The sequence below is a fragment of the Convolutriloba macropyga genome, chromosome 10, assembly GCF_964194025.1.
Source record: "Convolutriloba macropyga chromosome 10, txConMacr16.3, whole genome shotgun sequence".
Lineage (NCBI taxonomy): Eukaryota > Metazoa > Xenacoelomorpha > Acoela > Convolutidae > Convolutriloba > Convolutriloba macropyga.
The window spans coordinates 8805312-8877400 of NC_134477.1; the positions used below are offsets into that span (position 1 = coordinate 8805312).

The 72089-nt window shown below is 35.8% G+C and overlaps 3 protein-coding genes across 5 annotated transcripts; 2 read left to right on the forward strand and 1 right to left on the reverse strand.

Moving 5' to 3' along the window:
• Positions 1-12907: 12907 nt before the first annotated feature.
• On the reverse strand, positions 12908-29948 carry LOC142348243 (uncharacterized). Its single transcript, XM_075399533.1, has 8 exons — positions 28982-29948; positions 22208-22402; positions 21368-21611; positions 16659-17032; positions 16271-16358; positions 14731-14972; positions 13871-14086; positions 12908-13477 (listed from the first exon to the last, which is right to left on the reverse strand). Exons 1-8 carry the CDS (start codon positions 29700-29702, stop codon positions 12966-12968), a joined length of 2592 nt encoding a protein of 863 aa, XP_075255648.1. The 5' UTR covers positions 29703-29948; the 3' UTR covers positions 12908-12965.
• Positions 29949-41279: 11331 nt separating this feature from the next.
• LOC142348244 (uncharacterized) lies at positions 41280-42786 on the forward strand. 3 transcript variants are annotated; one of them, XM_075399534.1, is made up of 2 exons: positions 41280-41663; positions 42478-42786. In XM_075399534.1, exons 1-2 carry the CDS (start codon positions 41439-41441, stop codon positions 42745-42747), a joined length of 495 nt encoding a protein of 164 aa, XP_075255649.1. In that variant the 5' UTR covers positions 41280-41438; the 3' UTR covers positions 42748-42786. The 3 variants fall into 3 exon arrangements, with proteins under 3 accessions (XP_075255649.1, XP_075255651.1, XP_075255652.1); XM_075399536.1 differs by lacking the exon at positions 42478-42786 and adding an exon at positions 41746-42342; XM_075399537.1 differs by lacking the exon at positions 42478-42786 and adding an exon at positions 42053-42342.
• Positions 42787-43855: 1069 nt separating this feature from the next.
• LOC142348245 (uncharacterized) lies at positions 43856-56543 on the forward strand. Its single transcript, XM_075399538.1, has 2 exons — positions 43856-43949; positions 55500-56543. Exon 2 carries the CDS (start codon positions 55502-55504, stop codon positions 56531-56533), a length of 1032 nt encoding a protein of 343 aa, XP_075255653.1. The 5' UTR covers positions 43856-43949; positions 55500-55501; the 3' UTR covers positions 56534-56543.
• The last annotated feature ends 15546 nt before the right edge of the window (positions 56544-72089 follow it).

The window sequence follows — 72089 nt, forward strand, 5'->3', positions numbered from 1 at the left end:
AAATCAAGAGACCAAAACTGAAGCAAAAATTTAAACTGGATAATCAGATGAAAAATGGTTTGTGAAAGAGGTTTTTGTTTAGAGGTTGTTTAGATTACAAAAAAAAGACTTGGTCGTTTTAAAACACCTTTTTAAAGGCTTGGACATTAGATGCCGGTGGTGGTAAGGTGGACGATATAAAACAAAGACAAATTTTTAAGAAAATTGAAAGTTTTTATTTTTATTCCTAAATGCAACACATGAGACGCCTGAAAATGGACTCTATGGTCTAATGGCGATATCTCTGGTGCCCTGTTTTTATAAGATTTGATCAAGTGTGTAATGGCTTTATTAATTCTGTAAAGTCACCAGTAAACAATTTATTATTTCATTAATTTTTATATACACCAGCCAAATTTGACCAAATAGAAAAAAATAGTTTAACATATAATTCCACCCCCATTAAGTGGTGTCAGAACAATAAACGACCAATTTACAGAACGAGTATTAAAATAATCTGCCGCAAAATTAGTACAATATCAGTTAACGTTTATTTCAATTTTTTTCCAGAACCGGGGAAGTCGCAGATTTTCATTGTGATTAAACTTTTTTAATTGCTTGAGCCAATTTTTCCAAGTGAGAAACATTTCCATCTGTGAAACTTCCATATTCCTCGCAATTCTTTTTACGAAAAAAAAACTGGAAGTTAGAGTTTATCGACAGCACTGGTGAAAATTAAACTAATGCTTCAGAGCTACGCTATGCTTTTATCAGGTGGTATAAAATTCCGATTATTCTTAATTCAATCTTATTTATTCTGTCCATAAATTGAGCTTCATCAGCAATTCCATTAATTAATCTTAACCAATATTTACCAACGTTGCTTTTTCAATATCTCTTCAAATGACGCAGACAAAAAAAACACCTGCGTTTTCTTAAACGTGACAAGATAAATAATAATTTGGAGAATTTTTAATGATTAAGCGAAAAATGGAATTAAATTCAGTATTCTTTCAAATTTTACACTTTCCTTTTATATTTACAGCAATTTCACAATCAAGTTTAATAGTAAGATTGGGTAAATTTCAGACCCTTAAAAGAGAGTTTAGCGAAGTAGGACAATTTACAGTTAATCAGTTTATGTATGTCACAAAAATTCACTGCTCTCAATTTTGTTTTCGAAGTCCAAAATGCTTGACAATAAAATTTGCCTCGCGAATTTGCACTCTTTATTCATACGATCCTAGAATCGAAATCGATACGAATATAAGCAGTGATATATTAACTAAACAATATTCCTTATATGGAATGTCGCAAACGGACAGCAAAATGGCATGTTTCGTTGACCAATCAGAAATGAGCAACAGAACCGAGGTTGAAGACAAATGTGAACTCGGTGAAAAAATAATCGATTCACGCTGCTTTGATTGGGATCATTGGAGAGCAAATTATGACCAAGAAATTTTTGCTGGTACCAAACTTTTCGCTGTTATAACCCGAACAAGACGTTGTTCACAGGGTTTAAATGGCGGAACACAATGCTCGGGTAATATTTTTGAGAAGAAGCAAAAAATTCCTGTTTTATTTCATTCCGATGGGGTAGGTCGAAGCTACACCGACTCGCGACAATTTTGCATAGATCGCGGATTTTTACTTTTCACAAATGTTGCTCTTATAACTGCTGACCAATCACAATTCGTTTCACAGGATAACATGACAAAATTGCGCGATGGTTATTACTATATAGATCAATGAATACAGGAGGCAATAAATTTCAGATCAACACAGTTGGGGCAGCGCAAGAATACTTCAACTATTGTCCACCTCTTGAACTGGTCCCGGGGTGAGCTCTTCCTTGCTGATAGACCAAACATAGCTGATTGCCATCAATCTAGATAGCAATTCTGGCATGTTAACATGCATATTTCGATAATAGTGGAAAAGCGGGGGGGGGACCATTTTTGAATTAAAAACGGGCTTTTAAAGCTTCAAAAAGATTTATGTGGGTTATAAGTTGCGCTAATATATAATATATTTTATTTTGTCGTGCCACGATAGACATGTTTGTTAAATATAAAAAGGCGGGCTTCCCCAAGCAAAAAAAGAAAAGCTCGGAAACGAGTTAAAACTATCAGTTCTTCAGAAAAGAACAGTCGGACCAATTTTTGTTGTTTTAGAACCTAAATGCAGTTGCACTCAACTAAGATGAACAACTAAAATTTTAGAACAAAATGGCCGCCAATTGCTCATTGTTCAAGCCTCGAAATTTATTTGGGGGTAACCAACTTCATACCACTAAACTTTTTGTTGAGCCATTTTGGGCCGATGGACACCTTCTGCTGTGAGATACAAAAGTGCCATCATTAGAAGGCCCTTGAAAAACTGGACCGATCTTTGATGAGAAATTTTCAATTTTTGATTTCTTAAGGAGATATTTAATTTTAAGAATCTCAAAATTTTTCACTTTAAATTGGCCAATAATTGTCAATTTTTGATTATTTTCCTGCTTAGCTCTTGAATATCATTGTGAAATTCGAAAAATGAGTTTTTACTGATTAAAAAAGTAAAAAAATAACAGAAGAAAAAAACTTTTCTAACATCTTTGAGCTTAGTGTATAATCTAAGAAAATGTGTACTTTCTACAACTTTTGTAAAAACAAAAGGCAAAAACAAAAAACAAAAAAGAATAAACAAACAACCATTTGTCATACACTGGCATTTCTGAGGCATGTCTGATTTTAAGTGAGGAATTCAATTCAAATCTGCTGGCTTTAATAACTTCGACACTACTTAAATTTTGTTAACTTAAAAAATTCATAGAAATTTTCCATTTTTGCAGTAGCTTCTTTTGTGTTGTCTTTTTGCATCACTGATGATAGATCTCAGAAGTTCTCAAAAAAGCAATACTGCTCTGAAATTATTTGAGATTTTCTGAGAAATTTGGCATCTGTGCCGCACTTTTCGATGTATTGTTAATTATCTTTTTTAATAGCAGGTCTCAAAGGCTCTCCCGTGAGGCACTTTTTAGTTTAACTAGTACTTTCATCCGCCACTTTTGAAAAGCAATAAAAAACATCAATTTTTGGCCAAATGTTTCTCTTTTAGTCTCCCATTTGTTTCATACGAGATTAAATTTTATTGATTTTTGACCATTTTAGTCTACTTTTGTCCCAGAGTCTGTAGCCTAGCAGTTTGTTTGGGATGTTGCTATTGATTTCATTTACTTCAATCTTTTTCCGATAAAAATGTCAGAATTGTACTTTCGGATTCTCATACAGAAAAACTTGTTATTTTTGGAAAATTATTCCTCCATGACATTATTGTTCCTCTATGAAAATTCTTCTTCAATTTTTGTTATCAGAAACTGTGCAACAAATTATGAGGTTGGTATTCAGGTCTGTTTTTTTTTCATTTCTTCCTGAATATGAATCAGATTATATTTGTTGGAATGGAACGTTCGGTGTGGACGCACATTACCAATCCACCTATTTTTATATTTTTTCTCACTAACTGATATAAGCATGATTGGAAAAACAGTGCATTTTTTGTTTTAGGTCGAGATTTAAGCTTTGTTCGTGCTATGTTTCTCAGTGGAATCTGATATCTGCTGAAATCTGACAACAATACTTATTGTCGCTTCATTTTCAGTTTTTATTTTCCGTATCATTGCTTCAATTACTAATAGTTGCCCTAAACAAGAAAAATCGGTAATGACTTTTATTATAGGAAATTTATGAAGAAATCAAAACAAAAAATTGATTGCAGCAGCCGCAAAAAAAACCTGGAAAATATTCACAGCAATTTCTGAAAGTCTTCATTTTCTTTTTCAAATAAAATAGAGATCTATTACTAACTGAATGACTTGTGTTTGGCATTGTTTTGCTAATGCAATTTTGAATCGTCCAGTTTATAAGAAATCGCAAGTTCTTTGAAATAAGATACAAGAAGTTTCAATTCTAGTTCCTTACAACTTCGTTTCTATTTTATTTTATTGGAAATAATTTTTAGACCTAGGAAAACATTTAATCATTAAACACTCGATTAAAAAACGTTTTTGTTGTTTCAAGATGATTATATCTGGCCTTTTGTGGTTGGTATTTTTGTGTTTAAAGTGTTACTATAATACGCTCAATCAAAAGTCTGAGTGCGTGTCAATGGATTCAATGGATGTCAGATAATCATGTAAAATTAATTGAGCAAGCTTGAATTAGTGCAATTATTGAGATTATTGTTCCGACCCCACTTGTGGGGGGGGGGGGGGGGGGGGAGGAACTATATACTAAAACGGGTTTTTTTTTGTTCAGTCAATTTTGGCCGATCGATATATTCGTCGTAGAGAATTCTGAGTGGTATCATTAAAAAGCAAAATCATCGTAAAATTCAAAATTAAAAAGGTTTTTTTTATTTTTGTTTTTTTCGAGGAGTTATTGAGGATTGAAGTTTTGTGTGAACACGGGATATTTGTTCACTTTTAGTGTAATTTTTCTCAAAATTAAAATATTTTCTATAAAAATAGTATTTCAAAATTAAATTTCACGTCAAAAATGGACCAATTTTGTGTTCCTAATAGACTAAAGGCGATAAAAAATACTAGTTCTGGTCTCATAGGGAAGTTCACTATCAAAAAAAATTCGAATTCTATTTGAGAGCTCTTTTTTCATAAAAATTGTTCTCTTTTTTGACTTTTTAAGTCACCTAGAGAAAAATCACACTTTATATTTATGTTTATATACCCCCCTAATGCAACAACATTTAATCTGGTTAGCGATTTTATCTTTTAGCTATTGGTTATATGACTTCAATGACACAAGATTTCAAAAAAAAAAAACTGGATTTTTTTTGTATTATTGGTTAATTTTGAGATCTTATCACATTATCCAAATACTGATATCTCCCATTGGCTCACAGAAGATGTTCAGTGGATCACAGATAAAAGTTTTTTAGAAAGATTTATGGTTTAAATGGCTTCGACACCCTCTTCTCGCACTTTTCTTTTGAATTTTTGGTTTTTGCCTGTTTTTGTTTTTGTTTTAACAGCCATAAGACTTATTGTGATCTTTTATTGATCACCTACGCATGAAAAACATAAATGAATTCCCATTGGGGAAAATTTGAGCGTATTTATTGACTTCCGCTGAAGGCTATTGAAATTAATGGCTGCTAAGAATTTTAAAAAAAATTTTCGAAAGCTTTTTTTGAACACTACCAAATCTTAAACTTTTTCGAGAACTGCCAGTCAATGTCAGTATTGACAAGACCCACTTTCTTTCTAATGCAACTAAAAGTAATCTGGTTAGCTGTTTTATCTTCTAACTAGTGGTTATATGACTTCAATGACACAAGATTTCAATTCTTTTTTTTAAATTTTTTTGGATATTTTTGTATTATTGGTTACTTTTGAACTCTTATTACATTATCAAACAAAATTAGCCCCAATGGCTTAGAGAGGACATTCAGTGCATCACAGATAAATCTTTCAGGGAAAAGCTAATGTTTTAACTGGCTTCGACACTTTCTTCTCGCACTTTTCTACTGAATTTTTGTTTTTGCCTGTTTTTGTTCTTGTTATCACAGTCATAAGACTTATTGTGATGTCCTGCTATTTATCTACGCATGACAAACAACCTTTGTCTTTCATCGGGTTATATCTGAACGTAGTTATTGAGCTCCGTTGAAAGATTTTGAGTTCAATGGCTGTTACGAGTTTAAAAATAACTTTTTTGAACATTAACCAACCCTGAAATTTTTTTCTAGAAGTCTTGGTCAATGTCAGTAATAAAAGAATCCCTTTCTATTTTTCTGCAGCCAAAATTAATCTGGTTAGCGGTTTTATCTTCTACCTATTAGTTTTAAAACTTCATTACCACAAGATTTATTTATTTTTTTTTAGTTTTTTGGTACTTCTATTTTATTTTTGGATCCTTTTGAAATCTCATCACATCAACCTTCTGCTGATAGTCCCCAATGGTTTAGGGAAGAAATTCAACGAATCATAGATAAAGTTTTCAGAGAAGAGCTTACGAGTTGAATTGCTTCGACATTTTCTTATGGCACTTTTCTACTGAAGTTTTGGTTTTTGTCTGTCTCTGTTGTTGTTTTCATTGTCAATAACTTGTTAAAGGTCTTATTGATAAAATAAGATTAGCAAACAAACTTGTTGTCCCATCGATGCATATTTTAGCGTAATTAATGGCTTCCGTTTAAAGCTAATGAATTTAAATGCGTTGATTATAGGTGTTTTCTCGAAAATTTCGTGGTTCCAATGTATTTGTCCATATTTGTTGATATTTTGAAATTATATTGATAGAAAACAGAAATCCCATCGATCTTAAAAAATAATAGGAAATAGAAAAGTTTTTAGTGAAAAGTTCATTTTTTTTAATGCCTTCGACTCTTTTCTCGGTCAATTTTTTCTTGAATTTGCTGTTTTTGTTCTTTAGGTAGACGTAACTTGATGACGTTTCTCATACGCTTCAAATTAAGGATTGAATGATTGATGTCACCCGAAGCAGTCAGTTTGTAGCTAATAGTTTTAAAATTTATGATAAACATTTTGAAATATTTTTCCAACTTTTCAGTTTTTGTTGTTCTTTTCGTCAAATTGTAATTTATTTTCATCAATGAGAGGTCCCATCCAATTTCTTGTATTTCAAGAAATAACATATCTGTTGATTATATTTTTCACTAATATTTTGTTTGTTGGACAATGTGCGTTTTTCGGAACGTTTATTGTGTGGCCAATTTTTGTGTTTCTTTTTCTCTTCCTTCTCTAACAATCGCGTAATGACAGATCCCAATGGTTTTAAAATGTGGCTCAAGTAAACATATTTACTCTCTCAGTGTAAATCCTTCAGCTGATTTAGTAAAAATAACAATTGAATTCAAAATACATAATACTCACATGATAGCTGATGACTTTAATGGTAGCAATAGTTTGTGTTTTCGCAAATCATTTGTATTTTATTGATTTTCTTTTGTGTTCGTTTCTATGGCTTAGTCTAACCAAAGACAGGCCCTTTTGGTATTGTAATAACTTTTTAGAAATTTATCAAGTATTATTTAGTTAAAATCTAAATATTTTTAAGATTTTTGAAAATTCTTGATGTAAAAAATGTTGATTAATCTACAAGTTTCGCCTCACTGTTCATTCTTTTTGTCGGCTTGTTACATAGTCTCATTAAGAAATCTCTCCATCTGCGATATAATAAGGAAAAAGTAAACTTGTGTAGTTAAGGTTTTATCTGACTGCTTTTTGACGTTGTTACTAGGTGCTTTTAAACTTAGATATTACTTTTTTGCCGTGAAATTTTTGCCTTTTCTAATTTTGTTGTTTGCTTTATTTGTCGCGTAATCTCTTTAATGTCAGATCACGTTGGCGCTGTAATGAGTCATGGCATTATGCAATTCAATTAGTAGATAGGTTGTGTAACGATTGTTTTATACTCAAGCATCTATATTTGTTATCTCTTCAATTGGTTGACAATTTAGTCAAAAATGTAGATGAGCTCGGGCCGGAACATCATGTGCGAACGCACATTAACGAGCCGCCTTGTCGATTGTAGGATGGTATATTAGAGTCAGCTGAATTTGCAGCCATTAGGCATGAAATTTTAACAAAAAAATTCGTAATTCGTAAACCAGGTTACGGCAAAATAAACCATTTAATGATTTTATTTTAAAACCCACTTGATGCTTAAAAAAGCCAAGTGTTCGTAACAATTTAACATCAAATTGAGTTTATAACGCATCTGTAAAACGTACTATTTTTGAAAATTTTACTTAATTTCCACAATCCTGTGAAATATCCTTGAAACAAATTTTTGCAAAAATTTAAACACAGAGGATTGATTAGGACAAATATTGTTTTGAATAATAGTTAAGAGCTTTACGTAAGAAAATTCCGAAAACAGAATTTTTATTATTGGGGGACGGGCATAAACTTTCTAATGCTAGTAAAAATTATAAAACGGCTTACGTTTTTTGTAAACTGTTATCATGTAGTATTGATGACTAGGCACAAGTGACATATTATAGGGTGAACTGGATTTTGAAAGGGTCTGTATATCGTTTAATTTGGTTTTGCCTCAAAAGTTCCACAACAGTGGCTGAAAATTTTTTCCTAATGGCTAATCGAGAGTTTACCTAAATCATAAGCCTCTATTGGTTGATTGAAAATGCAAATTAAATTGAATTAGTGACATCTTGTCGTCTGCTGAAAAAGTAACTCACAGATCTTATATTTTTGAGTTTAGATCTTCAGTTCATCCCTGGTTGCTAAAAATTTTTGTTGGTTTCCTTTATTTCGTCATTATGCAACTGTGTTGAAATATGGAGAAGACGTTAGCATGTGGAAGGCGTTTTGGGTTTTTCGTTTTTGAGTTTTTTTAAATACCGAATGAGAGCAGTTAATTTGCCCAAAATGAAGTAAAATTAATTCCTCGTGAAAATAAATAAAGTTGTTTTCAGAGAGTTGGTGCCTCTGCTGTGAAAAAAATTAGTCGTGTAAACATGTACTTTAGATTTGCGTTTTTTGAATTAAAATTTAACTACTGCTGAATTATGCAGCCAAATTTATTGCTCAATTATCAAAAAAAAAACGTTTTTAGAACGATTATTAAACTTTTCGTGTTTTTAGTCAGCATATGTGCTTAAACAGTGCTTATCGTAACTGCACTGCTTAAAATCAGTAAAAAACACTACCCTAAAAACATCACCAAATATCAGATGCCCTCTGTTAATGCTCCCTAGCTTAGCGGGTGCCCTTTTCGCTTCCCCTGGGCACAAATGGCGTATTTTTACATAATGGCTGTGAAGGCGCGTGTTCCGTAAAAGCGTGCACAAGGTACTAAGGAAGTACAAACTGAAAAGATCCCATTCGTGATGTTCAACTCATTTCTGATTGCGGAGGAAGTATCTGACGACAAACTACATGACTTTGCTATCAATTTGCCTAAAGTATGCTTGTCGAAAAATTTAATCAAAAAACCGTGATGCCTAATTTCGATCACTTTTTATCAAAAAAAAACATTCTATCCAGAACCATTATTTGCAAAGACACAGTCCAGAATCTATCCAAAAACATTCCTCGAATTAATGATAAATTTCGGCTTTTTTCGCTTTGTTCCATTTCTGTAACATGACCTATCGGCATGTCCTGACGTTGCAGAACGGAATGTTTAATGGGACTTATGTTCTTCCGTCAACATTCAACTAAACTTTTGCAAGTCAAGCAGGCACTAGAAATTTTGTTCTGGTAACAAAAAACCTACAGAGCCTGTTTTTCTGCTCTCATTAAAAATAGTTCCTCGTAATCGTTAAAAAAATCATTGAGAAGTAAAGCTAGAAAAGCAATATGCCAATTTTACGATGAGTGTAGACGCCAAAAACCTCTACCTGGTGAACAAATACTAAATTTTGGTTGAAAAAAATTTTGTTTGCAAAGAGTTATAAAGCAACCCCCATACTAAAACGCAATTTTATTTGCAATTGTTCGTACAATTTAAATTAAGAATCTTTTTGATTTCAGGAAAACTAACTCCTGAAGTTAAAATTTGAGTTAATATTTTTAGTCAACTAAATTGAGGGCGTTAAAAAAATTTGGATCTACGCAGAATAGCCTAGACACCCAACAACAACTGAAGTCATCTCAATTGGATTCCAAGATCCAATTTTTCTCTGGCTACTTTAAACAAAGGAAATTGGTTTTTGCCATTTTGTGTTAGGGAAATCATAAGCGCTCCTAGAAAAAATTTTGGTCAAAATATTCAACTTAAAGCCCAAGAAATATTGGAGCTGCATTATTTGGAGGTATTTTTCAAAACTATAGCAGTAAGAATTTACATTTTACGGGTATTTTATGAGTTCAACATTTTACGGGTATCTTTGATTAAAAATGGTTTTATTTTTTTCTGCGTTTTCAGAACTGTTTGGATAAAATTGTAATAGAGTATTTTTTGGAGAAAAACGGTTGCTACTACGACAGGGTGAATAAATAAGCCTCTTTCTTTTGTCAACCTCGCTAGTACAATTAATTTGGAACCTTTAACGTTTTGCCACATCCTCAGTCTGGAGTCTGTCTGATTCAGCTATTTCAAATTAATGTAAACTTGAAATTACTACTTTTGAATCAAATTTTTAAATATGGTAGAAAGGCATGGCCCACGCTTTTTTATTTAGTATAATATCTTTGAAACGTTGCCATTTTTATCATACCTTTGTAGTTTTAGTGCACAGCAGATTTTCTTTCCTTGTGACGAGATATATCGAACAGCAATTGGAAATGAAAAAACTGTTATCGATATTTGTCAAGATTTTGTCAAAAGCTGTCAAGAAATTTTCACGGTTTATTGTGATAAGATCCGACCGAGATCTTATAAAGATTTACCATGAAAAGTTGGTATTTCAAGTTCTTGTCAAGATGTTTCTTGTTTTGCAAGACATGTCAACATCACACGTGTATTATCGAGTGTCAAGTGAATCGAAACAGTGAATCGAAACTTGATATCGCGTGTCAAGTTTCGATTCACTGGGAGTTGCCTAATAAGATTGCCTTGCCAGAAAAGGTTATTTTTTTAAATTAAAATCGCTGATCCCTCGCTCTGTTTATCTTGGTCACTTCAGTCAAGTTTTATAATGGGCTGGAGATAATCTTCTTCGAATGTTTCGCTTCTCCAATAACGAATGTTGTATTTTGAACAAATTTTAACCAAAAGATTCGCTCTACAATATCTCGTATCAAAAAAGTCCAATAGACCTCAAAAGGAACATGAGTTGAAAAGGAATCTTCCTAAATGTTGAGATATTTCAACAATTTATCTATGAGCTCACTCCGGAAAAAAGGCCCTATCTTCCTAAAAAATGCGCTGCACGAAAAGGCAGAGAAGGATTTCATCGAAAAGGTTGTTCTAATTCTGCTGGACAGGTTGTGTGCGAGACATGGCAAATGACTGATTCACAGGCGTGTAAATGATCAATTGTAATTGATGCAATTATTTCTCGCCCAACCTCCAACTTCAAGAAAAAGCTGCACTGTTGAAATCAAGTTCCAGATAAGATTTGCTAACGATATATCGTAAAACATTTCAGTTCATATGCCCCCCCCCCTCAGTGTTTTTTATGCCCTCAGTTACAATTATGTATTGTTATATAGCACGTTAGTTGTCAGGACAATTTACCCAATTCCATTTTATCCAATGCCATTATACCCAACCTGCCATTTTACCCACGGCCATTTTACGAAATGCCAACCTCAATTTACCCTGTTCTTAAAATTACAAGAACGTTTATTTAGCCGACTATATAATTAAATGGACCGTGGGACATGATATGAAACTATCACAACCAAACATTGGATAATAGAACGGAAAGGTCAAAGAGTAATGGTTAAATTAACATTGGGTAAAATGGCATTGAGTATATTTTCATGCAAACCCCCCCCCCCACTAATTGAAAAATTGTCGGTTTTTAAACATAAGAAATTGTCGGTCGTTTTTTTTGCCGAAAATGACAAAATTTCTTTTGATTTTTTTGTCGGTATCGTCGTTTCTGTTCGGTACTTAACATAAGAAAGATTCGGTATCATCGTTTTTAAGTGTAAGACGGATTAGGTATCTTGTTTTTAAACGTAAGTGGGATTCGGTATTTTTTAGTGAAACACAAGGATCTTTTAAACTCCTGGTCTGAAAAACAGAGTGGTCCAGCGGACCAAACCATGAAAACGATTGGCACTGGGCGTTTTGAACGCAACCAACCGTCAAAAACTTTGCCTGCAAACTACAAGAAGATATGTAAAAACTCCGTGAACGCGAATTAATAAACAGAATTGTCAACAATGTTCAACAATTATGTTAAATTTTTGAACTCAAAATTTACCAAGAAACTTATACTCATTCATTTGTTTTTGTATATGGGATTAAAAAATTTCAATGAGTTTGCAATGTCTTTGAAAAATTTTTTCTAAGAAGAATGCTTAAAATTCCTGCGAAAAAAACGGATCATAACGTTCGACTACATTATTTTCAGAAAAAAACCCAATTCAAATAAACAACAATTTCTTACGTCTTAAACCGAACATAACGATTTTCTCTTGTTTCCAAAACGACCATGACGAATATTTCTTGAGTTTGAAGCCAAAGATACTAAAGATTTCTGACAAGTTTTTTGCCGTTTTTGTTGGGTCTTCACAACTAGGGCCAGCATGTTAATATGTAAAAAGTAATTACAGGGCTGTAATGTGATGTAAAATGTAATATGTTATGTGTAATATGTAAAATGTAATATGTAAATATGTAATGTAAAAGGTAATATGTCGCAGATTTGTTGATTTGTTTTTGAGCAAATTTGTTTATTTTACGGCACCTTTACCCAGTTTGTTGGATTCCTGAAGTAAACTGAAACTAAAGTAAAGTTATTTTGTGAAGCAGACTGTTTTTCTGTTGTTTACACGTTGACTGGGAAAAAACTTACAATTATTTCAACTTGAACTAAGTTTTATTTTACTGTGAAATAAGGTAAGAGGTAAACATGAAAGTTGAAGAGTTCCATTGACATAAACGACAATACATCAAAAAACCATACAGTTGAGGCATACCAAGCTTTACGCCTCTCTTATGTTGCTCCAATGCTTTACCATAGCAGGTAGTTGCAAGGATTAGTTGTGATATTTAAGATGCAAGTGAATTTATCACTTAATTTTAATTAACAATATTAATACATGGGAGGCAGTTTTCAAATCCGATTTCCATTACAGGACCATGCAAGACTGGTACCAATTTTGACGACACCATTTGGGTAGATTTTGGTGTGTGACCAAATTGGTTTTGTTGATAACCGGTAAGGTTCAATCAGAAGTTTTCAATAGGTCTCTTTCTCTGAAAATTTTTTCATAAAATAGACAAATTGGTGTCTTTGTTCTTTTCTTTCAAGTTACTTTTTAATATAAAATTCAATTAAGAATTTTCATCACGCATATTATTGAATTGCATTCATCAGAAAAACATCTCAAGATTTTTAGTGCCATAAATGAGTTCAACGCATTTTTGAAGTGCTTCATACAAATCAACATCCGCTTTTCCCGGAAATGACTCCATAATTGTGTGAAGGAAATCTTCGTTCACATAACAGGGAAATGAGTCTAAAATTTGTATGGCAGCTTCTTTCGCTTTCTTCCGATTTCCAACTCCGAGGTAGAGATCCATTTTGTCATACAGAACACCCATAACAATGGGTTGGTTATCAGCAATTAATGGGTAGTGTTCTTTAATAATCGAATTGTTGATTTTGATCGCGCGATTCAGAATTTCCATTTTCTGTTTGTCGTTTTTTAATTTTTGTGACTGGATTTTGAGATTTGAAATAAGATCCGATTTGTTTGAGATTGATTCTAGCAATGTTTTATCACTATGGCTGAGATCGTAGTTGAAAGCGTAATCTTTCAGTGTCTTTCTTCTCTCGTTTATTCGAAGTTCACAGCTGTATGTTATAGTCAGCTCGTTTCCAGCTAAACAAAAACCAGAAAATTAAACTAAACCGAATTTTTTTTATCTTCAAGGTTATAATTCATCTTTGCTTAAAAGTTATCTTGGGCAAAAGTACCCACTCACGTAATTAAACTTATTTCAAAAATTGTTCTGTACGATACATTTTCATATTCAAGTACACGATTAGACCTTGCAGCAAAAAATTCCTTTTTCACAGCCTTGTAACTTCGCAGAATTGCTTTTTCAATTGTAAAGTTGTGTCATTTATTAGGCTACAAAATTTATTTTGAGCGCCACAAATCTTTTAAAGTTTTGACCTCATTTTCTACATGTGATATCTAGTTTCATCAACAAAACAAAACTTCTTTAATTGACAACGAAAAAAACACAAAAATTTCTTTCTTGGTCAGTACCTCTGATGTCGGTGGCAGCCCGCATCACCATAAGATTGCCCATAACAACCCAGCACACATTGGGGTTGTCATCGTGGTTGAAGAAAGAGGGTTCCAGCCATAGTCCAGCGAAGGTGGAATTAGCCAGATCATCTTTGCTGTGGAAGACACCACCACTGTTGCTGCCGAAAGTGTTGAATCGTACAGCATAGCCAATCTGTTCAGCTGATAATTCTCCTGAAACGATGAAACTCGTGACTAAAACGTGAAAAGCATTATAAATTAGGATTTGTGTGGATAAATTTCTAGAAAAAATGGAGAATTTGTAATAAAATTTTGTTAATTGAAAGCAGTTTCTTGTGACTGGAAATGAAAAGATTTCCCAATTAATAACGCTTGGTTCTAAAGATTATAACAACAGGTTCTACAATTTAGTCATATAGTTTCGATGGCTAAACAAGTGTACCCACCCAATCTGCCATTATCCCCACTGCCATTATACCGAGTTTTTTCCCTTTATCTTTTTTTGTTCAGTAATCCGATTAAATATTAGCACTCGATGAATGGCCAAATGCATTAGCTAACTATTATGCTAAATAGTCCTTCTTGTAGTTTCACCATTGAAATAAAATATTGGGTATTTTGTCACAGTGGGTGTATTGGCATTGGGTATTTAGTCTTGACACCAAATTCAACTTATGAAAGTTTTATATTCAAAAAACATTCATATGTCAATTCATGAGCGTTCATAAAATTTTCATTCTTGAGAAAAAAAGTATAGCCATTTCGTTCGACTTTTTTAATTGCCGACGTTTATTTATGTTATTTTCTTTTATTTACTTTTACACCAATTATTTTTGTGTACACGAAAGCTTACATACCCAAATCATCTTCGTTCATATCTTCAGATTGTGACAACTTGACCACGTCTTTGTAAGGAATCCTGTTGAACTTTGACCCCGCAAAGAGAGCTTTGACCTTGGCCTTGAGGATTGGGTCATCTTTTGACCTCAGTTTGACCTCTCTAACAAGTTTGGATTGAGGTCCACTGAGAATGAGTTCAACTGAAATTGTGTCTGAGAATGTTTCGTTCATATTCCGTTCCGACTGCCATAGAGCTTTTCTAGAATCGTTCAAAATCTCGGGTTAATATAATGGGTTTTAAGATTCCAAAAACATTTTTTTAATTACTAATTCAGATCAAACACATCACTCAGATATTACAGGTTATCAATAGGCTTCAAAGAAGCTTAATCAAAGGATGCTTTGAAGCAGTTGAAAGATACTCGCCAGACTCAACAATTTTCAAAGTTTTGTCAAAAAACTATTGTCAAAATTAGGTTCATTTTAGTCCATACTGTATTTTTATTTTTGAATTCCCGTGAAAATTGAATTCCCGTGAAAAGATGTCAAATTCAACATAAACAACGCAGAATCCATTTTTGCCGACAACTGATTGACAATTTTGGAATCTCTTCAGTCATTTAAGTCATAACATTTAAGTCATCAAGAAAAAGGCCGCAATAAGTTTCTTACGGCACCGTAGCCAAATGATTAATTTAACAATATCTATAATCTGACTTCTTATAATCGATAGGGGTATTTTCATACCCCTGAAAAATTATAAAACATAGTACGTTGCCGTATAAGGCCATATCAAGTTTTTTAAGACTTCAAAGGAAATTTTTAACTTCGGAACTGTTCTGAAAATACACCCGATGTTCATTAAACTTTACCTCAAAAAATTTGAAATTACAGAACTTAGTGCCACCCTTTATAAGGCTGTGCCAGGTTCTGAAAGTCTTCTTAGGTAATGTCTTTTGAAATTATATTTCTCTAGGGAACCTAAACGCTCAAAAAGTCTGTTCCATCAGATTCAAGTAACAACAAGACGCGCGAGTGCTCTACAGAAACAAAAAATATCACAAAAAGTCGTGTGTAATTGAAGAGGCAACACTTAAGTAGAACAATGTTTTTACAGTGTTACTGGTTTTTACTTGATAAGAAGTTACGTTTTTGAACTAGCAAATAAAAAGTGCAGCATGGCTGCTACCAAAGTATCTCAACTGATTCCATTGCTGCTTATCATTATGAGTCAATAATGTTCAGATCATCAAATCTGACTATAATTTATCTTTTTATAAAAAAACATTTGTTCTTCCTAATTCTTCCTCAACCAAGTACCAGGCACCTTATTGATCTTGGTAACGCCTTAGTCCGGTACCTTATTAATCTTGACACTATACCGTAAAAATCTTAATGTGGCCGTGTACGGCGCCTTAGTGAACTTGACAATAACTTAGTACGTTTTTCATCGAAGAATTAAACGGCACCGAACTACGGCTTTACCAAGTTTTCCAAGGCCGTTCAACCTGGGTCTATACAAACTTGAACCAATGGTACAATTTTAAAATTACTCACGAGACCATGACGAGCTCCCCTTTTGAAATGTTCTTCGAAGCCACGACACCCAGTCCTTTTCCACTGATTTCCTGGAACTTCACTTTTCCTGAAAGAATTTTTGATGGCACCCAATTTCATGATAAACAAATTATGTCAGTTTTCAAAGATTTAAACCTGTTCAAAATAATCTGCAGTATTTAAACGTTATCTGTCAAACAAAAACCATAAAGTTAGGAGATTTTAACTTTTGGTTGGTTCTGTTTCGGTGGGAAATAATGATCAAAAGTTGCATTTGATTATAAACAATAAAGATAGGTAATTTTAAAATCAGAGGACTTGACCGCCGACAGTATCGATCCTAAGATACAAATGAAATGCGGAAAAGAAAAAAAATGGAAACACTAACCACAGAAATCGGCAACTTCGAATAACTGTTTCTTGCTTTCTTGTGGATCCAAATATTTCTTCACTATTTTGTCCCAATCATAGCCACCCTTCAGGCTTTGTGACTCCAATATTTTCAGTGAAGCCATTTCCGATTTGGTCAACCGTTTCTCCATTTCGTTCCAAGCTCCAACGTTTAATGAAGAAATACGACCAGATATGAATTGACACTGTAAGTTTCTGAACTCGTTTTGCTGTTTTATGTTCGCAGACACGTTGAAAATCGGGACCAATTTTGAGTAGGCGATTGATTTTCGGTAGAATTTTAACTCTTTGTAGCAAATTGCTATGTTGCTGCAGATGAGACCAACTTCAGAAAGCTTCGGTATAATTTCGCTGAAAAAAAATAGTTATCTCTCAAAATTTTTCATTAGAACTGATTGCATGTTAAAATGTTTCGTGATATTTTCTATCAATTTCTTGGAATCCTTTCTTTGCGCTCAAGTTTTCTCTTGCATGTGTTGAGAAGTTTCCTAATTAAAAACCCACTGCGCAGCTTTTTACTGGTGGGATAAACGCCAGAAATGAACCTTAGCGTCGTATATGGCTTTCGTGTTTATTAGTTGTTCTAGAGAGAAAAAGTCACCAGTACACTAAAATGGCAACTGTTGCTTCCAATGAAACACAGAATTTGAACAAAAAAATATTTTTGTCAGTCATACAATGGACATCACATATATTTCATTGCTTGATATCAGTTTTACAAGTACAAGAAACAATTTTCCAAATTATTAGTCATGAGCATAAAATATAGCCATAGTTAGCGAAGCATCGAACAAAATCATTTTAGTGTGTTTCATGATAATTTTTAAAGAGCCTCAAAATCCATATACAAGCCATATATGATTCTTTGTTTTCTTGAAAAGATTTTTTGTTAGGTCGTTTTTCACCACACAAAAAAACAAGGCGGCTCGGTTATGTGCGATTGCACATGTTCCGACCCCGCTCATTCACATTTTTGGCATAAATGTCTACCAAATGAGGAACAGATAGAAAAATCCCAAATACTTAAGTATTTTTTAACTCAGTGGCGTACCAAAATAGCGCATTAGATGGATCAGATTGGCCTCTATTAAGAAAACGAGTCGAGATGAACTGCAAAATCAAAAAATAGCAACAACATTAATTACATACAAAACTTTATACCCAATTTAAAAAAAATTAATAACAAAGTCAAAATAGCTTCAGATAAAACTGGAACTAAACAAAATAAATTGTACTTCACAAAAAAAATATGGGACAAGTCCATAATAAGGCTCAGTAACAATTAGAAAGAAAAGAACAAAAACAGCAAAGTTTAATAAAATTCGCTTAAAAATTTAAAACAATTTATTTCAAAGTAATGAAAACCAATGTCTCTCATTTTTAAAACATCCAACAGACATATAGTTTTCTTTGCTTCTATTGTAGAATTTTAAAACCTGTCCTCTTTCATTTCTACGGTTACAAAATAAACATCAAATAGAGACAACAAACAAAAATTTAATTAAAACTTGCGAGAAAATCCTGTCAATGCCGAAAAACCATATTTTGCGCCTCAAAAGATGTTAGAATTCGCTTTTTTGAAATATTTTGTATGTGACCTCTCAGTAACGAGACCAAGTAGCATGTAGGAAAAAAGTAGAAAAATTAGATGACACTTCTGCATTTCCCGAAAAAAAATTATTTTCAAAGTCTTGAAAACAATTAGCTACAAAATGAAAAAATAAATAGGTTCATCTATTCGTCCAACAGAATCCCTTGGGTCCTCTAATTGTTCAGAATAATTCTTACGTCTACAAAAAGAACATCATATACGACAAAAATCAAAATATAATATACTTTTCTTTGCGAACAACCCGTGCTCAAGCGAGTGTAGTCATAAAAATTTTTTAAAAAAAACAGTTATTTTTTGTCGTTATCCAGAAAGTTTTAAATGACTAAAAAAAACAATATTAAAAGACAGTTAAACACAAAAGTAAAAAAAGTTTAATTAATTTTTCGACAAAGTGGTGTCGAAGCCGATGAAACCATAATCTATACTTTTAAAGATTCTGATATATTCAATTGTGTTTTATTTTGAACTCCAATAAGGTGATATATGAACGGACAAAAAAGTGATAATCGACAAAACAAGAAAAAACTTGAAAAATGGGCAAAAGCTTTAAAAAACGTGAACTCTAGTTGTATCAGAGGCAGAAAACCGTAGCTTAACGCATAAAACTGCAAAAAAGATTAATATTTTATTTAGAAGAAAGAAAACCCATTCTTTCTTTGCTGACACTAAACTCCAAGTTGACTAAATTAGTAATGAAAAACTGAAAAAATTTATTAAGCCGTTGTTTATTCGAAAACCAAATATTTTTAAAAAGTCAAAACGGCCATAAGCTTTCGAGTAAAAAAACTAGATATAATAGAAGGTCAAATCTTTTTATAACTGTCAAATTAGACACAATGCTGTGTAAAATATCACAAACATGCTGAAAGCAGAGTTTCGTTGCCGGAGTTTGTCAGCAAATTGTTGATATTTTCAATCAGATAAAAAGATAAAGGAGCAAGAACAATTGATGCGGAAGATCTACATTAAGCTTGTGGTTTTTTGTTGTGATAAAGCAACCCGGGTCTTCTTCCAAAATACTTCTTGCTAAGAATGTGAACATTGTAAAACAATACGTTTCAAACATTCTTCTTTCTTTCGTTAAAATATTTTGTCAACAATTTATGTAATTGTCAAAAAAGTGAAAACCGTAAGATTATTTAAAAATTCTAGAACTTCAAGGAAAAAAATGCTGGAAATTTCATTTCCTGTTCATTCCATGTTTTTAAACTTTTTTGAAGCTCTGGACAAAAAAACTGAAACATTAGTCATAGATAATTTCTGAAACTTGTAATTTTGATTTTTAGAAAGACAAAACGGCCATAAGCTTTCGAGTAAAAAAAACTAGATATACTAGTTTGGAGCTCCTTACGAAGCCAATTGGATCTATCGGCAGTTAGTTTTGGTTTGAGTTGATCTGTAATAACAAAATGGCTTTCAGTGACAAAATACCCATATTCCAATGGTTGCGATTAGGGTTTTTTTCCTTAAATGAATCACATTTTTGAGAAAGTTGCAAAAACCAGCCAATCATGAAAAACCCGGCGCCTTAACTTTGTTTTTACAGCATCTTGTGAGTAAAAGTTAATCTTAGAACATGAAGTTAATGTCACATTTATAAGGATAATCTGGCCAGATGAACTTTATTGTTCGTGTAGAAGGTCAAATCCTTTTATAACTGTCAAAATCAAACACAATGCTGTGTAAATTATCACAAACATGCTGAAAGCAAAGTTTCGTTGCCGGAGTTTGTCAGCAAATTGTTGATATTTTCAATTAGATAAGAAGATAAAGGAGCAGGAAAAATTGATGCGGAAGATCTTCATTTAGCTTCTGGTTTTCTGTTGTGACAAAGCAACCCAGGTCGTCTTCCATAATATTTCTTGCTAAGAATGTGAGCATTGTAAAACGATACGTTCTTTTAAATATTCTTCTTTGTTTTAAAATGTTTTGCCGATAATTCATGTAATCGTCAATAAAGTGAAAACCGTAAGGTTATATAAAAATTCTAGAACCTTAAGTAAAAAATTTGCTTGAAATTTTATTTCCTGTCCTAATCATTCAATGTTTTTTAACTTCTATGAAGCTCTGGACAAAAAACAATTGAAAGACTACTGATAGATATTTTCCGAAACTTGTAATTTTGATTTTAAGTGAGAAATAACATAAGCAATCTAATACATTTTTTAGTAACCAATAATTTTTACTTTCTTTGTTTTTATGTTCTTCCTGAAATTTTACATATAATTGCCTTTCTTCCGTAATCCATCCAAAATTAGCCAAATTGTCAGAGTCTGTACTCGCTGTTAAAGATTTAAAATGAAAAATGATTGAAGTTTTTTTTGCAAAAAAGATACTGTTGGGGTTTAAACAGTTGATTTTGGTTTTTTTTTTTAATTTTCAAATCTTTCTAACGTTTCCAGTTATGTTTCAAGTAATTGTCTTTTATCCCTGTCATCAGTGTTACATCAATTCCTTTAATTTCTTTCACCGAAATGCAGAATTGTTCCCTGCTAAATGCCCACAACCTTAAGTATAATTAGGGAACTATTTTTTATTTCTAAATTCTAAAATTAAGGAGAACCGCCAATTTTATTTAAATTGCTTTAAATACTCCTGTTTTGTAGAAATGCTAACATGGCGTTACAGCCGAGAGGTAAGGTGTGTGGGTTACAATGATTGAGAGTTCAATCCCCTCCCTCCGTGGAGCTCTCTGTGTAAGGATGAGCTCTTACTTAACCATAGCTTCAGGTTGACCATAGCCTGACCAATGTTGGCTGCAATGATGGTACCACGTGAAAGTTTCAGACGCAAAAAAAGCGCTTATAGTCACCAAAAAAGAGCAAAGCTGCTCATAAAAAGATCAGACTGAAATGTGGGGAATAATAAGAAAAAGTACAGCTGAGAACAGGCAACTGTAGACCTAATGCTGTTCCCTTGCGATTACACAGGAACTAAAATTATTATTATTAGTTTTTCACGCAAAAGTGGAACTTAAATTCCTATGGCGTGAAAAAAGCGCATAAAGTATTCGCGTTCAAAAAAACACCAACTCACAACTCTGCACCCAGACATCGAAAAAAGTTATTAAATACCGGAGGTTTTGCAACGTTGTTGAGTTCTCGTTGACATCTGCCAATCCGAATACTGACAAAAACTGAGAAATTTCTCGACTGTCGACAGCTTTGCTATTTTGTTTCCTCTCCGAAGGTTTGTCATTATCTTTTGAACTTAGCAGTGGCTGAAGTTGTGTTCTGACGTAGTTGACTCCTTCTAGATAGGCCGAGAGAGCGTGATCAAATTTCTTCTCGATGAACAGTTTGTTTCCTTTTGTACGGTCTGAAAAACATGCAAAAGTTAAAACTCTGCCTGCTAAACAGGCCCAACCACACCCTTCCCCTTTCCCGTAATATTTTGATGTTTAGGCCCGCCAATTTTAACTTGTGTGCTGTTATACAGCACAATACTGTATAAAAATAGCCCGTGTGCCTGGGGGACGTGCGTGGTTAAAGTTATATGCCTACTACACTGGGAGGGGGGGAGGGGGGAGGGGGGTGGTAGAATAGGAGACCCATATTCAACGCAATGTTACGTGACTCCTTGTAAATTCGCTTTGAATTTTTGGTCTGTTTAGCAAATTGGATAATGCAAAATTTTCTCATTATCGTCATCACAGCCTAATAACCTATACTTGAAACATGAGCTATACAAGTTGTAAAATCAGGCCCTTTAGAATCTGGCACTGCATAAATCTGGCATTTTAAAACTTGAATGTAGATTTTTCAAGGAATTATTTTGCTTAACAAGTTACTTGCTGTTCTAAGGCTTTTAAGTCTGCGCTATATTTTCTATTTTTTTACTTGAATATTAGAAATATTTAAAAACCAACAGCGACACAGCTTTCGTCTAAACTGTTTGATTTGAATTTGGCTTACAGTGGGCTAATTTAGTTGATAATCGGGCGATAATTTCTTCATCTGAAGACTGGCCACTTGATTGGTCATCCAATTTGGTTGTGGTGGTAGTTGTCAATTTGTCCTCTTCTGCAACTTCTGTGAAGATGTTGATATCTTTTGGATCATCAACTCTGATTCCTTTTTCTCCACTGTCGAATATCTTGAAGAATGGCTCTAAAATTGCGAAGTTAGCACAGATCACTTTTTAGAAATAAATCCGTTTTTCATAAATTTTAACGGGACTTTGCCGCTGGAGAATATCAGGCCTGGAAAACATTAGCTTTAGAAAAGCTTTCGAAACTGCTCAGATTAATATTCAATGTAGCAACAACCTACCATAAAGATAACCTAGATATGCTCACCTTCAACATTTTTTTGACAATTATGCATAAATTATTTCCAAAACTTCATGTTGGGTTATGAGTTTTCGCAAGCGGAATAAAAGGCGTTTTTAAATAAGTGGAAATTATTTTCTCAAAGTCAGAGAATAACAAAAATGATATTTTACAGTAGAACTTAGAGATTTACTGGAGAGATCTGATTATTAGATCAAGATGGTGATTTGATTTTGGGGATGAAAAAAGGCTCAAAAATCAGCTTTATATATACCCATTATCAGTGCGCGAAAGTCAAGATACAAAACTAATCTTAGCACCATGATTTAGAGTGGGGGTCACAACGATTACCCAATATGGATTGCTTCCGCAAACTTCCCCGAAAATCAGTCGCAGGGGGTACCATAGGTGGTAAGCATTTACACTTTTCTAAGAGTTCGTTCACATTTCCGGCGGTATCATAATCATTCAATACATGCTGGGAAGATTTTACATCACTTATTCTAACTCTAATATTAGTTATCTAGATACACCAATTTGAACTGAATATTGATTCTAAGCACCATTTCGTAACAATTCATTGATATAAATTTTGTGATTAAAATCAATTTGCTGTGGTCTTTGTAATCTGGTATGTTAAACTTTCTTTCTAATTCTCATTAAGTTCAAGATTTTAACTGGATCGATATTCTAACACCCCCACTCAGACTCGAGCTGACTGCGTAGAGTCAGTTCCCATCAAAACAGTTCTGAATGTTTCCATCTTGGATACGGGTAAGGATTTGGTGAAGATGTCGGCTACTATTTTGTCAGTAGGAACGTAATGGATTGAAATAGTTCCATCTTCCGTCTTGTCTCCGAATGAAGTGAAATTTTGTCTCAATGTGTTTGCTCCTTTTGTGCATGATTGGGTTTTGGCACAATTTGATGCAACTTTTGGTTGTTCTCTCAAATTGCTATTGGATGTTTCTATTGGATGCCTAAATCCTCCACAAATTGTTTCAGATACAATGCTTCTTGAACTGCTGCCATGCCCTGATATTCTTCCTGTGACGAAGAAAGAGAAACTCTGGCCTGCTTCTTGACACTCCGGCTGAGTTCTGCGCCACGTCTGTTGAGGTTGAAAAAATAGCCAGTCGTTGATCTTCTGTCGTTCACGTTACCAGACCAGTCTGCATCACCTTCCCTCACTAAATCATAACCAGCTTCTTTTGTGTAAGTAAGTTTTAAACGTTGTGAACCTTGAAGATATTGAAAAATTTGTTTTCCGCACATCCAGTGTTGACTGGTAGGTGCATTCATGTGTCTGGACAGAATGTTTACTGTGAACATGATTTCTGGCCTCGTCTGTCTGGCCAGATACAGAAGTGATCCAACCAAACTTATGTAGATCATCTTGTCCACTTCTTCGTCTCCGTTCTGTGTTGTCTGAATTTGCAAATTCAAATCAGTTGGTGTTCTTGAGGGTTTGCATTGATCCATTTGAAACCACTCAAGCATTGTTTTTATGTTGCGTTCTTGGTCGATTGTGACTTTGCCCTCTTCTCGTCTGATTCTTAGACCCAGAAACCAGTGTAATTTTGTCTCTGTCTTCCATGTAAAATGATGCCTCGAGAGCTTTTTTGACATCGGAAATCGCTGTCATGCTTCTTGATGCTACTATGATGTTGTCAACCCAGACCAAGACGAAAGTGTGACCCTCTGTCTCTGCTTTCGCGAACAAAGCAATGGTCATTCCTGCTTCTGGTGCACCCTTGTCTCAGTAGGATGTTTGCCAGTTCCTTATACCAGTTGTTGGCTGCCTGTTTCAAACGATAAATTGATTTAGTCAGTCGACATACTAACTTCTCTCCACCTGATCTTTGTTTTACAAACTCCTGTGGCTGTTCCAGATACACTTCTTATTCTATTGGTGAGCGCAGAAAAACAGTCTTGACATCAAACTGGTGCATCACATGGCCCTGCTTCGCTGATAGTTGAAGTAGAATCCTGAATGTCTCTGGCTTACAGATAGGCGCAAAAGTCTCAAAAAAGTCCAGTCCTTCTACCTGTTTGAAGCCTTATGCCACATTGCGTGCTTTGTAATTTACTGGGTCCCAATTTCGATTTGTAGACCCATTTGCCCGGTATGACATCCATGTCGTGGGTGGTCTGACTAGGTTCCAAGTCTCGTTGTCTTGGAGTGCCTTGAACTCGTCCTTCATTGCCCGGAGGCACTGTCCCCAATTGTCACCTTACTTGGCTTCGTAGACTGTTTTGGATTCCACATAGTCACCCTCAGTCACAGCAAGATGGGTCCTGACTACTCCAAAAATTGCGGAACACTCGCTGCTCGTGTCCCTTGTCTGGGCTTATCCCTATGCGCTCGCTCCGGTGCCTCTTCAAAGAAGCCAACTGTCTCTGGCTCTAAGAAGTCCTCTATGTCACTGTCTTCCAGCAACTCCGAGTCTCTGAGACTCCCTCTTGTAGCAGTAGGTTCTTAGTCTTGTGCTGCTTCCTCAACATCCGAGGCATCTACTGCTCGTCTCAATGTCGTCTCTTGTGTGTTCACGCTCTCTGCGCCTTGCTACTACTCCCTTTATTGCAGTAAATGTGCCCTGCTCCTCTTCATTGCCATCGTTTTGATGACCATCATCTGGGTGCCAGATCCCCAGTTGCTGTGGCCCCTCATTTAATTAGTCGGGCGTCTCTGTGTTGACAGGGATTGAGCCCACTTCGGACTCCTTGATGATCACATCTCGAACTGCCACCACCTTACGTGTGTTGGGTACGTACACCAGAAAACCGTTGTCTCTTTCAGTTTAACCCACAAATTTTCCTTCCAGTGCCTTGTCTCCAAGTTCACTGACATCTGTGTCCCGCTTCTTCGTGAAGACTGTGCAATCAAAAATAGATAAATTACTAATTGAAAGCTTAGGTTTTCTACTTCGCTGCTATCAACTCTGCTGCGCATTTTTGGTCTCCTCGTCTCACAACCAAATTCCTGATCCCTGTGCGTGGTGAATCGCTGCTCTCCACATCATCTTAGGATTACCCGAGTCAATGAGCAAGCATCTTGCCATCTCCAGCGGTGTCCTGTTGCACCTCTCAGCTAACCCATTCTCTTGTGGCGTATCTGGTTTGGTCTTCGCTAGAATGCCTGCATCTAAACAGTACATCTTGAACTGCTCTGAGAGAAACTCCTTTGCATTGTCTTGTCTAAATTTCTTGGGCGTCCCCACACTGAGAAAAACTTCTTCAGGCTGGCCAGTGCTTCATTCTTTGCCTTAAGCAAGTCCACAAACACAAACCTAATATACTGGTGTGCAAACACAACGAAGAATTGGAACCCTGACAGTGACTCTACTCTGAAAGGACTCATCACGTCTGTGAACACCCTCTCCAAATTCTCTTCTGCTCGGGTCTCTGCCACTCTTTGTACTGGAGTCTTTGTGATCTTGGCCATTGCGCACACATTGCATACATCATCGAGCTCTCCCACTCTCTGTGGTGCATTCTTGTCCACATCTGCTTGATTCAAACGACGCAATTGTCTGTGCCATTTCTTTGCACTGTCAATTTTCAGGCTGTTGGAACTCATCTTGATTTTTACAACGCTGCAGGGTAAGTAAAACAAATTTTCTTCTTGTATTACTTTTACCCGAGTTCCCTTCTCAAGTTTCATGCAGCTATTTCCTTTCTCGAAAATGAAGCTATCCGCTTCATTTTCGAAAATGAAGCTCGAAAATGAAGCTATCGGCCTCACTCCGTGCATCTTGAGACTGATAAGAAATTTGAAGAGTAGTCAGGCACACACAAAATAATTTTGAGTTTGCATTGGAATTCCCCTTTGTCTGAGGATATGCTGATCCTCACACAGCCTCTGTCCACCACTCTAAAGCTTCTCCGTTGTGATTTCTGACCTCTGATTGAATGTGCACAGAGTTCAGGAACGCCTCGATGTTCGTCACTATGTGATCTGTACAACCACTGTCCACTAGCATGCCTGCTGTCTTCCACTGGGTAAGAGCTGCCCAGTGTTCCTCGTCTGGAGAATCCAATGTCGGACCCATTGCCAAGGACTCATATTTGCCTCCATCTTTTTGTATTTTGCATGCCCTGTCTAGCTAACCTTTCTTATCACATGGGCTGCATTGTGCTGTCTCCCTACTCCTGCAGTCCTTGGCAAATTGTCCATGGATCCGATACACAAAGCAGTTTCCTTTCTCGGGTTCATTCTTGAAGTCGCGCTTTACTGCCAGTGCCACTGAACCACTCTGTCCTTTGTGCCTCTGTGCTGTGCTCTCATGGAAGTTCTGCAGCCTTTTCCTCTACTCTGTGAAATTCGTTGCCGGGTTGAAGCTTTCCTGTATAACAAAACTTTCATACATCATTGGCAGACCATTGAGGACCAAGGCGTTGAAGAGGGTCTCTGACACTGGTTCCCCTGCTTCTTACAGCCTTGTGAGCTTCTTTTGTCCTCAGATGAAGAAACTATCCAAATCCTCAAAATCCTCGAGCTGAAGTCAAGCAAGCTGTGCCACCGAAGTCACCACTGTTGGCGTCTCCACACTCTGAAACCTCTCTTGCAAGAGCTTCCAAGCCTCTGCTCCATCTCCTATGCCGTCATCTTCCACACAGTCATGTCTCATCAGCATGAGGGTTGTTGCATCTAGAGTCAGTGCCAGATGGCACCACACATTGTTCCGTTTCTTCTTGATGTCAGCAACTTCCTACTGATAAGCATTTTTCAGCACAATGGGGTTCTTCTTATCATCATTGCTCGCCCCATTGGTTAGTGCGGAAGGCTCATTGGGTTGCAATTCTGTCACAAGTAGTGATTTGTAGAGTCCCATCGTCTGCATCATTACCACAAATCTTGTGCTTCAGATTGGAAAGTCCAGTGCCTTACCTGTGTCTTCAGTGTCTGTTGATCCATCGTAATTTGAGCGGGCAAAACATTAGTGAAAAAAAAGTTACTAAGTAGAAAAGGATTATGACTGTCAACAACAAATTAGTTTTGTTTGAGAAATTAGTTTTATGACTTAGAAAGTTGCTGGGCCCATATACTGTTGGGCTATGGGTTTTCGCAAGCGGAATAAAAGTCGGTTTTACTAAGTAGAAAAGATAATTTCTCAAAATGAGAAAATAACAAAAATGATATTTTACAGTAGAACTTAGAGATTTACAGGAGAGAACTGATTATTAGATCAAGATGGTGATTTGATTTTGGTGATGAAAAAAGTCTGAAAAATCAGCTTTATATATACCCATTATCAGTGCGCGAAAGTCAAGATGCAAAACTAATCTTAGCACCATGATTTACAGAGGGGAATGCAAGGGTTACCCAATATGATTTGCCTCCGCAAACTTCCCAGAAATCAGTCGCAGGGTGTACCATAGGTGGTATGCATTTACACTATTCTAAGAATTCGTTCACATTTCTGGTGGTATCATAATCATTCAATATATGTCGGGAAGATTTTACATCAAATATTTTTAGTAATCTAGATTCACCAATTTGAACCGAATCTTGATTCTAAGCACCATTTCTTTGTCGATTCATATATATAAATTCTGTGATTAAAATCAATTTGCTGTGGTCTTTGTAATCTGGTAAGTTAAACTTTCTTTCTAATTCTCTCTAATTTCAAGACTATAGTTTGATCGATATTCTAACGCTTCATCTCTAAAGCCTTATTTAATTCTATGCTGAAGTGATCTGAAAATCACTTATATTACGCGTTAGAAATTGCCTGAATTTTGAAATCTTCAGCCGTTTTCAGCGCATTTGCAGTTATTTTTTCATTTATTTCTTGTGTGCTTCGACAATTCAAACCTGAATCTAAGACCTAGTCATCTCTTTTGTCACTGCGGAACGTGTTTTGGAAAATCTGAAAACTAATCCATTGCAGAAAATCAAACCCAGAGGCCTTCAAATTATTTACAGTTATGATTTTGAGTTTATGATTTTTCGTTACAAAGAAGAGTTAGCGCAACCGCGTAAAAAGAAAACAATTGCTCATTTAGTTGACAACTTTTCATTCATTTTGAATTGAAAATTTTTTAAAATGCGATCATTTAGAATTCAGTGTGAACTATCGTCATATAGTTGAACTATGGTTCAACTACATGACGATACTTCACACTGATTACTAAATGATCTCGTTTCAAAAATAAATTTCCAGCGCATTTCTTGCAAAGTTTCAGCGAACCTCAGCTTATTTCAGCGCATTTTTTGTAAGGTTTTTGCGCTGAACTTTTTGAAAAATCAGCGCATTTCAGCGCATTTCTTACGTAATTTTTGGAAAATTACTCGACCCTGGTATCGGTAAAGTTTTAATCTAACACAAAATTGAAACGCTGAAAAGAAGCATACTCTTTGAGAGATAACCTTTCAGTTGCCCCCATAGTCAACTGGTAGTCAACACAAACTAACCTTTGATTGTGATCCATGATTCCCGTGGAAACAATCTCTCAAAGTCCTCATTTTTCTCAACCTCTGTCAAATTATAAACTCCCAAAATTGTAACTGTTCCATCGCTATCTTCGAGCAAATGGGTGACCCCTGTAGTCACACATGGTTGACCTATAAGTTGACCTTTCACGAACTTTCCGGTATGAACTTTGAAAAGTTCAAGGTCACTGATTTTGATCGAGGTCAAATTCTCAATTCCTGTTGCTTCGGACGATTTTGTTTTCGTGGCTACAGAATTTGTAGATTTTCGCATTTTGACCTGATTTTTACCCTTTTTAATCTGTTTGTGTTGTTGAATTGCTGAAGTTTGTTGATACAAAATTTGATTTCTCTCCATTAATTCATTTTTGTGACAATTTTTACCCCAGTTTTGAAGCTGGCCCATCGCTTCGTGAACTAAATTTGTAACCAGTTCTTCAGAATGTAAAACCGAGGCTAAGCTTTTGAATTCAACTCCTAAAAAGTTTAATATTTTCACGGCTTTTTCCTGGTCGAAATTGTCCATTTCGTTAAGTTCAACCATTTTTTGGTTGGATTTGTGTTTTACAATTTCCATCAGAGATTTTCGCAGCAAAGAGTTCAAAGCTGTGAATGCTTTTTCACGTTGTTCGGAATCTTCTTTCGACAAATATGAAAACGATTCTTGAATATCATGATGTAAATAATCAATAATGACGTCCATAATTTGGCAATAATTGCAATATTAAAATAACCAAAAAAAATTAAGGTGTAAATTGACAGAAAAATTGTGTAATTATATGTACCAACCCTACCTTCAATGCAGTTTCTGTTATTACTAAATTTGTAATAATTTAGGGAGTGCAGTTTAAATTTGGGCGCTTCTCTGACTTGTATGAGTCAAAATTATAATAAATATGCGACTGACCAAGTTATAATACTAGTTATAACCCAAGCAATGTGGGTTAGAACTTCTGGTATATTCTTTCTGCGTATATGAAATCCCAAAACTTTCCCCAGATTATTTTCCTACAACAAATACCGCTCGCACCGTGAAGCACGTTTTGCAGCAACTTGAGTTCCACAGTTCCTGCTATCCATAAAGTATATGGAAAATAGTAGAATAGTTTTGCTACACAACAAAATTAAATTCCGTTTTCCTCAAATAATCCATGAAGTAAAAGTTTGTGTTGCAAGTTGCAAGTTATAGGTAACAACAACAATATTTATTCTTAAATCAGAGCTCTGTACCACAAGGCAAAAATAAATTGGGTCAGAGCTAATAAAATGGTGCATCGAGAAAGCTGTTTTGCTTCATCTTTTAGTTATTTTTCCAATACTTTTCCAGCTTTCTCAATACCAGTTTAAAATTTCTTTGCTGACTGGGGTATTGGTTCCCAATCTATGGGCGTCACTTTGGTGCCGTCAAGTCCTGATTCGTCAATAACATCATTATCATCAGCTCAATGTCATTTTTTCTTGTCCGAACAGATGCTGCTTTGAATCGTTTAACTGTAAACATCAACCAATGCGCTTGTATCCTTACCCGGAGCAATGAGTCAGAATAATTCAGCCCCTAATCACAAACTTTCCAGTCTGTTTTTATGCATGTCTAGCATTTTGTGAACATGCACCAGTTGTCAATTTACAGTTAGCTTGTGGACGAAATTTATGAGTGATACATGTACGAACAATTTTGCAAACTCTGCTCTCCGTCTGAGAAGTTATACTAACCTAATGACCTTCCATCTGAACATGGCTAATTGACAGACTTCGCTCGATCTGAGCATAGCTAATTTTCATTATTCACTCAGCATGAACGGACTAATTACATTGAGCGCTTACTAAGCATCACCAGCATCCCCTTCTTGTTTTTTCTTAGTATCTTTCAATTAGCGATTCTTTTTGACTCGAGCAATTTTCTGGCTCGTACGGGCCATTTCTGCAGCTTCTCGTTTCAGGGGCTCTTCAAAATCAAGAGATGATTTCCCTCTCCTTCATTCAAAAAAAGTACCCGCGCTAAAAAAATCTCGAGTCGCTTAATTTTCTTAGATTTTTTAAAGAGTTTAATAGGTGGGGGATTGCAGGATATTTTGAATTTGATAGCAGTGTGACGTTGGTATTTGGAATGAATTTTATGTTTTCTTCGCAGATCAAATCAAACCATTCTTGTTCGATAACTGACCTTAACAGACGGTGATCCATTTTAAGACCAAAGTTCTGATGAAATCACGAACTCAGTACTGTTTTCTGCAAACATATCAAGAGCTCAATTTAAAGCTAAGCAGTGCAACACTTAAAGTCCAACAACTCTATGTTTACTTGAATTGCACTCTTGCTGGCCAATTAAAATACTACTGTAGCCTAACCAAAATGGCAACACCGCTTCGTAAAAAAACTTCATGTATAGGCAGTGTGAAAGTGTGTTTGCCGAAAAAAGATTTCAGAGCTTGAGAATAAAAGAGAATCTAACAAGTTACCGTAATTAATGATTTGAGAGGTTTGAAACTTTTTTCTTCGTTTTCATGAAAATAATCAGTGACAAAGCGAAACTTGCAGACAAAATGTGAATAAATCAAAGCTCACTAAGTGAGCTTTTAAATCCTTGATGCAAATTTAAAGAACATGGCAATGCGTATCTTGGCAACTAATCCCCTGACCCCCCTTTCTAAGGACTAGATTAGAGTGAGCGATGAGATCAAAGGATTAGAGTCCATAACTTGTCACCATTTAACGCACTTTTAGAATGTGAAAACTAAGAACGTATATACCAGCGTTTGAGTCTGTCAGCGTCATCGCCCTCGCTTACTTTCCTGATCTTAATACTTTCCTGATCTTAATTATATCTTGTGCGGAAAACAGCGATCATGCTGAGTAAATATACTAAATAAGATGTGGTTTAAGTTAATTTTTGTAATGCAAGGGTCTGGCTTGAGGGCGAGTTCCTGAAAACGGTCCAACAGAAAGTGAAATATGCTGAAAAGTCTCATCAATGTTGGATTAAATCAAAACTTGACAATACATGCCTGTAATTCAAGTTGTTTGATGTTAGAATCGCTCAAGTTGATTTCACAAAATACTTTAAAGATAAGGTCTTTTGGTTTTGAAATTACTTATCAGAAAACATCAAAAAGTCACGAGTCTGCTTAAGATGTTAACGTTTAAAACCTTGAGAAAATAAGCATACATGCACACCGCAGATCATCAGTTTTGTAAAACTTTAGAGGCATTAGTGGCATTCAGCCCATAAAGCAAAAGAGACAAAAATCCCATCTTGGGGAAAAAATTTTAAATTGAAATAAAAAAAAATTGAGAAAGATAATAGGCAAAAATAAATTGGGTCAGAGCTAATAAAATTGGTGCGTCGAGAAAGCTGTTCTGCTTCATATTTCAGTTATTTTTCCAATTCTTTTCCAACTTTCTCAAAACCAGTTTAAAATTTCTTTGCTGACTGGGGTATTGGATCCCAATCTATGGGCGTCACATTGGTGCCGTCAAGTCCTGATTCGTCAATAACATCATTATCATCAGCTCATTGTCATTTTTTCTTGTCCGAACAGATGCTGCTTTGACTCGTTTAACTGTAAACATCAACCAATGCGCTTGTATCCTTACCCGGAGCAATGAGTCAGAATGATTCAGCCCCTAATCACAAACTTTCCACTCTGTTTTTATGCATGTCCAGCATTTTTGAACACGCACCAGTTGTCAATTTACAGTTAGCTTGTGGACGAAATTTATGAGTGATACATGTACGAACAATTTTGCAAACTCTGCACTCAGTCTGAGAAGTTTTACTAACCTAATGACCTTCCATCTGAAACTGGCTAATTGAAAGACTTCGCTCGATCTGAGTATGGGTAATTTTCTTTATTCACTCAGCATGAATGGACTAATTACCTTGAGCGCTTACTAAGCATCGCCAGCATCCCCTTCTTGTTTTCTCTTAGTATCTTTCAATTAGCAATTCTTTTTTGCCTCGAGCAATTTTTTGGCTCGTACGGGCCACTTCTGTACGTTTCACGGGTTCCTCAAAATCCAAAGATAATTCTCCTCTCCGTCATTCAAAAAAGTACCCGCGCTAAAAAAAATCTCGAGTCCCTCAATTTTCTTAGGTTTTTGAAAGAGTTTAATAGGTGGGGGATTGCAGGATATTTTGAATTTGATAGCAGTGTGACGTTGGTATTTGGAATGAATTTTATGTTTTCTTCGCAGATCAAATCAAACCATTCTTGTTCGATAACTGACCTTAACAGACGGTGATCCATTTTAAGACCAAAGTTCTAATGAAATCACGAACTAAGTACTGTTTTCTGCAAACATATCAAGAGCTCAATTTAAAGCTAAACGCTGCAACACTTAAAGTCCAACAACTCTATGTTTTCTTGAATGGCTCTCTTGCTGGCCAATTAAAATACCACTGTAGCCTAACCAAAATGGCAACTCCGCTTCGTAAAAAACTTCATGTTTAGGCAGTTTGAAAGTGTGTTTGCCGAAAAAAGATTTCAGAGCTTGAGAATAAAAGAGAATCTAACGAGTTACCGTCATTACTGATTTGAGAGGTTCGTACCTTTTTTCTTTGTTTTCAAGAAAGTAATCAGTGACAAAGCGAACATTGCAGACAAAATATGAATAATTCAAAGCTCACTAAGTGAGCTTTTAATTCCTTGATGCAAATTTAAAGATTATAGCAATGCGTATCTTGGCAACTAATCCCTTGACCCCCTTTCTCAGGACTAGATTAGAGTCGGCGATGAGATCAAAAGATTAGAGTCCATAACATGTCACCATTTAACGCACTTTTAGAATGCGAAAACTACCAACGTATATACCAGCGTTTGAGTCTGTCAGCGTCATCGCCCTCGCTTACTTTCCTGATCTTAATACTTTCCTGACCTTAATAAAATTTTGTGCCGAAAACAGCGATCATGCTGAGTAAATACACTAAGTAAGATGTGGTTTAAGTTAATTTTTGTAATGCAAGGGTCTGGCTTGAGGGCGGGTTCCTGAAAACGGTCCAACAGTAGATGAAATCTGCTGAAATGTCTCACAAATGTTGGATTTAAGCAATACTTGCCAAGACTTGGCAATAATTCAAGTTGTTTGATCTGTGGAACTGCACAACTTGATTTCACAAAATTCTCAAAAGTTACTATTTTTTCGTTTTAAATTTGCGCGTTGGAAAACGTGAAAAAATCACGAGTCTGGTTATGATGTTGACGTTCAAAATCTTGGTAAAAATAGGCATACATGCAGACGGCAGATCATCAGTTTTCGAAGACTTTAAAGGCATTAGTGGCGTTTATCCCAAAAACAGAAGAGAGACAAGAAAACCTATCTTGGGAAAAAAATTCAAACTGAAATAAAAAAAGGAGAAACATAGGAGGCAAAAATAAATTGCGTCAGAGATAAAATATGGCACATCGAGAAAGCTGTTCTAATTCTTGTTTTAAATGTTCTTCCAAAATTTTTTCCAACTTCCTGGAAAATATTTTAAATTTTTTTTTGCTGACTGGGGTATTGGTTCCCAATCTATGGGCATTGCTTTGGTGACAAGTCATGATTCGTCAATAACATCATCATCAGCTCCTTTTTATTTTTCTTTCTCAAAACAGATGCTGTTTTGACTCGTTTAACGGTTAATAGCAACTGCATAGCGCTAGTATTTTTAGTAGTATCGCTAGTAAATCCCCTTTTTGTTTGCTCTTTATTTTTTTCCATAAGCGATTCAATTTTTCGTCGACCAATGTTTTCAAGGGTACGGGCCGCTTCTGCAGCTTCTCGTTTCACGGGTTTTGAAAACTCAACAATAATTCTCCTCTGCTTCATTTGAAACAAATGCCAGTGCTAAAAACCTTGAGCATCTTCAAATTTCTTAGATATATTTAAGAGCTAATTATCTGGAGGAATGCCTGATAGTTTAAGTTTAATAGCGCTGTGACTTTGCTATTTGGAGTGGATGGCATCACGATTCCTTTATTATTGTCTGCATACATATGGTGAGCTCAATGTAAAGAGAATCGTTTCAAAACTTTAAGTACAATAAAACTATGGTCGTCAGTGGAATCCTTAAATACTTCTGTTCCACTACGTTCACTTGAATTGCTCTCTTGTGAACCAATTAAAAAACCACTTAAGTTTGACCAAAATGATTGAGGACTACTCTCATCAAAAGTTTTAATGTAAGCTGCTGGCTACGTTTTTCATCGTACTGTTTATGTTGAGCATTGGCTTCTGTGCATAGCGTTTTTGAAAGAAAATGATGAGTTTTTGGGGCATTTTGCATTAATCAATTAAACGCCAGTCAAAAGCGCGACAAGTTTCAAAATTTTTGCTTGAACACTGACTCAAAACGAGGATGCTCTGCCATCTGCGTGTTTAAATGTCTGCAAGTTTGCCCAACATAGGTGGAATTGCATGCAGCAAAAGTAATTTTGCATACCATCTGAGATTTTCGAGGCTGGTGAAACCTAGAAATTAATGATGATAAAGTGTTTCCTTGTTGAATAGATAGCTCAAATTTCTGTTGTTTTTTCTTCATTTTTCTTTAGCCTAATCTTTTAATTGGCCACTATGTTTTAGACAAAAATGCAAGCGCCTTCCTTCGTTTAAATGAAGTTTTGACAAGCTTTCCGTTGTAGTTTTTGCAATCGTTTTATAGTAAATTTTTTCCAAAATTTCTACATTTGTCTCATTTACAATGCCTGAAGACAATTTTCCGGACATTGATTTTTCAACCATATATTTCGTTTGACTCAGGAGGCTAATCAAGATTGCCAGTATTGCCAGTTGCTTGTACATATAATATGCGTATGGATAGTACCCTCCAAAATTTTGTTTACTTGCTGAAATGGTGCACAGCTACGGAAATTCAGAATTTTTTGGGTTCTTGTTTACTTTTGAGGCATTTTGCAGAGATCTTTCTCTGTTCGCCAACGCAGACTTTCAAATTCAGGAGAGCTATATCACGTTCTTTAATCATTTCCCTTCCAATGTAAACTCTAAATTTTTTATGCAAACTATATTCTAGTTGAAGCAAACTTTTAGGATTGTATTTAACTGTAAAGACAATGTCGCCTAATTATGCAACAACTTATTTAGGTTGCTGCAAGGCCTTCCGCAAATAGATATAAAGATGCGCATTTATTTTTTTGTGAACCTTGCAAGCCGTTAAATCCGAGCTTGTTGTGAGCCTCTTCGAAGTTTTTGGTAGGTTGTATCTAAAAAAAGATCTTTTCTTTTCATTTCAAGTATTGTTGCGGTTGCAAAATTAACGCCCTTTTTTGGTTTGGTTTTACCTCATTCCTATCAGGCTTTTCTTTCCTATCTATATAAATAGGAAGAAATTGATCCTAATTACCTGTCTATTAGAATATTATCATGCTGGCATCCCTATTTTGAAAGGTAATTTTTCCCCTTCGCTGTAACATTAAGACATAATGAGGTCCATTTTTAGATGGTCTTCAAAATCAAAATTCTTGTACTCTGCTTACTTTGCTTTTGTTTTCTGATTGTCAGCTGTTTTTTTTCCGCTTGTTCTGTTGTAACTGTATACGGTTTGCACATTGTTTTAAAAGTTTCTGATGTTTGAGTGATGTTTTTTATCAGACTAAGCTTAGAAATATTTAATTCAGCTGGTGGGACATCTGCTTTGAGACGGATATCAGGGCTTGATTTTAGAATAAGGGCCTGATAGCCGAATGGGCAGTGCTTCTGGTAGGGGATCTGGAGATCTATCGTTGGCATCCCGGCGTGGTCAAATATTTATACACCCATAAAGAAAAATTTATCTAGGCTACAATCCCTGAATTAAATTGCCTCGCCTGTCGTTCGAGAGCAATTCCTCCAACGTTAACCGGTTTATGTTTTAAAACTACGTTTCGATGTATCAAAAGGTTTCAGATTAAATTGCTATAGTGGGGCAGCAGTTGTCGCCCGCTGATTGTGAACAATATTGCAGCAAGTTCTTTAAATTGAGCCATTCAGTCACTACCCTACTCAACTAGACAAAAGTTTCGCCAAAACATTGTTGCAATTTTTGGACTGATTGTAAACACTCTAAAAGTCAACAAGGCGAAGACAGTCCAGCACCACCTGAAGCGAAGTCTTTCAGAAGAACTTTAGCCATGTTAACTAGAATTGAGCTAGTCTTTTTTCCTTGACGTATCGGAAGAACCGATTTTCCGGAAGAATGCGAAAGACTTTGAAAAACCAAGCAGAGGCTTCCACAGCTGCTGATTAGAGTCTTGACAACTGATTAAATTTTCTCAATTTGTGATCGTGCTCTGATGACTTTTTAAGTAGTGGTTATAGGTGCACCCTTTTATTGAGAAAATGTTGCGCTCGTGTTGTATGTGTTCGACGAAAATCAACGACAATTAACCAACGTATCACTGTGTGAGTTAAAATGTGATTTGCATTTGGAAAAAATCTGTACTGATGTGTTTAGAGTAGCAATAAATGGCATAAAAGGGCTCGTGGCAAACGTGTTGCTCCTGTGCAATAATTGTGTAGAGACCAGCAGAAGAGAACAACTACTAGGGTCTGCAATGGCAGACAAAATAGAGGAATCAATTCTGAGCCTCGAGCTTGACAAGAAGTTGGAGAAGAATGAGCAAAAGTTGACTCATGTGGTTGAAGACTGTAGTAGTGGAAGTTAGGTCTCTGTAAACAATGAAATGCAAAAATGGAAAGAATTTATTCAGACGTCGCTTTGAAATCTGCCACGGCATCATCAAATGAGATGTAAGATGGAGGCAAGGGAAAGTCAAGCAAGACCGTTGGTCGCAGTTTTCAATCAAACTTTACAGTTCAAGAGATTCCCGAGGATCCAGAGAAATCACTTAAGGAGAATTTTCTGCCAACGAACGAGAAGCTGATATAAGTCTTGAACTTTCTTGGAGTAAACCCAAAAATTAAGCAATTGCGACGAATGGGGAAATTTGATAAAGATAATTGCAAACCAAGGACGTTGTTGTTGACGATAGTAATTGAATATGACGTTCGCCTCTTGCTAGCGAGAGGCGTGGAAAAGCAAGAAATGCTGATACAACAGAATGTCTTTTTGTTGCCCGTTCTGTCAAATGACAACTCATATAAGGAGAACATGTGTATGGAGAAACGCCGCAAACTGATGGACGCTGGAGTAACAAAAGATAAGCTAAAAATCCGAAATCTCAAATTTGTCTTCGACTGCGTGAAGGTTGAGTTGCCACGCAAGAGTGCTGAACCCAATCAGCATGACTATTAAGCCTAGACATTTTGCAAATTAATGCAAGACTCTTAATAAATTATGAGAGAATGTTCAAATTTGTCAATGCGTTAACAGCTGGTGAATATCCCGTTGCATGAGCTTGTGAAACGTGGCTCAGCGACAACATCGCACACTCAGATGTTCAACTGGCAGAATATGACGTCTACATACCTGGCCCGCCAATTAGTAAAAGTTCGGCTCACGGTGGCTCTCTCTTAGCCATGAAAAAGTCAACTTTTTCCACTCGAATAAATGCTGATCTAAAAGAAAGTTGTGTTCTTTGTCAAATCAAGATAAACAACAAATTCATGTCGTTTGTAGTTTCTACAATCCACCCAAGGGCATTCAGTATCTGTATGCCTTCAAGGACTTTAAAAGGTTACTGAACGCTATACCCAATAAAAGGGACGGTTGTATCTTGTGCGGAGATCTCAAATTTCCGTCCACAAACTGGCATACTTTGTTGAGCAAAAGTGGGGAAGAAAGCCGAGTCATTGATCTACTGGATTCCAATATAATTCAGCGACAAATAAAATTTCCAATTTATTTCGGCAACATTTTGGATGTCGCTTTTTGTCGAAATATCGCCCTTCTGCTCTAGTGGATAAAATTTCGACGAAGTCTATGACTGTTCTGATCAAGTATCGACCAAATTTTCAATCGATTGTTCTATTGAGGTATCCAGACCTCTCCTTCAGAATTTCAGAAGTTTGGGGTCTGTGGACTATATCGCGGTGCGAAACACTATGTGTCAAAGTATCTTCAAACCCGTTTATTCACGGTCATCAACAACATGTTTCATGAGTTCTAAGACTACGTGTATTAATTAATTGTTGAGCATGTTGCGCCCCGATTCAGACAACAGCAAAAGTTGCGGCCCTGGATAACATTATCAATTTCAAATCTCTTGAAACAGTTGAAGACACAAAAGGACATCGAAACCGACTGGTTATCGGAAGCTGAAGTTGACACAGTTAGAGAATAGTGTCGCAGAAAAAAGTGAAAAGGATCGAAAGACGTGTCAAGAAGCACTGATGTACGCTAGAAACACCGATGCTGTGTTCGAATACTTGAGGTCTTTAAAAAAAATCTTCAACCATGCCCGAAGAAATCACTTGGGGTGAAAAAAATGCAAGGATAACAAAAAATAAAGCCGATCTTTTAAATGAAGTTTCCCATTCGGTAGTTTCTCCGAAAATAGAGATAAACTTTAATGTTTGAGAATCCTTTTTTGACGTCTGTTTTGAGTTTCGCGTCTGTGAACTACGCAGGGGCGGGAAACACTCTGAGCCAAAGGAGCTTTAACAACGTTTGTTTCACGAACATAAACAATATGTGCCACGAGTTTTACGACTACGTGGATTAATTAATCGTTGAGCATTTCCCGCTCGGATCCAGACAACAATATATGTTGTGTCCCTGGATAACATCATCAACTTCAAACCTCTTGAAACGGTTGAAAACACAAAAGGACATCCCGACACAGAAGCGGACTAATTATCGCAAGCTGAAGGTGACACAGTTAGAGAAAAGAGTCACAGAAAAATGTCAAAATGATCGAAAGACGTATCAAGAAGCGCTAGTGATTACCAGAAACACAGATGCTGTCTTTAAACACTTGAAATCTTTGAACGGATCTTCAGCCATACCTGAAGAAATCACTTGGGGTGAAAGACTATGCAAGGATAACCAACATAAAACCGATCTTTTAAATGAATTTTTCTATTCGGTTGTTTCTCTGAAAATAGAGATAAACCTTAGGGTTTGAGAATTGCTGGACATAACCAGTGGTGTTCCACAAGGTTCTCCATTCGGGCCGCTACTGTTCTGCGTTTTCCTGAATGATCTTCAAGCTGTCGTCAATTTTGTCGATCTTTTTCTGTTTGCGGACGATTTCAAACTCTTGGCACACAGAAGTCTTGAGACAGAGATTCAATCTGACCACGAACAGGTTGCACGATGCGTGAAAGAACACAAGATGGAGTTGGCCCCAAAAAGGTAATATCAAATAGTCATTCAAGGACGCATACCCAGATTTCGACATTCCGGAGGCCCTCTAGAGTCATCAAACTTGGTAACAGACCTTGGTGTAGTTTTCAATACTTCGCTAACATTGTCTCAGCATTTGGAACATCGATTAAAAAAGACCAACAAGGTACTTTTGCAATTCATAAGAAAACTTTCAAACGAAGTGAACGAAACAGTCAAGATGTGTCTCTATAAAATGCTGCAACTGCCGATTTTGATATATGAGGTCCAGTTCAATCGCTTGTCTCGATTGGACTTGCAGATACTAGAGAAGTGTCAAAAGAGAGTATGGAAGTGGATAACGCACAACTTCAAACTCAGCTACGAAGAGCTTCTGTTACGAGTGGACCTACTGCATCTCTATGTATCTGCAATTGAACAGCCTACTTTTCTTTCCGAGTTTACAGGAGCAGAAGTTCTACATGTGCCCCATTCCAATTCCGCGTGACGCAAAAAAAGAGAAAAAATGTACTATTTAACCTCAAAAAGGTCAGAACCGAAAGAGCCCGACATGAGTTCTACCGAATGAGCCGGATTTTCAATTTTTTTGGAAATGAAGTGGATTTCCTAAATCCGATTAGTATAAAAACCCGAATTATAAAGCTTATGAAAAATCGTCAAAACAACTTCTCAGAGCGAAACGTGTATTCTTGGCAGCTGGCATGTGATTGCCACCTGTGCCGAGATCAGTGGTCAAGATTCTAATCCAACAACCACAGCAGACCACAAAAATCAAATAGCAGACCTTTGTTCTGTAAAACAAAATACGACTTTAACAACAAATGCACGTGGAGAATCTTATGTAAATGTGGGATGTGCAACCCACTATCGGAAATCGATTAGAAATAGGACACAAAAACAAAGGTGCCTTGGAGCACCTCTGAGAAGACCCTAAAGCCCGAACTACTACTACTACTACAACAGGGAGAAATCCCCTCGGGACAACCTGAAAATCCACAACAGCAGCAAGAAATGACAAAAGGGATTCTTTTCGTTGATTGTTCTGATTGTTTCAGATGATTCGTGGTTCTTGCTATGGTAAATTGGTGTTTTTGTAATACGCAATTTATCGATTTCATCACAATACGTCTGTAGTAGTTATAATAGTTCGTGCCTACGTTTCTCATTGTTAAGCAAGAAATTGTGCTGTTGATATCGGCGAAAACTTGATAGAAATTTATGGCTGATAGGAAGGAGTCACTGTTCACCACTGACAGCAGTTGTAACACGAGTGACAATTACGCAATAGAACAGCTGTACTCGGCTAACATAAAAGACTCTGAGCTTAACGAAGTTGCGGATAAAGTAATGCCCCTGGAGGAAGAGAGAGTTTTGGAACACGACGCAGTGCTGGCACAGCAAGGAAGCGAAAACAAAAACAATAGTCCTGGTTTAGATGAAAAGGTCAGCTGTTTCCTTTTCCCTTTTTCGCCTTTCCATTCATTAGTGGGTTAAATGCTTACCTGAATTTTGTTTATTCCGCCAGCTGATTTCGACAAGTTCGTGTAAGGGGAAAGGAGACAATTCGAAAAGGTTCGTGGCAAAAGTGGGTCCAGTTTTGTTTTCAAGACGAGATCGAGTAAAGGCATCGTTGAGAGTTTTAATACGACAAAGGAAGGGATCTTGCCTTATTAAAATCACCGGAAAATGTGTCAAAATATTTCATCTATTTACTAAATAATCTGTTTAGAGCTTGACTTCTGACTAGTTTTGTGTAACCAGTTTAAGAAAATTCAGTTGAGCAGCTCTTATTTGAACTGCTCATGAGTATATATTCGAAAATGCTTTTATAGGTCATAATGTCATTCATTAAAAGGCACATTTGAAAGGTGTTTGTGGAGAATGGAAATTGGATTTAAATATAACGAGAAATAGCAGACAGAAAGCAGTGGACTACAGTTCCGAGGAGACAGTTTTTCAAATGTTTTCACTCTGAACACCAGTTTAGGAATCAAATAACCACCAATTAATTTAAAACTGTTTAGAATTAACTGTGAAATATGTTTGAATTGCTTGGAAATATCAAATGCTTGCAAATAGTTCGCGTAACTTATATTTTGAATTCATTTTTTGCCCACTTGTATTTTGATAAATCAGTAATCTATAAGTTTTACTTTATTACGGCGGTTAAAAAAATTTTGACCGGCATTTGAATTCGTGCCGGTCATATAGAATTTTAAGTTTTATAATAAAACAGTTGGGTCTCTTTGAAATAAAGCCACCGGCAGCGACTTCTCAAAAATATCTAAATACACCGTTGAATGACGCCGATGAGTCTGCGAATGAAGAAACATTCTACAGCAAGTCAGCAGTTGCCGTTCCGAAATGCGAAAACCACCCAACCTCAGATTGTTCTTTTTGGTGCCAAGAATGCAACGCTGCAATGTGTTTGAAGTGTGTGCAGAAGGAACACAGAAATCACACGTTGTTGCTTTTAGATTCAATCTTAGGAAGCTATAGTTCATTTTCCCCGGGAATTTATTGTTAAGTTAAACTTCTCTTGTTTTTGGTTGCCATCATATGATCATTGAGCTTTGGAAATTTCAATTTTACTCAGATTTCATAGTATTTGAATTACAAATATACAAATTTGATGGCAACATTGTTTTTTCAACTTGCATTACTTTGGTGGACATTTGAATTCAAGTGTAAAATATTCAGAAAAAAAACTATGTTCGAATTTATAAATTTCAATATTTTGTTACGCTCTCTTGTTTTAGCTGCTTTAGTGATACATGATCGGAGCTGTTATTGGCCTTCTCTCAGATTTTTTGAAAAAGAGGTTTTTTCACGTGTGGAATTTTAACCGTTTTCTTGCTTTTCGCTTGGAAATTTTTTGTGATCTTAAAAATTGTCAAAGCTCTAGTCATTAGCAAATCGAGTTTTATGGCACTTTTCAATTTGTAATTCAGCACGTATTGTTTTAATAAAAATGATTGCACGTCACCGGCAATCATTTTTATTAAAACAGGAAGTGACTCACGTTGAGTCTGATGTTCATTTATTCTGTCACTCAGGCTATTTCTTCCGACCCACTTTGGGGGAGGAACTATATACTCAAATGGTTTTTTTCAGACAATTTTGGCCAATCGATATAATCATCGTAAAGAGTTGTGAGTGGTATCATTAAAAAGCCCGTCCAGCGCAGAATATGGAATTAAAAAGATTTTTTAAATTTTCACTTTTTATTTGGAGTTATCGAGGTTTAAAGTTTTGTGAATATTAGACGTATTTTTCTAAATTCTACTTTTTTGGGGACCAAAATTGTGACCAAATTTGTTTTTTCAGCCGACTTGCTTTAAATTTGCTGGAAGTAAATACCTTAAAACTGCGGCCATATTCTTTTTAAGTTGAAAATTGAGCTAGTTGTACACCCAATGGATTGAGAGTCTTCTGGAGTTATAAATTTGCCAGTTTTTTGCAAATTTAAGTTTAATAAATATACAAAATGCATTTTTCTTTTTAACAAACTGAAAGATTTTGTTAAAAATTGATCTATTATGCAACAGTTTGAACAAATGAGTATTTTGCTAAACGGGCAGCAACATCTGGGCTGATCTTGATTTCACCATGGATCCTTGCGATAAAAATTCTTTTAGATTTTAATGGGGCGCGACTTTTTTTTTCAAGTGGGGTGCGACTCTTTGATGTTAAAACGAGGAGCAAACTGACGATATACAGTTCTTGCAGGTAACATCTTATAATTATAGTGCCTTGAACAGTGTGATCTCGTAAAATTGTTTGAAGTTTTGGCTTTTTATATATTATTTGTTATATCGGAAATCGATTAGAAATAGGACACAAAAACAAAGGTGCCTTGGAGCACCTCTGAGAAGACCCTAAAGCCCGAACTACTACTACTACAGGGAGAAATCCCCTCAGGACAACCTGAAAATCCACAACAGCAGCAAGAAATGACAAAAGGGATTCTTTTCGTTGATTGTTCTGATTGTTTCAGATGATTCGTGGTTCTTGCTATGGTAAATTGGTGTTTTTGTAATACGAAATTTATCGATTTCATCAGAATACGTCTGTAGTAGTTATAATAGTTCGTGCCTACGTTTCTCATTGTTAAGCAAGAAATTGTGCTGTTGATATTTTTTTATATATTTATTATTTGTTATGGTCGTGACTTAGTCTCATTATTAACAGGCCCTATTGGCTTCCTGAGGTATTGCAACTTAATCCATCGCTTTTTTCAAATCTTTTTCAAGTCTGTTTGACTTTTGAAAATATTTGTTTGCAAAAATATAATTGGGTTTTTGAGCTTCGTCATTTTTAATTGATTTTCGGTCAATTTGTAGCTCAGTCTCTGTAAACACAGGTCACAACCCATTTCCATTGAACTGTAATTTAATCTCTATAACGGTTTTAGCTTCAAACATTTGTTTCTCGGCTTTTTTACTGCAGTTACTACAAGATTTTATAAAATATGTGTGATTTTTTTTGTATTTGTACATTTTATAGGTTTTTTGTTTTCTTTTTAATTTATAAAAATAATCGTAGGTCCCATTGGTTTTGGAATTTTCCGCAATTAAACATTGGATAATGACATGTCTCAATTGCTTCCTATGGAGGTATAAATGAACTTTTTGGGGATTTCAGTGGAATTAATTATTTTCAAAAATAGAAACGTATTTTTGAACTTCGCACCTCTTTGCTCTTTTTTGTCGACCTATTAACCAGTCGCATTGAGGACAGGTTCCATTTTTTTCTAATGATGTATAGGTTAAATTGTTTTGTCTAGATTTTGTCTGATGCGAGTTTGATTTTGTTATGATTTCATTTATTAAAGAAATCGAGTTTTGATCGTAAATAATGTTTGTTGTTTGATATTTATTATTGTTATTTCTAGAAGTCATATTATCAAAAACGTTCAACGGCTCTATAGGGTGGCATGATCGTATTCCACTGGCTCTTTATGGAACGATATGTATGTTTTTGAAAGTTTTCAATCTCTGCGCATTGTCAAGAATGTGGATGAGCATGGTCGGAACCCTATGTGCGTACGCACATTGCCGAGCCTCCTTGTTTCAATTGAGTGTCGTATATTACGTTTAGTTTCACGCTCATAGAAGTAAGTTTCGTTCATTTGTAGGAATAATATTGCTTACATTGCTGATTCCGGATTCAATCATAGGCAGCTTTATTTTCCTCGAAAAGTTATTGTAACTTTAGGCTCACGTTGGTTGCATTGGAGCTTTGGATGATTCGATTTCAGCAGATGATTTGAGTGTAATATGTTTTCAACTTGTATTGCATTGTTAGATGTTAGTTTAACGTTTTGTGGCGATTTTCTGAGCAATTTTTCAAGAGCTTTTCTAGTCTCCAAGTATGCGATTCTCCGAAGCGTTGAATGGACGCCCCGAGTCAATCAGTAAAGTAGGGCTCCCTTAGCTTAAGCTTGTGTTGACGGCCTCAGCTAAAACCTCTCCAGTCGTTTGAGAGCATTTTGCCTCACGTTGGTCGGCAAAGTTTCGAAGGATCTGTTCTCCCATTTTAATGAACTTCATTGTCAAATTTGAGAGGCAGTGTTAGCCATTCTAAAGCTTTAAAACGAGAAAACTGGAAATGTGTTTTTCGAAGTTGAGTGGCTAATCAGATTGATGTTTTCGAGTTTTTCTTTCACGTGCAAAATTTCGACTGTTTTTTTTTTCGTTTTTTTTTTTGGTTTCTGAGAAATTTGTCTTCTAAATAGTTGTTAAAGTTCTGGTCTTTTGAGGTGGAGTTTTTAGTTTGATTAATTTAAATTTTTAATTTGTTTTTCAGCGCTTCCATATTATTGCATCGGCAATTTTATTGACCTGTGACGTACCTCCTGTCTAATCTGCTTTTTATTTATTAATACCTGTAAAGAGATAGCTGGGGCTATAATTGGCCTTCGTTCATGCTATTTCAACTGAACTGCGAGCTTGATGTCTTTTTCACACTTAGTTCACACTTTTTTTCACACGAGTTTCTTGTTCATTCGCGTGATTAAGTTTTTGGCCGCACGTATCTTACCTCTCTCAAAAATGACCTCTCTGAAATTGACGTTTCTCTACCTTTTCCCAAAGAAATAAAGTCAAGTGTGTTTGTGTCTTTCTATTTGAAGGTTAATTGAGTGCAGCTAATAGAAGCAGCAATAATTTATGCAGATTCCTATTCACAATATATCATCTCAGCATTTAATAAAATAAGAGGAAATTTCTTCTTTTTTGGTCTGTTTCTTTTACTATCTTTTTGAGACTGCAGATCTACGAAGCTGTGGTGGCTATTTTCTGGCAATCTGCCAGCTATGTTTTAAACACACAAGTTATTTTCAGGTGATTTATATGTTTGACATAGTTCTTCCGATTAACCTGTTCGATTACTTCCACTTTTCAGCGGAATGTTTCTCTGAAGTCATTTGTTACTCTTTCTGTATAGGTTTGCAGTCAAACTTAGATAAATTTTTGAGCTTTTGACTAACCTGATTAAATAAAAAGAATTCTGCTCTTACTTATTAAACCTAAATTCAGTACGTAAACTCTAATTGAAATTCACAGAAGTCACCCAGCTAGATAATTATAAAGCCATTTTTACTTGAATGAAGAGTTTGGAATTTGATTTGCATATAAGGATAATTTGAAATCAGAATAGCTTTCATTGAGTTTTTTTAAATCTTCGCTCTTTTTGATTTTTTTAAACTATGAGGTGTCAACAATCTAAGACACTCAGCCGGCTATGTTTTCTTACTTTATGTGGTTGTTTTAAAACATCTGTATTCTTTTCGCTTCAAATAAGGAACACTTTCAGCGCACAAACGTGAGTTATATCTATTGAGAACAAATTGTTCGAAAAGATAGTTTCCAACGGTAAGTTTTAATTGCTAGGATGTTTGGCTCAATATTTTTTTGTCTCACTCATGTTAACGTGCCGTGAGCGCCTTTGATCGAGTCTATTCGATTCATCATAAAGCGAGATTTCATTGCATTTATTTTGAAGATTATACATAAAAAAATTTTTTTTTGGCTGGAAAAAGATTTTGTTAAGTTGGTCGGATTTTTTTTTTTCACTTTACCTTACTTGTTTTAAGTGGAAAATGCAACTAAATTTGTTCAAGAATACAAAGTGAAAGAAGCACTGTACAGACTTGAATTCTTGCAGAAAAACATGAAAGTCGTCGAACATAACATCAAATGCTGTCAAGATGAAATTGAATACCACAACAGCTTGTCAAATTTGTACAGATTGAGACAGGCAGAATGTCGAGATATTTGTGACTTGCCCAACTATTTTAAACCACATTTGGAAAGTTTAAAGAATGTTGGCAATGGTGTGCAAGACGCGTCAGTCGATATTGATGTTTTGGCTAATTTGTTGAAGTTGCTGCAGAAAAGTGATGACGATGTTTTCTGGATTAGGTCAAAGCTGAAGCTTTTTATGCAATGTTTTAAGGATTATTAGTTTGTTTTTAATAGCCGCACAGCGATAGCTGGGGCTATTATTGGCCTTCTCTTGGTTTTTTTACAATTCAAAGAATTTGAATTGTATTGGGGCGCTGTCTTTTTTTTTAAGATCTGTTCACACATTTTAATGATTTTTGAAGTCAAATTGGAGTAGTGATTTTGGTCACGCCGAATCAGGAAATAGAGCGAAAACGCGAGTGGTTTTGCGGCGTGAATTTTTTTCGCTCTAATTTTATAGTAGAGTGCGAAAATGGTGTTTGAACAAAAATTCGGTTTTTCGGTAGTGGTTTTTTGTTCACATGCGGCAATTTCACTCTGATTTTTACTGTTTTTTTCGATTTTTTGGATCGGATTTTTTTCTAAATGGTTTCCCAATCAATTCACAGCTCATTCTGGGCCTAGTTTTTTTGTTTGAATTAAATTTTCATTTCTCGCTAGTGGTTTTTTTGTTCACATGCGGCATTTTGACATTGATTTTTTGTTTTTTTATTTTTTGATCTGATTTTTTTTAAAATGGTTTTCTCAATTCACTCATAGTCCATTCTAGGTCTAGTGTTTCTGTTTAGTCAATGAAAATTCTTTGAATTGTACGTCGGGACTTGTCCTGCTATGTTTTTTATTTCGTCGTCATGATTTTTGTTACGACCATATGACGTCACAGCCACTTTTTGTTCATTCGTTCATGCAATTTCAACTGAATTGCATGTGTGACGTCATTTTTCGCTCTAAATGGAGCGACTTTTTTGTTCATGCGCGTGATTAAATTTTTGGTCACACTTGACTTACCTCACTCTCAAAAATGACTTCCTCAATTTGAAATTGACTTTTATTTACTTTACTTCAAAGAGATAAGGTCAAATGGGTGTGTGTCACTCTAAATGAAGGTTATTTGAGATCAGCTAATAGAGGCAGCAATAACTTATACAGATTTTTAATCAAAATAACAGATCAGCATTCAATGAAAAGACGGAATTTTTTTGGTCTGTCTTTTTTACTGTTTTTTAGACTGCCGATCTTCGAATCTATTGCGGCTATTTTCTGGCAATCTGCCAGCTATGTTTATTAAACAGCTAATCTAGTGGAAGACAACATTTCGTAGCCTGATTCGCCCAAATTTTGTTGTTCTAGTGATTTGCAAATGTCCTCAAAATTTTTGTACAATAATTCATAGGAATTTTTGTGAAAATTAGTTACAAAAAGTTGAATATTTTGTTATCTTCATGGTAATTGAAAAGCTCTCACTCAGAAAAATCTGTCTTAATAAATTTTAGTTGTGCCTCGGCGTTGTTATGACGAACTTTAATACTAGAAAATAAATTTGCTACTTTAGTTACTCATTCTCGCATGCTTTGGTTCCGAATCCTCTAATTGAGTTACTCCTTAGTTAAAGGCTTATTGGGCTTATATCAAGGCCTATTAAGACTCCTAAGGCTAATGGCAAATTTATTGGATTTTTCTGTGGTCGGCTTGTTGATTCTACCAAGAATAATTCTACCAAAAATAATTTTCAAGATCCTTTTTATTATGGACATAAATATAGTTAAAGCCGAAGCAAATGTTGTCCCAAGAAGAATCACCTTTTAATCTGACTGAACTCCCAAACACCCTTTTTTAAAACTTGAAATAAATTTGTCCTTCATACCTCTGAATTGCGTGATGTGTTGTCTATATGAACTAGTCGTTCAAGTATCAGCAGAATAATGAGACAATCCATTGAATGTCTGCATGTCGAGTTGGTGACCTTCTACCATATTTCTTCAAAACTCACGTGAGAATGTTAACTTGTTCGAGCACTTATTTTTCCAGGTGGTAGGGAAAAAACTAGAAGTCTATTTATTATCTAGAAACAGTCTTTCGTCAATTGCGTCAGTGGATGGTTGACTTTCATTTATTCATTTTGTAGATAATTCAAAAATAACTGAAAAAAACTTTTCGTCGAAAGCAGAAAAACAGTTTACATCAGGAATAGATTCTTAGAGTTTCGTTCTATCGAGTCTTCGATGAATCTATCGAGTCTTCGATGAATCTATCATTTTTAGATGCGTATGTGGTTTCTCATTTCCATTATTTTTAAAAAATTTTCCAGTCTTCGAAGGGTCAATATAGTCTTGAGCTGGATCCATATTCTTTTTAAAAATGCACGCGTAACTAATGAAATTTATTTCATTTGAAATTTATTACGTTTTTTAATTGCTCCAATATAAAATTTTTCCAGTCCTTTTAGTCACGTGTTTCCTATATGGATTTTTTTTTGCTAGTCATCATGAGTTCTGATTCAACTGCCTGCTCTAAGTCATGCTTTTTTAATTGCTCTCAAACGAAGTTTGTAGCAATTATATTAGTCGTGTCGGTCTTTTTTAATGCGATTATTCACTAGAACGATTTTTCGTCTGACGCTTTTGACTTTTCGTCCTCAAAAATGGGATAAACAGGTAGCGCCCAGCGGGCATTAAGTGCTCTTAGAGCCTTTTAGCTCTGTTTCAGCTCAAACTGTCTGGGAGACTTATACTTATGGTGTGAAGGGCGGTTCTTAGAGGTTGAGACACCTCCCCCTCTGTTGACCCCCACCCCCACTTTTGCCTCCCACCCACTTTGATTTTTTAATCGTATCGTTTGTTCGTTTGGGTGTATTTTTGTTGCCCCCCACCCACTTTGATTTTTTAATCGTATCTTTTGTTCGTTTGGGTGTATTTTTTTCGTTGAACATAAGTGAACTAATCTCAGATTAACACCTCCCAATTTTTATCAAAACAGATTAAAGGTAAGATGTAGATATTGATTTCTTTTTAAGCACACTTAAATGATATACCATGAGTTGCTTTATGATACTAAACAACAACAATCGCAGCTGTTTTGTAGCGCTATTCGCCTGCTATGTACTTTTAATTGAAATTTTTATATTTAGGACTGCTCGGTAATGTGACGCGGTAAACTGAAGTAAAAAACGTTCATATTAGAATTGATACTTTTCTATGAAATTAATTTGTCTTAAAAAATTCAATATTGTTCATCAAAATTTTTCAATGTTTGTCAGAAGAATAGGTATGTACAAATTTTAACATTTTTAACTTATGAAAATTTCCATAGTCAGAGTTTTTTGCTTTGTGGAAAATATACTCAATTTGCTAAATAGCATGACATACAGGCAATGCTCTGAAGAAAAATATGAATATTTATATTTAAACTTTGTACGCGTTTTTGTATTCTTGTGAATTTGAAGATGAGAAGGGTCTGAACATTACGAGCAAAAGCACAATATTGAGCATCATTATGCATGTACACTAGTGTACCAAAAACCTTCGTAAAATACAATTTGTGCGCTTTTATTGTTACTTTTGATCAAAGTGTTTGATCCGCACTAAGGCGTGAAGAAAGGTGTGTTATTTTGAAGTTTTAAACAAGTTGCCATATCTTTCCCCTTCTAGAACCAATGAGCATAAGAAGTAACCAGCTTTTAAAAAATATATCAAAAATATAATACTGTTATTTATTGATAATTAAATGTGATTTATTTGGCTGAAGAGAACTAATAACGGTCAATGCCATTGTAATTGATTTGACCTTGTATTTCAGTCTCTACAGTTGCAATTGCATTTAAAATATTTATATAAAAACTGAAAACTGACTTTTCATGAATTATAGTTCATTTTGTGATCTGAACTCTAGTGGAAGCAGTAACATTTTCTCTTTATGTAACAGTAAAATAAGTATAGTTAACTTGTCGTGATGTCTAATGATACCACTCATAAAATCTTTCTACGTAAATATATCAGTCGGCCAAAATTGACTAAAAAACAGTTGAGCTTGTAGTCAGAAGTTTTTCCTTAAAGCAATTATTTAACATCATAAATCTGAAGACATTTTATACAATGCTCAAACCAACGTGCCAATTAAAGATATAACATAGACTTGGTGAGGCTACTAACGTTAAAAAGCTTCAGGTCAACAGTAAAGTCGCCTGTCATTGACACGTTACCATACACGATAGAGGTAGGAAAGTTCAAATTCAAAGTGCACGCTTGTTCTCTGCCCACTTTTCGAATGTTCAAAAAGAGAGAAAACAATTGGCTGTCAACTAAAGTTTCGTGTGAGTTGATTGAAAAAGAAAAAACGAAGAAATCGCAGACATGGTCGGTAAGAGCAGATTTCAAGTTGTCAATACTAAGCAGGACAAATCCATTGCATACGTTGAACAAGACGGTTGTCGGTCACGAATTTACTTCGAGTCTTCCAGGCTATAAAATAAAGTTTTCTTCTTTGAGTCCCTGGAACGAATATGAATTTGAGGGCGGGAGAAGAAATGTTGTTTTTGAAATATTTATTCGTGACTGAATCACACACTTGGTTGTAAATGGTTTTTAGTGACTGAATTTAGCTGTAATATTTGAATTTCTAGATTAAATTTAATTCTTAATTGATTTTCGGTTTTATCGTTTGTTGTAGATGAATTGATAGTATTTGACAATTTTTAATGTGACAAATTAAGTTTAGAAGCCAGTGTTTTCATTTTTTTGAAAAAGTTCTGAAGACAATGGAAAGCTTGCAAAGTCGCCTCTTTCATTTTTGGAGGGCTGACATGTTCAACAAAAATATGATTGAACAGTTTAATTGAATACTGTCAGAATCACATTTATATTCAGTGAAATTGTTGAAGTAATTTTCACTTTTCTTCGCAATCCCTCTTCAGCAGTAAATTGTTAGTAAAGAATTAAGTTATTTGAACTTGCGAGATAGAAAATTGAGCTGTTCTCCCTTGAGAGAAACTCAAGTTCATCAAATACACTGCCAATTGATGTCTCTTGCTCAACTGTATAGCTTAGTAACGCAGCCTAGCTTAGATTTGATGTTATTGATTGAAATCGGTTTTAATGGGAATTCAATTATTTTTTGTCTTAATGGTTTGAATAATCAGTTCCTAGAAACTCATCACACTTCATCATTAAAGTTCAAGATTGTCTGCTAATATGTTTCTGGCTTGGTTTGATTGCGACTGACAGAAGGCCAAGATGTCGTTATCTACTTCTTAAGTGCTCTTTTAAAAAATTTCTTAAGTGCTCTTTTATATGTCCCTGTAGTGCTTAAAATGCCAACACACAATAATTTTTAGTGGCAGATTCAACGTCTCCTCTCCCAGTAACCTAATTTGACATTAGTCCCCCTTCGAAATCTTGAGTATCAGTCTCAGAACAGGGTAATTAACTTAGAAACTTATTTCTCCTTTGTCGGTTGTTTTTTTTTCAATACCGAAAAACAACCATGGAGGAGCTCATTGTGGAATCGATAATTTATGTTGTCATACAGCGTTGACGTGAAATATCTTAAGATGCTCATCCCATGGATTTCAATTTCCTTTCATCCATGTAGTTCTATGCATTTTTGACGTTTCAAGAGCTTTAATGTCTCTCTGCACGGGTTCTTAGTTCTTTTATAAGCACATTATCATGAACAGGCAGGTTGCCAAATCCGTCTTCTATAAGTTTAATACTAATGTAAGTTTAAATTGCCATTTGGAAAACCAGATTTTTTGTCATAACCATTCAAAATGAATTCGATTCTCGACTTCTCCATAGAAAAAACGTCCACTGGTCCGATGTATGAATCCAAAAACTGAACTTCGCTAAAGAACATTCTTTTTGAGCTCCCATATCTATGTATTCACAGAGTCAATGAACAGTTTAGGTTTTTCAAGTAATTATGGATTTACCCAGTTTTCCGGGGATAGCGATACGGAAACACGTTAGGGACGTTTATGTTGGTTTTGTGATTAAGGTCTTTGGTAATGTTATTCTTGTGAAAAAAAGCGATGTTTCCGCCGAACTCATTGCGTGACAGATTGCGCGACTAACCGCTTTAATTTTCTCCTTGCTTGCTTCACGAAGTGACTTATGGGAGTTCAAATAATAATTCCAAGGTGCTCGTTGTTGCGTTGAAGGTCGTCCGTGAGTGTTATCTCAATAAGTCGTTGCAATAAGTACTACTGTCCGCATATAGATCTTAATCAAAGTCTAAAACAACGCGGTATTTTAACCTTGGACATGGTTTGCTTTGGCTTAGATCTTGCAATTTCATTTTTTCGAATACGATGCGGACAATGAGATTTGAGTTTAATATACTGGAAATGAACGGGAAAGTGAAGATGGGGAATTTTATTCTTGGTACTAGGGGCGCAATGATAAATCCCACGCCATGCTTATTGTGAATGCCTTGAAGAAACCCACGCAACCGAAGCCAAAGAGTTATCGCTATTGAGGCTAACCGGATTTCATGGCCGGAAGTCTAAGTAGCCCTGCGGTTAGTTTCACCTTTTGAAATTATCTGTTCAAGGGCCGTCTTTTTGTCTACTTGTTTTGAATAGTGTTGACGGATCAAATTTACTTTTGTTCCCTGTTCATGAATGTTTGACTAGTTTCATTCATTTGGTCTGATACTTACTAGCTTTTGTTGCATTAAAAACAACTAATTAACAGAAAGCTCGGTTGTATCAAATACCTCGTTTTGGTTTGTTTTTTTTTTGTTAAATTGGTCATTTGATTGAATATTAAAATTATATATTCTACACAAGAATACTATCAAATTCCGCATTCGAAGTGATATCGGACACTAAAACAACGTATGATTATAATTTATACAGATCAGGGAACCTCTTTTATATCCCGTCGTTGATGCTAGAACTGTGATTACATACCTCCTTCAATTCAAGGTTGATTCGATCCGTCGAAATGGTGTAGACTTGTGAGGACTTTGCCCATCTGTGATTTAATACTGTCTCTGAACATTTTGCTCGTTATTGAACAGGTTTTATATGTCTGTTATTGAACTGGCATTATTGCAAATATAGCGTTGGCAGCATAATGCCGTTCAATAGCGGACAACAATTTTTTAGGATCTTGTAAATTACCATTAGCGTTAGTGTTTTTTAACTTCCCAACATGATTTAATGTTGAGTTAAGGCTGCTGATGTTAATTTTTATGGTCTTTAAATCTAATAGTATGGTTATTTTTTTGCCTTATAAAACAACCTTAATAACGACATGGGGGGCTAAATGATTTTATATGCACGATGCTTATCATAGTTGTAGTCTGTCAATGTATTTTGCGATGTGACTAATTAAGAATCAGGGGTAGAATATATTAGTAGTATTAAATTATAGGTTATTGCAACCTTGATTAAATTTGAAAACATGTTTGCTTTAACTTAAATATTTCGCTCTGTTTATCATAGTTTGCTTAGTAGTCAATGTTTGATGTAGTTGAATTTGGAATCAGATAGTTGCTACATTTGCCTGTCCTAATCGTTTCTTTCGTCCAGAATTTGTCATTTTTGGACAAACAAGTTTGCATTTCATTATGGATGTAAAACGTACAGCTGGTTTCAGTTAAGTGCAAAGCAGAATGCATTTGAGTTATATTTCGTAGTTTTGACAATAATTTGCTAGTTTGCCTTTAGTCATTGTCAGGAGATAAACAATAGTCACATCTTGTTTATATTAAGATCGAAAGTTCAACTTCCTATCGCACTTCGGCTCAATCAGATTAAACGTGAGGACTAACCAGCTTTGAAATTATAAACGACTCTAGATTTTATTAGGAGTACCCAAAAATTGCGATTCACATTGGTTAAAAATTTCTAGTTTAATTTTAATTGGACTTAACTCAGTACTTTTTTGGTCAATTTCAATTTTTTCCTAACCTGAAAAAACGATTAACAACAATACTTAAAACATTTACAAATCTCATTTTGAGGTCAGTTTCTTATTATTTATAACTTATTATTTATAACTCAATTTAGTATTACAACAATATATTTAAGTTATGCGTCGCCCTTCAGCTGAAATCGAGGAAGAAGACATTGAATTAAAAGTTTTCCCTCCCCCGGCCAAAATTCCCCGAAAGGATTCCAACATTGTTCCCAAATGCAGCACCCACGCAGATAACGATTGCACTTTTTGGTGCAACGAGTGTTCAAAACCAATCTGCTTAAACTGTGTTAATGAAAACCACCAAGAACACAGCTTTCTGTTGCTTAAGAAAGCTCTCAGAGAAAAAGTTAAAGACGCTTTGGATAAAATTTATCACCTCAAAGATAATATCCGATTTGTTAATTCGAATATTACGCAATGTTCAAGCGAGGTTGCGTTTCTGAACAGCATGTTAGAAGTTTTGAGGAAACGAAAGGAAGAATGTGAAGAAATTCGGGATATTCCGGTTAGTTTTGAGCCCAATATGGTGGGTTTAAAAAGGTTCGCGGAAGGTAAGGACGATCATAATTTGGACGGACAAGTTCTGGACAAACTGTTCCAGTTGTACCAAAAAACAGACGAGGACTTATTCTTCGTTAAGTATTCCTTCCTGAAAGTGTTTCACGGAACGTTTTCATCAGCTGTGTCCGGGAAAAGTCGAGCGTCGAAACGGGAATATTTCGAAAGTCGAATTGGAACAGGGAAGTTTTTGTTCACGCTGAAAGGAACACACAAAGAAGGAACGCATAAAATCAGACTGGCGTGTGACACTACAAAAATGACAGCAGAGTCGATTAAATGGCCTGTAATTGTGAATTTCAAATACTCGGTTTTGTCGGATAACGAAGCTAATATGAGCGCTTCTAACGGAAGTTGTGCGACTACTTCGTCGAAAGATGCTTCAAATGGCGAATGCTCTTCTTCAAAGCAGAAGGAGAAAGAGAAAGAACGACCCAATCATAATGTGCACACGTTTTGTGGACTTAGTTTTGAACAGAATACCTCTGAAACCTATTTACCTTTCGTGTATGATATCCACACTAAAGTATTCATTGTGTTTGAGATGTGTGTTGTGAATGAAGACTTTAATCTCGGCCTGAATTAATTTTGAAAAATTAGATTCGTGCAGCTTTTTTTCGTTCTCATTCTAGTTATAGGATTGGAGCTTTATGATTATTTTTTTGCCACTAGCTCGAAAAGATTGCTTTGTTCATGCAATAATTCAAAATAAAGTACCCGAGGAGCAATTCCTGACACTCAAGAAATATTTTTCATAATTATGTGCAAGTTTTCGTGCATGCTTGCTTCTATCGTGGCTCAAAGTTTTTGTTTTGCAATCCAGGACCGGTTTAAGGTCTGCGAAATATGGCGGCGAATCTTTTAGTTTTTCAGTTCAACTGGAAAAAGACGACAAACTATAACGATTTTCAAAATAAATGAAATTTGACAAATATTGCTTCTGGAAAAGTGGAGGCTGAGTGTATCCATCAAGCGCAAAAAACTTTAAGAATAATATTTTGGAGAAATTAAGACTTATTTTCGGCAAGAATATCAGTTTACTAGTACTTTCTAGACATCAGAAAATTGATATACGAAATTTATTGAATTAGTTTGATATTCTCTGCTCCTGAATAAATAACCAACCCCCTTGATTTCGAAGCCTAATGAAATGCCTAAATGACTAATATATTTAGTAGTGAAATGCCTAAATGACTAATATGGGCTTCAAGAAGACAGACGGACATAATACGAAGACCGAAAATTGTTAAGTTAAGAAAATTATTGTTTACTATGATTTTTGTTGAAAAATTTGAAAGTGTAACTTGAGCCAATGGAATTTCTAGACAGTATTCTCGTTATGCCCATGGTTTGTGCTATCTAGAAATTGCCAGGCGTTTAAAAAAACTGCGCCAGCTGTTGGTAGAATGCTAATTGAAAATTTGGTTTTGGCTTAGCTTGAGAAATAAATTGACAAAGTGGTACCTTTAATAATTGCTGTCAAACAAAGTTGTAGGAATTATATTAGTCATGTGGCCTTTTTAATGCGATTTTTCACTTGACCGCTTCTTCGTCTGACCAATTTGACTTGGGATAACGGGATAACCTGGCAACTCTTGAAGGGCATTAAGTGGCCGAGCGGCTCTTTTAGAGCCTCACGCGTGTCTAGTCTCTAAGTATGCGATCCACCAAAACTTTTGAGGAGACAATTTGAAGGTGTGAGGGGCGGTTCTTAGTCTTAAAAGTTTGACCTCCCGATCTCCACCCTCAAGTCAACCCCGCAAACCCCCCCGCCCCACCCCTTCGACCCACCTCCAACCCGGCGATTTGGACCCCCTTTTGTCCAGCTCTACCATAACCATACCCCCAATCTCTTGCCCCCACAACGCCGCTCACCCACCTTATGCATCCCTATGTCCCAGCTTGCTACTACCGAAACGCACCACTCGCCAGTCGTTTGAGCAATTCGTCCGACGTTAGTGGGTTGATTTTTCAGTCTCTGCCGTTTTGGAACTGCTTGCATTTGATTTGCATCAAATCGGCCATTGAACTGAATAGTATATCTTGATATCAGAACGTTAACTGTTTTGAAATAGTAGAGCATTGCATCACTTAACTAATAATAGAGAAAGGAAACAAATTTCAGAAACCTCTTTCTGAAAAACAATAAATTTATAGAACTTAATCTGTTTTTTTCTATCTTTTCACAATTTGTTTGCCACTTTAGTTCAAGTTTCATTCCATCAAATTTAGTACAACTTGAAAATTGTGACAATCACAATCTATTTTTCGATTCTCACCTACTTCCACAAAGAAAAAGGAGCTGACATAAATTGTTTTTCCCATATTCGTCGACATGTCGATGGTTGATGTCTTTTCAAAATTGAAGTTGATGTCTTTTCGATGGTTGATGTCTTTTCGCAAATTGTAAAAAATTAGTTAGTAAAGATTTTTTGATATTGCAAATTGACAGATTACAATTATACCTTTGTCGAAAACAGGGCACTACAAATTTTTGTGTTCGGAACTTCAAGGCAGGGTACAGATACTTGCCAACCAGCTCATGTACAGAGGATTGATTATAACCAAATAACTAACATGATGCCGAGGATGAATTTTTCATTATTACAGCTTGTTTAATATTTGACGGGTTGGAACATTACCTCGTGCTTTTCTCACAGTGTGTGTGTGTGTGTGTGTGTGTGTGTGTGTGTGTGTGTGTGTGTGTGTGTGTGTGTGTGTGTGCGTGTGTGTGTGTGTGTGTGTGTGTGTGTGTGTGTGTGTGTGTGTGTGTGTGTGTGTGTGTGTGTGTGTGTGAGCTCATCTTATAGTGTGTTGTTAAAGGTCAATTCCGACAACTTCGAAAATTCATCCAAAAAGCGGAAATTTACCAAATTGACATTTTACTGTATGTTAGAACATGCTGAGCATTTCAGAAACCTGTAATGTTCTAAGTAAAGTAAATGATGTCCCAGATATTAATCAAGGACGAACCAACGGAGAGAGCTGGAAAAAGACAACGGAATCCATTAACGTCGAAATTCAGCCAAGATAAAGGAGAAAATGGAATTGAGTCTGGTGAAAAAGCTTCGAAGATTTGCAAAATGGCTCTAAAATGCGATACGCACACTAACATTGACTGTCAGTTCTGGTGCAATTCCTGTATGCTGGCGATATGTTCTCAATGTATGTGTGGGTCTCATCGTAAACACGATTTCAAACTGCTCGATGTTGTCTTGCCTGACAAAATTCGCGAGTCGCTTCGTGTTTTGGGCAATATAGCGTGTAATGCCGAAATGATCAACAATAGAATTGCAAATTACGAAGATAACATTGAGTTTTACTCAAAGCAGATTGAAGTCTACTCTAGGATGAAAAGGGAGTGCGAGAAAACGCGAGATTCGTCCCTGCTGTACGACGAGCACGAGGAATGTTTGCAAAATTTTGCAGACGGAATTGGAACAAGCAATCCTGACCCTGAAATTGTCGGAAATCTACTGAAAGTTCTGAACAGAAATGAAGAGCCGTTATTCAAAAGTAACCCGACTTTGATGGCGTTTTACAAGGGACCTTTGTGGCAAAGCAATACAAATCGTATGAAATTAGAGGTCAAATGTGATTATTGCGATCTTTTGCTCGAAGGTTGGCGCTGTCAATCTACAACAGAATGTTCTTTGTTTATTGATTGTTTATCCTTGCGTCATCCGGTTAGCTTTGATCTCCGGATGACAATTGTGGCTGAGCCCATCAAAAAGGATAATTTGCAAAAATCTCAAGTGATCTCAAAGTTTTTCTTCGATCTGAAGTTCAATGATGCTGGATTCGGTTCCAGAGAGTTGTGTGGAAATCATTTTTTAAATGACCGTTTCACGTATCCATGTGATGTCAACAGAGACGTGAAAATTTATTTTGAGTTTTTGTTTCATGATTCCAACTAATCTGTCTAGAAGGTTTAAATCTGTCTAGAACTAAAAGTAGAACTGAAAGTATGCTATTGCAAATTTACAAATCAGTTGTTTTGTCGTAACTTTGTTTTTGATATGAAAGTTTAAAAATTTCAATTGAATATGTGTTGGTAAGTTTTTTTCAATCCTTAACTTGATAGGCGTTCAGAGTTATGATTTGTCTTTTATTCATTGCGTACTTTCGCACAATGTTGTAAAGAAAAAAGGACCATTCGAGTCTGTGTAGTTGAGAAATTTCAAACATGCCTCCCAATACTGTCAAAAAAATCTTGCATATTCTACAATACCATCTTTAAACAACTTCAATCGTTCCTTCAAGTAAAACCTTCAATAAACTTTTATTGATATGCAAAAAAAAACTTCGCTGTAAAACAGTTGAAAAATGAGGTTGCGATCAACTGTTGTTTTGCTAAACAACAGGAGATTAATAAAGGGTTGGTAAACTGAAATGGGACGAACCGCACCGTGAATGTGAAAAGCGGACCACTTACCGGGAACAGCAAGTAAAACCTATAAGATTATCCTTGGCTGACAGAAAAACCATCAGAAGCTAAAGGCGCTTAAAGTGAGTTCAGTTGCACCAGCAATATTGATTACTTGATTACGATTCGTAGTTACAACAGTCAAAAACTAAATACAGGAAACTTGCAACAGTATTTCAGCAATACCTCGAAGCACATAGGAAATTTGTAGAGCCAGCAAATGGCAAACTAATTTTGTTTCGACCACCAGAATTTTGTTTCGACCACCAGAATTTTGTTTCGACCACAGTTAAGGGGGAGGTACTATATGCTCAACTGCGTTTGTTTTTGTTCGGTGAATTTTGGCCGATCGATATATTTGACGTAGACAAGCATGAGTGGTATCATCAAAAAACCTATCGAACCTAGAATTTTAGTTTGAAAGAATTTCTGAAAATTTTTCATTTTTAAGGAATTATATGTTTTAAGTTTTTGTGCATATTCGCTATGCCATTTTACCATCATTTTGTTTTGGGAAAAGTGCGACGTTTCTAGTGAATTGAAAAACAATAACCCCTTAAATCAAAAGCGATTGCCTGGATGTCAAACTTGTGTCATTGATTTACAATGAGGAACAATAACTCAAACGCGATTTTGAACTCGAGCTGACATGTTTTCACGCAGAAACGAAACTGCAGTACGCATTGTTAAGCACTGACTTTTAATAGTGTTCCTAGTGGTGTTATTGAGGTTTATATTAGGAGTAATTAACTTGAATAATTGGCATTTTACAAGGACTTATTTTGGTGTTTCACAGTGCGATTTTTAGTGGATATAATTTGAATAAAATTAGCTAGTAATAGCCTTTTATTGAGCGGTTCAGATGCGTTATATATCCACTATTTGCCTTGTATTTAATAGCTCATCTCAGAGTTATTTAGCTCTATGGAAGCCTGTTATAACTTAGCGTTTTATAAAGATTTTCCAGTTCAATCTTTAATTATTTTTACAAGAATTAATCAACAATTATTAACAAGAAGTTTTTCAATATTTTTCGAGTTTTAAGAGATATTGGTCAACTGATTGTCAGGCTGGTTCTCCGGTGTTCTGATCTTGTCGTTCCGCAGGACTGTGCCTCCAGTTGTATTGTTCCTTCGCAAATATTTACTGATTTTCAAGTTGGGCAATTTCCGGCTTTTTTACGTCTCTTGATGTTTGTTAAGTACATATACAATTTCCGTATTAGCACCTACTTTATCAGAATAATTACTTCACCAAGTACATAATGTCTCACAAAGTTATTTTCCGATTGTTTGAATTTATCATCAAGAAACTCAAAAAAGTAAATATTGAGGCTTTTAGGCACTTGATATATTTGCTAGTAAACTGTCACTCTGCGGTTGTTTTTCGTAAATATAAACAAATTAGAGGTAACAGGCCTAGATGGAAATACTGGCTATACATGGCCTTGAAAACTAACTGAATATGAACTAAATTATAGCACTTATATATGGATATTTAAAGGAAAATCATCACGTAACTATGAGGGACGAAATGGCGTGACACGCATCGATGTGAACCTTACGGGTTCACTTCAGTTTTTTTCTCCAAAATACCGTTCTAAAGAATCGTGTCAGTTTTCAACTTTGATGCATGCCAGAGAAGAAGTAATTGAAAAAGTGCAACTTGAACTGAAGCATTTATTAGTCAGAAACTCGATAGGTTATAATAAAGAAGTTTAGCAACAGAAATTACTTACTTGTCTTGCTTTCTCAAAAACCCACCGTGAAAAGAAAATCACTTTCATCTCTCTGCTCTTCATATCAGTCAGGCCTTTGACCTAAAAACTTAGTTTTCACGTGCGGTATTTGACTTTTAAATCCTGTGTTCAATAAACTCCAAAAAATTTGTTGATAAAAAAGACGCTCTGACAAAACTCATCTTCGAGTTGTAAAAATGACAGCGCCCCAATACAAATCAAATTGTAATTATGACAATAATATAGGTTTTATAACAAACAGATAGAAATTTATACTGAATTGAAAGAGCAGTGTGAGAAAACGCAAAATTTGCTTTTTCTCATTTGACCAACACAAGGAAAACTTATAGATTGAGCCTAAGTTTTTAGAATAGCTGATGACCTCTTTTCATTATAAGGATCCGGTATATCAATTAAATCTATATCAAATTTTTAAGGGTGCTCTGTGGAAATGCAATAATAGTGTGAAATTTGACGTCAAATGTGGTTTATGTGATTTGTTTCTCTAAGGTTAGAGATGCCTTCTATTCACATGCGTTGCAAATCTTTGAAGCAACGGGTTACTTTTCATCTGGCTGTTGTAGTTCTACCCTGTAAAATTGAACTTTTCAAACACATCACGTGATCTGATCTCAACTAATTTTTGGGGTTGTCTATCAGATCTTGTCGGAAGATCTTAGCGCGTGAACATCTCAGTCCAACGTACCCTTACGGACCAAATAATGACGGTAAATTTTTGTTGAGTTTCACCTTGACTAATGATCTTGACTTAATGGGACGCTTGTATCTGGTTTATTAAATCAAATTTTCGTTTTCAATTCTGGATTTTTGTCAATCATTTCAAAGAATTTATATATAGCTCGGTTTTTACTCTCCAGTCAAATACCCCATTTTATATACAAATTTTGTGAGAAGAGGGTACCATATTAATGACCTTGGAACAAATTTTGAACTTAAAAAAAGTTTTGGTACCCGGACCGCCCCAACAGACCCAAATGCCTACACCCACAAAGTTTCGCCACATACCGTCATAAATTAACTTCAGTCATTTGTCTGTTCTCCTCAAAAACGGCATAAAGTGGTAAAGCCCAAGGGCATCAAATTGCTTTGCAGCTCATAGAGCTTTGTTAGTCTCTAAATGTACGGTTCACCGAAACTGCTGATGAGATGTAAATAATTTCATAACTTGATGGGCCAGTTTTCGGTAAGTTTTCAGCGCCCACCAAACCTTAATTGTCTTGCCCCAACCAGTGTCTCTTTTGACCCGGTTTCTGTTCTAGAATATTCTTTGCTCGCTTGAGCTATTTGACTTTTTGAGGGAGCTTTTCAAGGTTACTTTCTTTATTTTTGCATGATTTAAATTGCTCACATTCAGAATTAAACTCGCCAACTTAATTGGCGGCAATTTACCATTAAAAGTCAAATAAAAACTACGCCAGATTTGGTTACGTCTGAGGAATGGTCTACAATGAGCTCTGATGCCATCATATCAAGCGCCTTAGTGAAATTATACCCGCTGCCCCGATTAAGCGTAAGTGGCCCTGGCCTGTCGTTTCAGAAATTGGAATAGACGTAATCAGTTAGGTTTCTGCTTTTATTCACTTGAGAATTGTTTTGAAGATTACCATGTTGAAGTTCAAGCTCATGAGAGAGAGAGAGAGAGTAAATTCCTCTGGATAACAAAATAAACAATAAAATTTTATATCAAAATAGATCAACAAAATTCGATAAATCGAATTTTTTTTAAAGTATCTTGGAGTGAGTAAGTTCTGTTTGTACCCAGAGAGGACCGCGAACGGATCCAGCAGGATCACACTAGCGCAGCCCTTAACGACATTATTTAGAAAGGAATTTTTTTTTAATTTTTGAGTTTCATAGTGTAAATTTGCCAAGTTAAGTAAAAGTTCAGTATTTACAGACGTATGGTTTGTACTACTGGGTTTAGTATGTCCAGTACAGCACCGTAGTAAAGCGTAGGGCAGAAAGAAAAAAATACAAAAAAAAATATTTTTTTTAAGTTTCGGAACCAAATTTTCCGAGGGAACCTTCAAAAATCACAAAAATGGCCATATCTCGAAAACTAGAAGGTTTCAGAGGGTCATTTTTTCACACCAGAAAGGGAACCCTAATTGCTATGTCTCTTAGCATTCAACCATAGGGTAGTACTTTTAAAAACCCAATTTTTTAATAAATTAATCAGCTAAGACAGATCCTGGAAAAAAAAGAAACATCGAATAAAGTTACTCGAAAATTTTTGTAATTAAATCATAGTTCGCTAAAATGAAGCTGTCCCTCAAGTCATGTACCGTTTTAGTGAATACTGACTGACTCATGTTACACAAATTTGAACCAAATATTCCATTGTCTATAAAAATATTTAACAATTTAGTTCCCCGATATTTTAGCGAATTTTTCTCTAGGATTTTTCGACACGTTGGAATTTTCAGAAATTTTCATGAAATATTTGACTTTCAAAAAAGATGCGATCCCCCGCCCCCAGTACGTTGTGCGGCCCGAAGATAAAAACCACGTGTTATTGAATAAGAAATTATGAATATGGTAGGTGATTTTTGGAATTGTAATTAATATGCTCCCATTAAGTGTGTGAGAGGGCACAAACTGAAAATATCCCAGTATGATTTGAACAGCCCTCCAAAATACAGATGTATTTAACACTGTCCCGAAGTAGATTGGATAAAGTATCTCTCTGCGTAGTTTGTAAGAAAGACGTCGTTTCAGAATGGAAACGAAACAGTTGAGCAGTTAGATCTATTGTGCTCTCAATAATCTCTTGTTACAAATTGTGTTTTATGTAGGACGTTACCATGTATAAATTTTGCACTAAGCTGAGCTGGGGGAGCAAACAGATGTTTTCTTTTGCTAAATTTACATGTTGTTTTTCGAAATAAAAAAAATTACTCTTGAACAATTTTAAGCAACAATTTGCAGCCTTATTTCTCATTGCAGTTAGCAGTCTTTTTTTTAGAATTTGACATTTGATTGGAGTCTTTTTTCAATGTTGAATATTACTAAGTTTTAGTTTTTGTTTAATTGTAAATTTCTTGGTGCGTCCTCTTCATAACTTACTCCTTCTTCAGATGTTTTAAAGCCTCATTTTATGACCGACAATACATCCATTGCGTGCTTGTTTATCTGATTATTTATTGGACTCAAGACTTAATAATTCTCATTATAAACTTCACTCGTGTCTTTCAGGTCTTAAGTTTTGATTCAAGACGTGTCAAGTGTCAAAATTGACATGATCAGAGCTCTGAAAATCGAAATTACCAGACTCCTGAAACAATGACGATTCTAGACCTCTCTTATCTCGGATTCATTCATCAGGACTTGGAATCGAATCCAGGCTTTTTAAGTGCCTGTTTCCGGGTACTTCTTCCAGGGAAGCTTTTTTCTTCGTATTCTAGTTTTGCCACCCTCAGGTCACAAGGGAAGGAAATCGCCGCGAGTCCTGTTTTTGTTCTGTTAGTTTTGATCCGGTGATATATTGTTCATAAGAGACGCGTAACTTTTATCTGTAGAACGCGTTCCAGAAAACATCTGTTCGACAAAGTGTTTTCAAATTTCACTATTATTGAAAAGATATGAGGTTTTTAAAACTAAGGGTTATCTAAAAGCTGAGGGAAAATAGTTTTTGATAAAATTTTTGTTTAATTTTTTGAATTTTGTTTTTAGAAAAATAAAGCAGAGATACAAAGAAGTTTTATCAGTTGGCTCCAAATGAGCATTAAGGTTCAGATATTTTTTCTCCATCCAAATATTGCAGTGATAATGTAACCCCTTCTAAAGATAATGCTAATAATAAGTTGTCTGCTCTGAGAGTCCATCCTTCTAGCATTTCTATGAAACTCGGCTAAATTGACATAAATAAACTGGTATGGTAAATCCATACCATCTCTTTCTATTTGACTTAGCCTCGATGCCTAGATAAAAAGATCAATTGTGAAACAAGAATTGGAATAACCTGAGAACTTTTTTCGCAGTTTCGTACATGCTGTTTTTACCATTCGGTCAGAATGCGATGATAGGCTACGTGCTCCTAAGTAGCTGAGTGCGAACGCTCACTTTTGGTATAGATTTCATCGCTTGTTCAAAGTTACATAAATTTTTCTCACCTTATTACTAGGAATATTTGAATAACAGGTTTAAAAATGCGGCTATAGAGTCAATTGTAAGGGTTGAATGAACGCAGGGACCTAAAAAGGACAACTGATATGAATCATTATGATCTTGCTAGTTTTTTGCAGTTTCCTTAAACGTTTGCTCCCCTTCTGGAAGCTGTAATACAATTTAATGCCAAACAGAAACCTGTTCATTTAAGCTGCAGTTTTTGCATTACATGCATGCCCTGTCCTTGTTCATCCTTTAGTAATAAAAGGATTTTTATATCCACGACCGGATAAGTCAGTTTTGGTTGAGATAGGGATACGAACCAATACCAACTGGCTCAGGTTTGTTGGGAAGTCGTTTTACCAGAAGTTCATACTAATGCTTATCTTAAGGTGGTGTATGCATTTATTTAAGAGCGCGAGGTCGCACCTACCTGTGTGAAAGCGGTTACATGACAGTTTACCCTATCCCATTTTATCCAATGCCATTATACCCAACCTGACACTTTGCCGTTATACCATTATACTCAATGCCGTTTTACCCAATACCAACTCACCCAATGCTCTTTGATCTTTTCATTCAATTATCCGATTACAATTTAGCAGTGGCTATTACAAGGATGTTTTACAATGTTTATATGGACAATATAATTCCATGTTCGTTTGTGATAGTTTCATATCAAGTCCCACGTGCCCTTACATATATAGTTAGCTAAATAGTCGTTCAGATAATTTTAACAATAAGGTAAATTGGCGTTGGGTAAAACGCCAGGTTGGGTAAGATGGCATTGAGGGACAGGTGGGTGACCTTTTTTGTTCGATTCAAATTCAGGCATATATGTTTTTTTTTCAAACTAATTATCGATTACTTATCTCCCAGAACGACTAATATTCGAATAAACGACCAACTAGAAAGCTCGATATGACGATGCTGAATTTTGATTGGTTGAAAAAGACTCTTGTAAATTTATACAGCACGCATTTATTATCTTGAAATTCAGACAGACGATTCTGCTCAGTACAGTTCAGTTGCTTACCAAAAAACTTGTAGCAGAAAAAGGTGTTTTCACCGAACCCGCGCTCCGAATAGCACTTAGCAAAAACTTGCAATAAAAAGCCTTTATTAGAAAGGATATTGCAACGATAACTCTTGTCTTCATACAATATAGCACTTGGCACTAGCACCTACATAGCCGCCCCCTAAAAAGATAGGAAAGGTAGAAGCAAGCTAAAAAGAGAGTTATCATATGGCCACGGAGATGTTGAGCGCTTACTTCTGTTAAAAAGAAAGAAAATTTTGCAACTCATGGAATTAGCCATTAACGGAAAAACTTACGATCTTCGAATCATTAGAAAAACAAACACTGGAATTAGCCTTTATTTTATCGCACAAGTAGTCAACCAAACCGATATCAAACGGATCCGTATTACAAAAAACTACAATTTCTTTCAAAATTGTCGAATTCGAGAAATTAACCAAACCACAAGCACAAACCAACTTTACCCATTCAAAATTATTTGAGCATCAACTCTTTTGTTTTGCTAGCAAAGAGAAAATACAACGCAAACCACAACAATTTTTCTATGACACTGTTGGAAGGCTGTCACCCTAGAAACCCGTTCGTATTCTTCAACGACAAAACAATCGACAGAAAAGTAAGTCAAAAACTTGCAGCGAAGAACAAAAAAGACCAACCAAATAGCCTAAACTGCAAACTCTATGACACAGCTAAATTGGAGAAGCGCACAAATTGCTCGTTCCACAAAAACACTTTAACAACGAACTGATTAAAAGAAAATGGCAGATCCAAGTCCGCCTCAAAAGTACACCTGAAAAGATTCTAAGGACTACCAAACGAAAACTGGCCTGAATTTGAAGGCCTACTGAGAGCAAGCATTGCCGTATCTAGAATTCCTGAAGCGAATCACCAACGTGCACGATATCTTCACTTACACTTAGTCGGTAATGCACTCAACTATTACCTTCAACTCGCCGAAAATACAAGAAACGACCTAGACGATTCGCTTGAACAACTACGCAACCGATATACAGGAGCAGACCAAACACGAATTTTTGAACTCGTTCTGCAATCGAGAAAGTTTGATCCGGTGAAAGAACAACCAGATGACTTCCTCACAGATGTGCAACGCCTCGCCAACCTTGCAATTCTGGACGATCCTGCAGCTCACATAGACCGCACTGACGAAAGAACAAGACGAATAAGAGAACAATTCATTCAAGGCATGCCCTTCAAGTACAGGAGAATGTTGCTGAAAGAGAATGACAACATCACTGTACACGAACTATGCGCTATCATTAAACGATGAGTCAGAATTGATCAGATAAACTCCGAACCACAATACACCACGGCATGCAATACACTAAACGCATCAGGAAACCCTGCAGTGACCCAAGCCATAGAAAGCATAATGGCGGCAGGAATAGCATCAATGCAAGTAGCACGGCCACCGCATCAGCGCTTGGAGAGTACTCAGTACCCTAGCTACAGAAGAGGAAATAACTACAGAGGCTGCAACTAAAACAGACAAGTATACCAGTATAATGGAAACAAAATGGTCGAGGATACAGTAACAACTACAACAGCAGAGGACGTAACCGTGGAAGCTCTCAGAGAGCTCGAGGAAATTATTCGTGAGGAAGGTCAAACTTCCAACGAAACGACCGAAGTACTGGACGTACCGAAATATCTCCTACACCAATGAGAACATCTTGCAGAACATGTGCTAGCAATGAGCACACTGCCGATGGAAATATGCCATTCAATCATCAATCAAAAAACTAAATAACCTGCATGTTTTTCTACAACGTATACCAGATAGCATGACAAACTATAGCGAAAATGTATTTATAGAACCTCTGCCGTTCGAAACATTAATAATGAAAGCAGTAGCAGACACTGGAGCATTCAGCAGCGCCATGTCAAAGAAACATTTTGATAAAATAAGCAGAAACCTCTACCAAAACCAGAAAAAAACAAATCATCAAATAAACGCTTCTACAGCTTTCCTACATCAATCACCCTTTTTATTTACAGTCCAACTGACATTCAAAGTTGGCCACTTACAATTTGAAGAACAGTTCATGGTGTTTGAAACACTTTCCGCTATCCTTCTTGGTTTTCCCTTCTTTGACAAAAATGAGATTATTATTGATGCCCACAACAGACTACTCCAAACACCAGAATTTACTTTTCAGCTAAATCTAAGGCACATAAAAGGCAACAACAAACAAACGCGTCCCAACAGTCGGAAAAAAACGATGCTCAAAACCAAAAAAACCTATACGCTCTCACCTGGGGAACAAAATCCCTGAAACTAATCCCATCGGAGGAATCTGATGCACAAGAACAAATTGGACTCGTAGAGCCTACTGTCAAATTTGAAAAATGGGCCTTGGTCTAACAAGCACGCTTGACAAACTTACAAAAAAATACAACAGAAGTTCCACTTCACATTAGACAAAATTCTCCAGTAGCAACATTCGAAACTATCACACCAGAGCAAGCGTGCTACCTGATACCACTTGAGCCAAAACTTTTCCAATCAAACGACTCAAAAAAAACAATGAAACAAATAGAAAAATATTTAGAGAGAACAATAAAAGGCGAAATAAATCATATAACAATAAAACACGAAAACGGATTCTGGTTTCCGACCCCAGAAACCAATCCCAACACATCCAAGATGAGTGCAGTTGAAAAACGCATATATGACGAACTTGTCAAATTTAAAAATCTTGAAGCAATTCAATCACTCACAGGAAAACTTTTCTTAACGCATTCTAATGGAGCGACAGCGTACTCTCTAACAAAGATAAAGAAAGAACAGAACAGCTTCCACTAGAGTTCAATGACATATTCACAAGGCACCGCCTTGACATTGGCTACACTCACAAATTCTCAGTAAAATTGACACCAGACACAAACAGACATGTATACTCAAAAACTCAGAATTTCAGTCCATCTCAAAGACGATTTGCTTGTTGAACTAGCGCCTCTCCAGTACTACGGAGTCATAACAACGCTCCCATTCAGCCGCTACTCATCTCCGATATTTGCTAAACGGAAGTCAAACGGGAAGCTCAGAATATTAGTAGATCTCAGAAAAATAAACCTCATTAGAAACATTAGCTCAGAATATTAGTACATCTCAGAAAAATAAATCTCATTAGAAACAACTACAACAATAACAACTTCCCGATAGCTTCACCAGCAGATGCGGGCACCCACTTAGCCGGCAAGAAACTCTTTTACAAAATGGATGGCAGCCATGGCTAGTTCTCTGTACCAATGGCAGATGAACAATCAGTACAGTTACTGGCCTTCAACTTCGCATCGAGAACATATGCTTTTCAAAGACTGGCCCAAGGACTAAGCAGAAGCGTCAGCGCCTTTCGCTCATTCATGCGTCAAAACCTGGACCCCGTGATAACAGCGGGTAAATGCTTTCAGTACGTCGACATTGGCATCGGAGCACATGACACAAACGACATGTTGGAAAAACTTCGAGCAGTCTTCACATGCATCCGAGAATCAGGAATGAAACTCGCAACAGACAAATGCGCATTTGGACTCAGAGAAATACAATTCCTTGGTAATACGATAAGCTCTGAGGGCCTCACACCAATTACACAGAAGATTACAACTTTTCTGAAAACATTCAGAATGCCGCGAAACCCAAAACAAGTCAAACGAATAATTGGATTTTTTCAATTTTACAAAGCCTTCATCCCTGATTTTTTACCGTTCTATCGCCTACTAAAAAAAGACACCAATTTCCTGATAGAAGATGAACACCAAGTTGTGCTGGAAAATCTAACAAATGATCTAAGAACAGCCTGTGACCGTTCACTCAGATTACCCAAAGTTGACCAGCAATATGTAATAATGGCCGACGAATCCTTTTACACAGCCGGATACATACTCATGATAGAAGACTACACAACAAATGAAGATAATCAGGAACTGAAAGTTTATGCACCCGTCAGTTTTGGATCTAGAAATTTCCACCAAAACCAACTCAAACTTTCGATTTATGGGAAAGAATTCGCAGTTAACTTTGCCCTAGACACCTTTGCAAATATTATATGGGGATGTAAAAAACCAGTTCTCATTTTGACAGACAACAGATCAGTAACCAGGTTCTTTCAAACAAAAATCATACCGCCAACCCTTTGGAATGCTCTCGATCATGTACTCAGCTTCGACATCATACTGGGACACATACCTGGAAAAGCCAATTTAGCAGCGGATTATCTGTCAAGAATACACATAAACCCGAAAGAGAAGCTCGAGCTACGCATCAACTTGCGCGTACCTTGTGCGAAATCGAAATCAACACAGCAGCAGATACACCTGACAATTCAGTCAGTTATCTGAACAGCTCAGAAGATGATACCTCAAAAATTATGAAAACATACTTACTTGAGAGTAAACAAACCATCGGAGAAGATCCTATGAATGTTCCAGCTGACGTTCAACTGCAAATTCTTGCATCTGCAACGCAACAAATAAACGCCATGCATGAACAAAACCTATTGGATGAATTCATCACTCATGGGCACAGACCTTTAGACCTGCGGGCCGAACAACGACAAGACAAAGATATCAAACGGGTACTGCTCTGGTTTGAGAGAGGTTCACCGACTACAGACAACATCTATCCAGTGACCTAAAAAAGTATCTCAAGCAGTTCCCAAGACTATCGATAACAGAAGGCGTCCTTCATCGGAATTTCTATAACCACACTGGAAACCGATTTATTAAACAATATTGCGTCCCGTCTCATTTACAGAAGGAAGTTCTCTACAGAATTCATAACAGCGTTTGAA

Excerpts from the sequence above, each read along its gene's own strand:
- LOC142348245 (XM_075399538.1), top strand. The coding sequence starts at position 55,502 with ATGCGTCGCCCTTCAGCTGAAATCGAGGAAGAAGACATTGAATTAAAA.
- LOC142348244 (XM_075399534.1), top strand. The coding sequence starts at position 41,439 with ATGGCTGATAGGAAGGAGTCACTGTTCACCACTGACAGCAGTTGTAAC. Across the intron at positions 41,664-42,477 it reads GTCCTGGTTTAGATGAAAAG|CCACCGGCAGCGACTTCTCA; the intron begins GTCAGCTGTTTC and ends TTTGAAATAAAG.
- LOC142348243 (XM_075399533.1), bottom strand. The coding sequence starts at position 29,702 with ATGGACGTCATTATTGATTATTTACATCATGATATTCAAGAATCGTTT. Across the intron at positions 22,403-28,981 it reads ATCATGGATCACAATCAAAG|AGCCATTCTTCAAGATATTC; the intron begins GTTAGTTTGTGT and ends TCGCAATTTTAG. Across the intron at positions 14,973-16,270 it reads GGGGAGCTCGTCATGGTCTC|AAAAGCTCTATGGCAGTCGG; the intron begins GTGAGTAATTTT and ends GAACGATTCTAG.